The following is a 72089-nucleotide window of genomic DNA, read 5'->3' on the forward strand; positions in this document are numbered from 1 at the left end:
ACCAGAGAGGGGAGGGGTGTGATCTCTTCTGTTTCTAGGAAACGACCTTTACACCAGTGTGGATATTGGGTCTTGGCAGCAAGCCAGGAGCAGCAGAGAAGGTGTAAACACCAGAGGTAAAGAATAAAACCCCAGAAAGCTAGTGTCTCTCAGGACCTGGCCACCCCCACTCCCACCCGGAGTGACTCAGTGCTTTTGTAGAGTCTCAGAATGCAGACACAATGCAGCCAGAACTGTCCTGTTAGTGGCTCCCTGCTGTTTCCCACAGTCTGTAGAGGAAGCTCAGAAACACCATCCAGCCCCAGCCCTGCCCAGAAACAGACCAGTTGTTTCTCTTATCAATTTGTTTTCTTTGATTCCACTCTGACAAAATGAACAAAAATTTTAAAAGGGCTCTAACCATTGACAGCTTCTGTATAGATAGAGAGCAGACTTCAAACCCTGAGGAGACTAAAAGCAGACTGTCTCCAGAGGAATCCCCTAAGAGAGAATATGATCTGCTCCTCAATACACAAGACTCTCATAGAGGAAATCAAAAAGGCTCTCACAAGAGAGATAGAAGAGAAATGGGAAAAGGAAAGGGAAGCTTGGCAAGAGAGTCTGGAGAAGTCATCCAGAGTGGATAAAGAGATCAAATCATTGAGAAATAAAATTAGTGAGTTGGAAAAAGAAAACAGCTCTCTAAAAAGTAAAATTGATGAAATGGAAAAAAAAATTCCATAGAAGAAAAAAACTCACTTAAAAACTCAATTGGACAATTACAAAAAGATATAAAAAAGTGAGTGAAGAAAATACTTCATTGAATATTAGAATTGAGCAAGTAGAAATGAATGATTCAAGGAGAAACCAAGAGGTAGTCAAACAAAGCCAGAAAAACAAAACAATGGAAAAAATGTCAAGTACCTTATTGGAAAGACAATAGACCTGGAAAACAGATCTAGGAGAGACAATTTGAGAATAATCTGACTCCCTGAAAAATGTGAGGAAAAAATGAGCCTGGATACTATTTTCCAGGAAATTATCAAAGATAACTGCCCAGATGTTTTAGAAACAGTGGGTAAAATAGACATTGAAAAAAGTCATCAATCACCTACTGAAAGGGACCCTAAAATCAAAATGCCAAGAAATATAATGGCCAAGTTCAAGAACCATCAGACAAAGGAAAAAAATATTGGAAGCTGCTAGAAAAAAAAGCAATTCAGATATGGAGGAGCCACAATAAGGATAACCCAGGATCAAGCAGCGTCCACATTAAAGTAACAAAGGGCCTGGAATATGATATTCTAAAAGGCTAAGGAACTTGATATGCAGCCAAGAATAACTTACCCAGCAAAAATGAGCACCATATTCCAGGGAAGAAGATGGACATTTAACAAAATAAATGAATTCCATCTATTCTTGATGGGAAAAAAAAAAAAAAACAAACAAACAAACAAACAGATCTACACAAAAAATTTGATCTTCAAATACAGAACTCAAGAGATTTCTAAAAAGGTAAAAAGAAATCTTGACAACTATATTTCTACCATAAAGATATGTAAAGAACACATGCATAATTTGTCCTAGATACTAGAGGTGGAAAGGAAATTATATCATAAAAAAGGGCAAAGTGGTGATACTACATCTCATGAAAAGGCAAAGGTAATCTATTATATCTGAGAGAAAGAAAGGAGGGGGGTGAACATAGGGTGTATCAATTAACATATTTGATTTATGGTGAAACTTCTTCCACTTCACTGAAAAGTGGGAGGGAAGGAGTAAGCTAAGGGGAAGGGAATACAGATATTGTGAGGAAAAGGGTATATAAAATAGGGGGATGAACTTTAAGATGGGGGAGGGATACTAAAAAGGGAGGGCTTTGAAAAGCAAGTGGTGTTTACAAGTTTAATATTGGGGAAAGGGGTAAGAGGGAAGGAAAGGAGAAAAGCATAAGCATGGGTTAACAGGATGGCAAGCAATATAGAATTAGTCATTCTAGCCATAACTGTGAATGGGGTAAACTCCCCCATAAAGAGGAAACAGCAGACAGTATTAAAAGCCAGAATCCTACTATATGTTGTTTACAGGAAACATACCTGAAACAGGGTGATACATTAAGAATAAAAGTAAAAGGGTGGAGCAGAATCTACTATGCTTCAGGTGAAGCCAAAAAAAGCAGAGGTAGCCATCCTCATCTCAGATCAAGTAAAAACAAAAATTGATCTAATTAAAAGAGATAAGGAAGGGCAGCATATCTTGCTAAAGGGTAGCATAGATAATGAAGCAGTATCAATATTAAACATATAGACACCAACTGGTGCAGTGTCTAAATTCTTAAAAGAGAAATTAAGAGAGCTGCAAAAAGAAATAGACAGCAAAACTATAATAGTGGGAGATCTCAACCTTGCACTCTCAGAATTAGATAAATCAAACCACAAAACAAATAAGAAAGAAGTCAAAGAGGTAAACAGAATACTAGAAAAGTTTGATATGATAGATCTTTGAAGAAAACTAAATAAAGACAGAAAGGAGTACACTTTCTTCTCAGCAGTTCATGGAATCTATACAAAAATTGACCATATATTAAGATATAAAGACCTCAAAATCAAATGCAATAAAACAGAAATAGTAAATGCATCCTTTTCAGACCACAATGAAATGAAAATTGCATTCAATAAAAAGCAAGGGGAAAATAGACCAAAAAATAATTGGAAACTAAATATTCTCATACTAAAGACTGATTGGATGAAACAGAAAATCATAGACATAATTAATAACTTCACCCAAGAAAATGACAATAATGAGACATCATACCAAAATGTGTGGGATACAGCCAAAGTAGTAATAAGGGGAAATTTTATATCTCTAGAGACCTACTTGAATAAAAGAGATAAAGGGAAGGTCAATGAATTGGGCTTACAACTAAAAATGCTAGAAAAGGAACAAATTAAAAACCCTCAGACAAACACGAAACTTGAAATTGTAAAAATAAGAGGAGAGATTACTAAAATTGAAAGTAAAAAAATACTATTGAATTGCTTAATAAAACTAAGACTTGGTTCTATGAAAAAAACAACAAAATATACAAACCCTTAGTAAATCTGATTTAAAAAAGGAAAGAGGAAAAGCAAATTGTTAGTCTTAAAAATGAAAAAGGAGAACTTGCCACTAATGAAGAGGAAAATAGAACAATAATTAGGAGTTACTTTAGCCAACTTTATGCCAATAAATTCAATAACTTAAATGAAATGGAAGAATACATTCAAAAATATAGCTTGCCCAGATTAACAGAGGAAGAAGTAAATAGTCTAAATAGTTCCATTTCAGAAAAAGAAATAAAACAAGCTATTAACCAATATCTAAGAAAAAATCCTGAGGACCAGATGGATTTAAATGTGAATTCTACCAAACATTTAAAGAACAATTAACTCCAATACTATGCAAACTATTTGAAAAAATAGGGAATGAAGGAGTCCTACCAAATTCGTTTTATGACACAGACATGGTACTGATACCTAAAACAGGAAGGTTGAAAACAGAGAAAGAAAATCATAGACCAATCTCCCTAAAGAATATTGATGCTAAAATCTTAAATGAAAGATTAGCAAAATGACTACAGAAAATCACCCCCAGCATAATACACTATGACCAAGTGGGATTTATACCAGGAATGCAAGGTTGGTTCAATATTAGGAAAACTTTTAGCATAATCAATGATATCAATAACCAAATTAACAAAAACTGTATGATCATCTCAATAGATGCAGAAAAAGCATTTGACAAAATACAACATCCATTCCTACTAAAAGCACTTGAGAGTATAGGAATAAGTGGACTATTGCTCAAAATAATTGGGAGCATATATTTAAAACCGTCAGTAAATATCATATGTAATGGCACTAAACTGGAACCTTTCCCAGTAAGATCAGGAGTGAAACAAGGTTGCCCATTATCACCATTACTATTCAATACTGTATTAGAAATTCTAGCCTCAGCGATAAGAGTCAAGAAAGAGATTAAAGGAATTAGAGTAGGTAATGAAGAAATCAAACTATCACTCTTTGCAGATGATGTGATGGTAAGCTTAGAGAACCCCAAAGATTCTGCTAAAAAGCTACTAGAAATAATTCAGAACTTTAGCAAAGGGGCAGGATACAAAATAAATCCACATAAATCCTCAGCATTTTTATTCATTACCAATACAATCCAAGAGCAAGAGACACAAAGAGAAATTCCATTCAAAATAACTGTCGATAGTATAAAATATTTGGGAATCTATCTACTAAAGGAAAGTCAGGAATTATATGAGCAAAATTATAAAACACTTGACGCAAAAATAAAGTCAGATTTAAATAATTTTCTTGGATGTGTTCTTGGATAGGCCAAACAAATATAATAAAGACAACAATACTCCCTAAACTAATCTATTTATTTAGTGCTATACCAATAAGACTCCCAAGAAACTATTTTAATGACCTAGAAAAAAAATTCATATGGAAGAACAAAAGGTGGAGAATTTCAAGGAAATTAATAATAATAATAATAAAAAAATCAAATGAAGCTGTATCTAATCTAGAACTATAATATAAAGCAGCAGTCACCAAAACCATTTGGTATTGGCTAAGAAATAGAGTAGTTGATCAGTGGAATAGGTTAGGTTCACAGGAGAAGATAATGAATAACAATAGCAATCTAATATTTGACAAACCCAAAGATCCCAACTTTTAGGATAAGAATTCATTATTTGAAAAAATACTGTTGGGAAAACTGGAAATTAATATGACAGAAACTAGGCATAGACCCACACTTAATACCACATACTAAGATCAAAATGTTTTCATGATTTAGGCATAAAGAATCAGATCATAAATAAATTAGAGGAACATAGGATAGTTTACCTCTCAGGCTTGTGGAGGACAAAGGAATTTGTGACGAAAGGAGAACTAGATTGATCACATTATTGATCACAAAATAGAAAATTTTGATTACATCAAATTAAAAAGCTTTTGTACAAACAAAACTAATACAAACAAGATTAGAAGGGAAGTAACAAATTGGGGCAACATTTTTACAGTTCTGATAAAGGCCTAATCTCCAAAATATACAGAGAATTGATTCTAATTTATAAGAAATCAAGCCATTCTCCAATTGATAAATGATCAAAGGATATGAACAGATAATTTTCAGATGATGAAATTGAAACTATTTCCACTCATATCAAAGCATGTTCCAAATTACTATTGATCAGAGAAATGCAAATTAAGACAACTCTGAGATATCATTACACACCTGTCAGATTGGCTAAGATGACAGGAACAAATAATGATGAATGTTGGAGGGTATGTGGGAAAATTGGTACATTGATGCATTGTTGCTGGAATTATAAAAGAATCCAACCATTCTAGAGAACAATCTGGAATTATGCCCAAAAAGTTATCAAACTGTGCATACCTTTTGATCCAGCAGTGCTACTACTGGGCTTATATCCTAAAGAAATACTAAAGAATGGAAAGGGACCTGTATGTGCCAAAATGTTCATGGCAGCTCTTTTTGTAGTGGCTAAAAACTGGAAAATGAATGGATGCCCATCAATTGGAGAATGGTTGGGTAAATTATGGTATATGAATGTTATGGAATATTATTGTTCTGTAAGAAATGACCAGCAGGATGAATACAGAGAGGCTTGGAGAGACTTACATAAACTGATGCTGGGTGAAATGAGCAGAACCAGGAGATCATTATATACTTCAACAACAATACTGTATGAGGATGCATTCTGATGGAAGTGGATATCTTCAATAAAGAGAAGATTTAACTCAAAACCAGTTGATCAATGATGGACAGAATCAGCTACACCCAGAAAAGGAACACTGGGAAATGAATGTAAACTATTTGAATTTTTGTTTTTCTCCCCAGGTTATTTTTACCTTCTGATTCCAATTCTTCCTTTGCAACAACAACAACAACAACAACAACAACAACAACAACAACAACAACAACAAAATTCAGTTCTGCACACATATATTGTATCTAGGATATACTATAACATATTTAACATGTATGGGTATGCCTGCCATCTAGGGGAGAGAGTAGAAGGAAGGAGGGGAAAATTTGGAACAGAAGGGAGTGCAAGGGATAATGTGGTAGAAAAAAAAAAGTTACCTATGCGTATGTACTGTCAAAAAATGTTATAATTTAAAAAATTAATAAAATAAAAAAATAAAAATTAAAAAAAAATAAATAATTAATGTTCCCAATATTACTATGAAAAAAATAAGGATATATTTTCCCTTCTGTATTTGGACATAGGCATAATCTAAGAAAATAGAAAGTATGGCCCTTCCTTCTAGAAGTGAGCAACAGCCAAGCCAATGCTATATTCTCCTTCATGAATCTATACTTATGTATAATCTATGCTTAATTATTCTGGGGCTATTATTTCTGTCTTTACAATGTGAGGGTTTGCAAATTCGTCAATATAGTTACTCCCCGTAGTGGTCAAGATTGCCACAAATTCATAGCTTTACCATCTTCACAACTGTAATCCATTGGCCTTCAAACCAGGAGTAAATAAATCTTAAAACTTCAATTAACAACAAACAAACCTAATCAAATCACTTAATCTAAACCTAATCAAATCACTTAATCTTTTAGGATCTCAGTTTTCTTTTCTGCCAAATGAAGAATTTGAATTAAATATTCCCTAAGATTTATTTTAAATCTCAATCTGTGATCTGTTTTCTTTAAAGGCTATCATTAAAGTTCACCATCATTATTGAGATGTTTGAACATTGCATTGATCAAAAGTTCTTAAATTTTTCAGAACTCTTAATTTTTTTACAATTTTAGTTTTGTGGTAAAATTATTGTCCCAGTTCTGTTCAAATCATCATTTTATTCAAATCTTCCCCAGTTTTTCCAAGAAAAACCATATCTCTCTTAATTTCTTACAGCATAGTAATAATCTTCTATAATCAAGGATTGTTCCCCACCCCCCATTCATTTCCCATTTTATGTGCATTCCCTCAGTTTCTAGTTCTCTGGCACTCTGCAGAGAGCAGATAGAAATATTTGATACATGTGGGTCTTTTAAAAAATATTCTTTGATGTTAGGCTATAGAAATAGTAGTGGTTTTGCTGTACTAAAAAAAGAGTAGGTTTGCACATACATGAAGTGTGCATAATATTATTGCTCATATTGCTGTATTGGCCATCTCACATCCTTTTCTGTGCATATAGAAAAAAAACATATTTCTAATATGTGAATTCAGAGGATGGTGAAGGTGATATTAGTACCCCTAATGATGCTTTTCATTCACAATTTTTAATAACACAATTTAATAATGTGTTGAGTATTACATATTACACTTTTCCTGATCACCACGTGTGACTCTTATTAGTGCAGTTTGGGTGATCCTTAGCTATATAAATAAATATATATATACATATACACATATGTGTATATGTATATATATTTAATTCTCAAATTAATAAATGCAATTTAAAGTGAGCTCTCCTATATACACAATAGAACAGGAAAAGAAGATTTTATATGGAACTGTGAGTTTGAATTATATACAACTTGCTCTTCTTTTTAGGCATATAATTCAATTGATGTATTAATTTCAATTTTTTACTTATTATTTCCTTTTTGACTCCTTTCTATTACTTATGGAACTTATTTTAATGATTCTTTTTTCCTCTATGTTTAGTTTCTTTATCCCCTTACACTCTATTTCTGTTTTCTATATCCCTCAAACAACTTGGAAAACCACAACAAAATTTATCTTCATACAATATGCAAAGTCAAGTAAAAGAAGTCTCAGTATGTTCAAAAATCTATATCTTAGTCAACATTTTAAAAGAATTTCTTCTCTTCTAGGAGGTGAGTAACGTGAGTTGCTTTTATACATAATGCAATTGTAAAAAATAATTGTTTCCTGCTCATTTCAATTATCTTGATTTATCCCATTTATCAGTTATTGCAGGGTGATAATATTCTAATATATTGATGTGCTGCATATGTTCAGACATTCCTCAATTGATGGGCAATTTTTAGGTTAAAGTTTGCCCTTTCAAAAGAATTGCTGTACACATTTTTGTGCAAAAGGGTACTTTACAAATTTACTTCATATTTTAGGCATATACGTCTGAGAGTAATATCATCGAATCAAAAAGCATGTAGAGCTTAGTGACATTTTGGGCATAGTTCAAAAATTGTTTCAAGAAGGACTTGACCAATTGATTCATCCACTAATGATAAATTATCTGTGTATCTATTCTCAGGCTATCCAAAGTTCACATTTTACTTACTTGCCATATTTTTTTTTCAAAATTGATATTTATGACATTTTAAAATAGAGGTCTGTTTAGTGATATTTCTTTAATTATTAGTTATGAAGCATTTATTTCATATTGTTATTGATAATGTAGAATTACTTTTTGGAAACCTCTATTTTTGAAAAATAGCATTGGCTATTAATTAAGGTATATTTTTTTCTTATAAATATTACTTCCATACATATACAGGTATGTGTGTGATTTTAACATTTTTTGAGTAAAAATATTACCCTTCTATTTTATTTTTTCTGCTTTTTTGGGGTAGTATTAATTTTGTGTTCTTTCTCAACATGAGTTTTTAAAATATATTTTAATATATTTTTTTTTATTTACCGATATATGCATGGGTAATTTTACATCATTGACAACTGCCAAACCCTTTGTCCCAATTTTTCCCCTCCTTCCATCACCCCCCCACATGGCAGGTTGACCAACACATGTTAAATATGTCAAAGTATAAATTAAATACAATATATGTCCAAACAGTTGTTTTGCTGTACAAAAGGAATTGGACTTTGAAATAGTGTACAATTAGCCCATGAGGAAAATTCAAAGTGAAGGCTGACAAAATTAGAAGGATTGGGAATTCTATGTAGTGATTCATAGTCATCTCCCAGAGTTCTTATGTTGGGTGTAGCTGGTTCAGTTCATTACTGCTCCATTGGAACTGATTTGGTTCATCTCATTGTTGAAAATGGTCACATCCATCAGAATTGGTCATCATATAGTATTGTTGTTGAAGTATACAACAATCTCCTGGTCCTGCTCATTTCACTCAGCATCAGTTCATGTAAGTCTCTCCAAGCCTTTCTGAAATCATCCTGCTGGTCGTTTCTTATAGGATAATAATATTCCATAATATTGATAAACCACAATTTATTCAGCCAATCTCCAAGTGATGGACATTTGAATATTATTTTTGAAGCACAATTTGAACCCTGAAACTGTTAAGCTACCTTCTTTACTACTTTTATTTTTCATTTTATCTGTTGAAATTCATGAACTTTTGTATCTCTGGATAAATTGTGTTGATTCTTCTAGCTTTAAAAAGTAATCCTTTGAACAATTAGCTCCAATGTTATATAAACTATCTGAATAAATATGGAATGAAGGAGTCCTATCAAATTCTTTTTGACACAGACATGGTACTGATACTTAAAACAGGTAGGTTGAAAACAGAGAAAGAAAATTATAGACCAATCTCCTTAATGAATATTGATGCTAAAATCTTAAATAAGATGTTAGGGAAAAGACTACAGAAAAACATCCCCAGGATAATACAACATGATCAATTAGGATTTATACCAGGAATGCAGGGCTGGTTCAATATTAGGAAAACTATTAGTATAGTTAACCATATTAATAACCACATTAACAAAAAAATATGATCATCTCAATTGATGCAGAAAAAGCTTTTGATGAAATCCAACATCCATTCTTATTAAAAACACTGGAGAGTATAGAAATAAATGAACTTTTCCTTAAAATAATCAGTAGCATATATTTAAAACCATAAGTAAGAATCATATGCAATGGGGATAAGCTAGAACCATTTCCAGTAAGATCAGGAATAAAAAAAAGTTGCCTACTATCACCATTACTATTCAATATTGTCTTAGAAATGCTAGCTTTGGCAATAAGAGTTGAGAAGAAATTAAAAGAATTAGATTAGATAATGAGGAAATAAAATTATTACTCTTTGCTGATGATATGATGGGATCCTTAGAGAAATCCAGAGATTCTACTAAAAAGCTGTTAGAAATAATCCACACCTTTAGCGAAATTGCAGGATACAATATAAACCCAGATAAGTCATCATCATTCTTATATATCAGTAACAAAATCCAACAGTTAGAGTTACAGAGATAAATTCCATTTATAGTAACTACTGATAGTATAAAATATTTAGGAATCTATTTGCCAAGAGAAAACCAGAAACTATATGAACAAAACTACAAAACACTTTTCACATAAATCAAGTTAAAGCTAACCAATTGGAAAAATATTAAATGCTTTTGGATAGGGTAAGCAAATAAAATAAAGATGGCAATACTGCTCAAACTAATCTATTTATTTAGCACTATATCAATCAGACTCCCAAAAACTATTTTAATGACTTAGAAAAAATAACAACAAAGTCCCTATGGAAACACAAAAAGTCATGAATTTCAAGGGAATTAATGAAATAAATAAATAAATGAAGGTGGCCTAGCTGTACCAGATGTAAAATTATATTATAAAGCAGTGGTTACCAAAACCATTTGGTATTGACTAAGAAATAGACTAGTTGATCACTGGAATAGGTTACATTCAAAGGACAAAACAGTCAATAGCCTTAATAATCTAGTGTTTGACAAACCTAAAGACCCAAGCTTATGGGATAAGAACTCACTGACAAAAATTGCTGGGAAAATTGGAAATTAGTATGGCAGAAACTAGGCCTTGACCCACACTTAACATCAAACACCAAGATAAGGTCAAAATGGGTTTGTTACATAGGCATAAAGAATGAGATTATAAATAAATTAGAAGAACATAGGATAGTTTATGATGATCAATTCTGATGGATGTGGCCCTCTTCAACAATAAGATTAGCCAAAACAGTTCCAATAGAGCAATAATAAATTGAACCAGCTACACCTAGCGAAAGAACTCTGGGAGATGACCATGAATCGCTACATAGAATTCCCAAATCCCTCTATTTTTGTCTGCCTTCATTTTTTTATTTCCTTCACAGGCTAATTATATACTATTTCAAAGTCCAATTTTTTTTTGTACAGCAAAATAGCTGTATGGATATGTATACATATATTGCATTTAACTTATAATTTAACATATTTAACATGTATTGGTCAACCATCTGGGGGATGGGATGTGGGTAAGGAGGGGAAAATTTGGAACAAATGGTTTTGCAATTGTCGATGCTGAAAAATTACCCATGCAAATAACTTGTAAATAAAAACTATAATTAAAAAATTAATTAAAAAAAAGAAAAGAAAGATATTTATCAAACACATCAAAAACAAAGAAAATTAATCCTTTGGAGATTTGATTAATATGACAATGAATAAGTAAAAATCATTATTATTATGGTGTTACAGCATGTTGTATGAACATATGGCATATGTTCAGTTACTCATCTAATTCACTGATAATTTTTTTTCTCTTTTGTTGTTGTAAGAATTTAAAGAGAGATATTTTCCCCAAAGTACTGCTTTGAATGTATCCTTTAAACTTTCAAGTATTTTCTCACTCTTTCCATTCTCAATGAAATTATTGATTGTTTCTCTATGATTTGTTCATTTACTCACTTATTCTTTAGAATTAAATTATTTGGTTTCCAATGAATAATCTCTTTCCACTACCCTAAATTGAATATAATTTTTATTTTATCATGATCCAAAAAGAGTACATTTATTACTTCTGTTTCTTTACATTAAAGTTTGAAATGTATGCCCTTTTACATAATCTATTCTTGTGTAGCTACCATGTTTTGCTAAGAAAATGATACATTATTTTTGTTTCAATTCAGTTTTTCCCAAAGTTATGTCATCTATGTAACTTTTTGAATATTCTATTGAACTATTTCGTTTCTTTCTTGTTCATTTTTGGTTGGATTTGTCAAGTTGGAGAAGGGATAGTTGACTTCCTCCTAGTACAGTTTGCTATCTATTTCTTCCTCTAATTCACTTAATTTCTCCTTAAGGATTTGTATGCTATATCACTTTGTACATAAATATTTAGTATTCATATTGCTTTATTGTCTATGGTCCCTCTTAGCAAGATATAGTTTGCTTACTTATTTCATTTAATTAAGTTTGCTACCCTTGCTTTTTTTTCCTTCAGCTAAAGAAAAATAGATGTTCTTTTTAGCTTTTTATTGACAGAATATATTCATGGGTAATTTTTCAATATTGACCCTTACAATCACTTCTGTTCCAACATTTCCCTTCTTCTCTCCATCCCCTCCCCTAGATGGCAGTCAATCTCATACATGTTAAAAATGTTAAACTATATCTTAAATACAATGTATGTGTACATATTTATACACTTCTCTTGGTGCATAAGAAAAATTGTATTTAGAAAGGTAAAAATAACCTTGGGGGGTGGGGGGAATTGCAAGCAGTCCACACACATTTACCAGTGTTCTTTCACTGGGTGTAACTGTTTCTGTTCATCACTGATTGGAACTGAATTGGAACTGAATTGGATCCTCTCATTGCCAAAGATAGCCACTTCCATTAGAATTGATTCCTCATATAGTATTGTTGTTGAAGTGTATGATGATCTCCTGGTTCTGCTCATTTCACTTAGCATCAGTTCATGTAAGTCTCTCTTCAAGCCTCTCTGTATTCATCCTGCTGGTAATTTTTACAGAACAATAATATTCCATAACATTCATATACCATAATTTATTCATCCATTCTCCAATTCAGAGGCATATATTCAAATTTCCAGTTTCTAGCCATTACAAAAAGGGCTGCCATAAATATTTTGCACGTGTAAGGCCCTTTACCTTTTTTAATATCTCTTTGGGATATAAGCCCAGTAGTAACACTGCTGGGTCAAAGGTTATACACAGTTTGATAACTTTTTGGGCATAGTTCCAAAATGTTCTCCAGAAAGGTTGGATGCATTCACAACTCCACCAACAATGCATTAGTGTCCCAATTTTCTCACATCTCCTCCAACATTCATCATTATCTTTTCCTATCATCTTAGCCAATCTGAGAGGTGTGTAGTAGTATCTTAGACATCTTAATTTGCATTTATCTTATCAATAATGATTTGGAAAACCTTTTCATATGAGTAAAAATAGTTTTAATTTCATTCCTGAAAAAATGTCTGTCCATATCCTTTGACCATTTATCAATTAGAGAATAGCTTGATTTCTTATAAATTAGAATCAATTCTGCATATATTTTGGAAATGAGGCCTTTATCAGACCCTTTAATTGTAAAAATGTTTTCCCAGTTTAATGCTTCCTTTCTATTCTTGTCTTCATTAGTTTTGTTTGTACAAAAGCTAGAAAAATAGATTCTACTCCATTTCTTTACTTTTACTTTGTATGTGTCTCTGCTTAAAGTGTTTTCTTTGTAAACAATATATTGTAAAATTCTGTGTTTTTTTTTAAATCAACTCTGCAATACACTTCCATGTTATGAGGGTACATCTAGTTCAGATTCAGTGTTGTAAATACTATTTGTGTATTTACCTGTATTCTATTTTTCTCCCTGTTTGTCTTGTTTACTCCTTTCTCCCTTTCTTTCCTAAGTATGTGACTTTTGTCTCCTTCCCACCATCCCTCTTTTACTCAATCTTCTCTCTTCCTCATTCCCTGGAGTGCAAGATAGATTTCCATAACAAATTTATTTTACATATTATTTCCTCATTGAGCCAAAATGGATAAGATTAAGGTTCAAGTGATGGTCATTGCCCAACCTCCCATCTTCCTCTCCACATTAACAGGGTTTTTATGTATCTCTTCATGTAAAATAATTTACACCATTCTATCTCACCATTCCTTTTATACATAGTGAATTCTTATTTTTCATCACATAATATTTATTTCATTCTCTCAAATTCACCTTATATTTATACTCACTGTGGAGCCTTCCTGTCTTGGGCTCTGACATTCCCCCTTTTCTTATCAGAATAAAAGTGATCTCTCCTGCCAATCCTCCAAGTTTTCTGAGCTAAAAAGTTATTTACCCAGTCTCCTTGCTGGGGCTGCCACTCCAAGACCTGTCTTGGGACCCTCTTATGATTGCCTAGAGCTGAACATGAAAGGCCTGTAGTGATTCACTGCTTATTCCATAATCCTGGCCCCTCCAAGGAGCCTTGTTGGATATGGTTTATGTTTAAGTGATACCTATTCAAATATATACCTATTCAAACATATCAGATTCTATTAAAATGTGGTTTGAAATTGAATTTAGATAGTTCCTGGATGTATCTTGGTAGGTGGTCTTCCACATAGTTATGTATTTGATATTTTAATTGAATTTCATTTCTATTCTTTCTTGCTATGTTGTTGGCATAATGTCACCATTGTCATTTATGTTTAATTTTCTTAACTGGTTTTCAGAATTTCTATTTTCATATGTTGCTGGATTTCTCAATTTGTTTATTTGGTAATTTTCTTTTTATTTTAGCTCAGTAGAGAGTGCAAGGGATAATGCTGTAAAAAAATTGCCCATGCATATGTATTGTCAAAAAAGTTATAATTATGAAATTAATAAAAAAGAAAAACAAAAATAAACAGAAATTTTAATCTACAAAAAAAAAAAAAATAAAATAAAAAAATAAAATAAAAGCAGAGTGAGACATACAAAGTAAAGGTAAAATGTTGGAGCAGAATCTATTAAAAAAAAAAAAAGCAGGGGTAGAAATTCTGATTTCAGTTCAAGCAAAATGAAAATATTCTAACTAAAACAGATAAGAAAGAAAGCTACATCTTGCTAATCAGTACCATAGATAATAAAGTAACATCAATATTAAAGATATATGCACCAATTAGTATAGCATGCAAGATTCTAGAGGAGGAGTTAAGGGACCTGCAAGAAGAAATAGGCAGCAAAACTATACTAGTGAGGCATCTTAACCTTGCTCTATCAGAACATGATTAATTGAACCACAAAACAAATAAGACAGAACTTAAGGAGGTAAATAGAATTTTAGAAAAGCTGCCATATGATAGACATTTGAAAAAAAACTGAAAGGGGACAGAAAGGAAAATCCTTTTTTGCCCTCTGTGGTACATGGAATCTACACAATAAATAATTACATATTAGGACGTAGAAACCTTAAAATCAAATGCAAAAAGGAAGAAATTCACTTTTTCATTTCATTATATAAAAAAATTTACATGTCATAACAGATCAGGGAAAAACTGAACAAAAATTAATTGGAAAGTAAATAATCTAATCCTAAAGAACAAGTGGGTAAAACAAATCACAGAAGCATGCAATCAGTAATTTCTACCAAGAGAATCACAATATTGAGAAAACATAACAAAATTTATGGTATGCCACAAAAGCAGTTCTTAGGGGAAATTTTTTCTCTCCAGATATTTAATTGAATAAAATAGAGAAAGAGAAGATCGATGAATTAAAGATGCTACTAAAAAAAAGCTAACTAAAAAAAATAAATTAACCCCTCAATTAAATACCCAAATTTGAAATTCTGATAATAAAAGTGGAGCTAATTAAAATTAAAAGTTAAAAACAAACAAACAAAAAACAACAATTGCAACAATTAAACAACTAATAGACAAAACTAAGAATTGGTTTCATGGGGGGAAAAATGGATTAAACTTTATTTTATTTGTTCATTAAAAGAAAAGAAAATCTAATTGATAATATCCAAAATAAAAACTCTACAACAATGAAGATGAACTTACAGTGGTAATTAGGAGTTTCTTTTTTTTTTTTTTTTTTTTTTTTTATTTGCTAACTGTGTGACAATAAATAATAATCTAAATGGAATGGATGGATACTCCCAAAAATATACATTGCCCAGATTAATAGAAGAGGTAATAAGTTATTCAAATAGTTCCATTTGAGAAAAATATATTGAATAAACTATTAATCATCTCTCTAAGAAAACAAAACCTCCAGGACCTGATACATTTACAAATGAATTGTATTAAAAATTTAAAGAATAATTAATTCCAATACTATGCAAACTATTTGCAAAAATATGGAAAGGAATCTTACAAATTTCCTTTTATGACAAAGGTACAATGCTGATACATAAACTAGGTAGTATCAAAACACAGAAAAAAAAAATATAGACCAATTCCCATTATGAATATTAATGCAAAAATCTTAAATAAAATATTAGTTGAGAGATAACAGCAAGTTATCACCAAGACAATACACCATGACCAAACAGGATTTATACCAGGAATTAGTATAATTGATTACATGAATAGCCAAACTAACAGAAATCATATAATTTTCCTGATAGATGTAGAAAAAAGCATGTCCAATAAAATTTGCCACTCTGGGATGATTTCACAGTATACACTAATTTGTGCATTGGTATAATAAGGTCTTGTCAGGTCTTATCCAATATAATTATATTGCTCACTTAATGGCCTTTAATAAAATTCTAGCACAAGCACTGGATAAGGAGTAAAGCTTTGTTCTGGTTGTTCTGGGAGTTTCACCCACTGTATCACACTGTCTCCTTGATGAAGGACTGCTGTGGATGCCTCCTTTGTAGCAAAAATTGATATTTTCAAGGGTTTCTGAGTGACTCTTTCAACCACATTGGATAAAGCCAGTTTCTCTCAAAGCCTCTTGAGCTTTGTTTGTAAGCTGGTGTGGTAATTTAAAGCACTGTCTCCAATTAAAATGTCATATAATGGTTGCAATTATAGGTAGGTAAACTAACATTGGACACTTCCATTGGATATCTCCTTTCAATTTTTGAAAGTCAATTAAGGTTTTCAACTTCTATGTTATTAAAGAAAGTTTTTGTACTGTAAGCACCTTAGGATATACTTCATAGCCTAAATATTGAAAAGGAGTGTGCCTTTTAATTTTTTTCTGGAGCTATATACAATTGGTAGTTCCTTACTGTTTCTATAGTCTTTTCTAGGCACACTTTTAATGCTTGTTCCTCAGGTTCATATCCCAAGATATCATTCATGTAATGTAACAACAAAACTTTTGGAAATGCTTTTCTTATGGGAGTAAGAGAAGCAGAAACATTAATTTGACATATAGTAGGATTATTTTTCATTCCCCGTGGCAAAACTTTCCATTCATAATTTATATAAGGCTCTGCTAAGTTAACACTAAGTTAAAAGGCAAATCTTTTCATATCCTCCTTATCCAGATGCATAGAATAGAAACAATCTTTAATGTCTATAATACAAAGAGACCATTCTCTAGACAACTGAGTAGCAGATGGGAATCCAGGCTGAAGAGTTCCCATAGTTCCATCTATTCATTTACTTTTTTCAAATTAGTCAACATCCTCTATTTTCAGATTCCTTTCTTGCAATAAATATAGGGAAATTCCAAGGATTTAGAGAAGGCTGTAAGTAACCTTGGTCAAATTGCTTCTGTACTATAGCCTGAATTTTTTCACTTGATAAGGGCCACTGTTCTATCCACACTGGTGTATCAGTTTTCCATTCAATGGGTACAGGTGAGAGTGCAGGCAGAACTTTAATAATAGCCCTGCCTAAAAAAGCTAAAGTATTCAATTGAAATTCTAACTGTTGTAAGATACCCTTCCCCCAGACTGATGAGGATTTTTTTCAACTATAAAAGGAGTAAAAACTCTGGTTTTACCTTCAAATATCCATCTCAAAGGGGCAGAACTAATTTCAGCTGCTATTGATCCTCCTATGCCAGACATATAGGGGTTTTCCATAACCTTTGGCCAATGACTAAGCCAACTGGCACCTCAAATAACTATATGATCTACACCTGTGTCTACCAACCCTTGCAATGGTATTCCATCTACAGAGATACTGAGCATAGTCAGTCAGTGCAGTCTGGAATATTCCTGGATTCTGTTGCTTGGAGTCAGAATCTGGGCAACTATTACCAGATTGCCCATTATGAGTCTGTATCAGTAAACCTGATGCTACTACTTCTCCTGGTTGATAAGTCACATATCATCTACCTGTATTAGTGACTGGGTTATTATCTACACATTCTCCTGTTTTCCACACCAGTGTATGGATGAACATTATTTGGTAAGTATTCTTAGAAGGTGAAATGGTAAAGACTACTGTTCCTGGAGGCAAGGGATCTATAGGCAGGATCGGGACAGATTTCAACTCTCCAGGGAATATTTCAGTAGTCCCAGTTGCATACAACTCTATTCTCCCCAATTTTAATCATTTCCCCCTTCAGGTTGCTTCCTGACTGATAATTATGTAATCCCTTTCTCCCATCAGATTGCTTCTTCATTGATTGGTCATGTTTGAGTACTGAACTTCAAAATACTCTCTGGGTGTAGCATCTGCTGCTGTCATGCCCCAAGTGTTTTTTGCTTTGGGCCCTGGAGCTGACCCCCACCTCTAGTTTCCCTGAATCAATCTACATTCTGATAACCAATGGAAGTCTTTGTTGCATTTTGGATGTGGAGTTTTAGATCTTGTTCTCCCATCCTGTTTTTTCATTTTATCTTTATGCCAACATTGAGCTTTTAAATACCCTATTTTACCACATTGAAAGCATTAATGAGACTCTCTGGAAATCCCTTGCAAAAAAGGACCCTGCTTTCCCATGTTCAATTCTTAAGAAGTCTACATCATAGCCTGGCTATAAAATTTATTTGTTCCCACTGTGGCACAACTCTTATAATCTCATCTAAAGGAGAATCCTTGTGCAGTCCTAGTATAATTCTTCTACAAACCTCATTAACATTTTCCTAAGCAAATTGCCTTATCATAATTTCTATTGCTACATATTCACCTATAATTTGTATGACAACTCTCTGCAAACATCCCACGAAATCAGCAAAGGATTTATTTGGACCTTGGGCTATTTTTGTGAAGGCTTCCCCTCTCTATCTTGTCTTTCTAGGAAGATGCCCCATGCTTTGGTAGCAGCAAAAGCAATTTGCTCATATGCATCTAGAGGGTAATTAACAATACCCTACATAAAGACCTAAATCTGCTAGTTGATCAAAGGTGACTGGTATATCAACTCCAGATCAACTATTTCATTAGACTTGTATTTACCACAGTTCACATTACTTAGAAAACCACAATAAGTTTTGTCCAGGTTCTAAATATGTCCTTACTATAGATTTCCAATCATTAGGGGTTAAAACTTCAAAGCCAAATTCTGTAATAATATCTTCACATAAGAAGATATAGACCCCATAAAGAGTGCAACCCTTTTTCAGATCCTTGATAATTTCCGGATTAAAAGGAGTGTATCTAACACTGGCTTGACCTGAAGAGTCAAACTCTTCAATCGCAGAGTATGCTTCTATTCTTAAATCAGATGTATCCTGTCCTTCCTCTTTAGTTTTAACTAGTGCCTTTTTTAATCATGTCACAGGGGGGTGGATAAAGCTGTTGCATGGATGGTGATGATGGTGTCATTGTCCTCTCACTCCTCATCCCCCCTCCACCCAGAAAAGCTAAATTAAGGAAGGTGACTCAATAGATGAAGAATGCTCTAAGGGCACCTCTTCTGATATAGGTGGAAGTGAAACTGAACTGTGAAAGTGAAAAGCACCACACCCCCTAAGCTCATCAGTACTGGCCTTAAGGTACTTAACTCTTTTTCTTGTTCAATTCTCTATGCTTTTCAGCTGCTTTGTCAGTATCATCCCTCTCCTGCTCTTTCTGCTCACACTTCCTTGTCTGGCTGTAAGCATTAATCTTTTCCTTTTTTTTTACAACTTGTAGGCTTCTTTTTTTTTTTTTTTTTTTTTTTTTTTTTTTTTTTTTTGTTATTTGCTTTTTATTTACAAGATATATGCATGGGTAATGTTTTAGCATTGACAATTGAAAAACCTTTTGTTCCAATTTTTTCCCCTCTTTCCCTCCACCCTCTCCCCCAGATGGCAAATTGACCAATACATGCTAAATATGTTAAAGTATAAATTAAATACAATATATGTATACATGTCCATACAGTTATTTTGATGTACAAAAAGAATCAGACTTTTAAATATTGTACAATTAACCTGTGAAGAAAATAAAAAAATGTAGGTGCCCAAAAATAGAGGGATTGGGAATTCTATGAAGTGGTCTATACTCATTTTCCAGAGTTCTTTCACTGAGAGTAGCAGGTTCAATTCATTACTGCTCTATTGGAACTTATTTGGTTTATCTCATTGTTTAAGAGGGCCATGTCCATCAGAATTGGTCATCATATAGTATTATTGTTGAAGTATATAACGATCTCCTGGTCCTGCACATTTCAGTTCATGTAAGTCTCTCCAGGCCTATCTGAAATAGTTCTGTTGGTCATTTCATACAGAACAATAATATTCCATAATATTCATATACCACAGTTTATCCATCAATTGGAGAATTGCTGGGCATCTACTCAGTTTCCAGTTTCTGGCCACTACAAAGAGAGCTGCCACAAACATTCTTGAACATACAGGTTCCTTTCCACTATTTAAGATCTCTTTGGTATATCAGCCCAGTAGTAACACTGCTGGATCAAAGGGTATGCACAGTTTGATAACTTTTTGAGCATAGTTCAAATCGCTCTCCAGAATGGCTGAATATATTCACAATTCCACCAACAAAGTATCAGTGTTCCAGTTTTCCCACATCTCCTCCAACATTCCACATTATCTTTCCCTGTCATTCTAGCCAATCTGACTGATGTGTAGTAGTATCTCAGAGTTGCCTTAATTTGCATTTCTCTGATTAATAATGACTTGGAGCATCTTTTCATATGGCTAGAAATAGTTTCAATTTCTTCATCCTAGAATTATCTGTTCATATCCTTTGACCATTTATCAATCGGAGAATGGCTTGATTTCTTATAAATTAAGAGTCAATTCTCTATATATTTTGGAAAAGAGGCCTTTATCAGAACCCTTGACTGTAAAAAATGTTTTGCCAATTTATTGCTTCCCTTCTAACCTTGTCTGTATTAGTTTTGTTTGTACAAAAACTTTTCAATTTGATATAATCAAAATTTGTTTTATTTTGTGATCAATAATGATCTCCTGTTCTGCTTTGGTCATAAATTCCTTTCACTTCCACAAATCTGAGAGGTCCCATATTCTTCTGATTTATTTATAATCTCATTCTTTATGCCTAGGTTTTGACCTTATCTTGGTGTATGGTGTTAAGTTTGGGTCAATGCCTAGTTTCTGCCATAACAATTTCCAATTTCCCAACAGTTTTTGTCAAATAGTGAGTTCTTATAGCAAAAGCTGGGGTCTTTGGGTTTGTCAAACACTAGATCATTAAAATTATTGACAATTTTGTTCTTTGAATCGAACTATTTCCACTGATCAACTAGTCTATTTCTTAGCCAATAACAAATGGTTTGGGTAACTGCTACTTTATAATATAATTTTACATCTGGTACAGTAGGCCACCTTCATTGTATTTTTTTTTTATTAGTTCCCTTGAAATTCTTGACCTTTTGTTTTTCCATATGAACTTTCTTGTTATTTTTTCTACGACATTAACATAATTTTTTGGGAGTCTGATTGCTGTAGCACTAAATAGATTTGTTTAGATAGTGTTGTCATCTTCAGTTTATTTGCTCACCCTATCCAAGAACATTTAATATTTTTCCAGTTGGTTAGATCTGACATTTTTTGTATGTTTTGTAGTTTTGCTTATATAATTCCAGATTTTCCCTTGGCAGATAGATTCCTAAATATTTTATAGTACAGGTAGTTACTTTAAATGGAATTTCTCTTTGTAATCCTAACTTTTGGGTTTTATTAGTGATATATAGGAATGCTGATGACTTACATGCGTTTATTTTGTATCCTACAACTTTGATAAAGGTGCTTATTGTTTCTAATAGCTTTTTAGTAGAATCTCTGGGGTTCTCTAACTATACCATCATATCATCAGCAAAGAGTGATAATTTGGTTTCCTTATTACCTACTCTAATTCCTTAAATCTCTTTTTTGACTCTTATTGCTGAGGCTAGCATGTCTAACACAATATTGAATAATAATGATGATACTGGGCAACCTTATTTCTCTCCTGATCTTATTGGGAATGGTTGCAGTTTATCCCCATTATATATGATACTTACTGATAGTTTTAAATAGATGCTACTGATTGTTTTAAGGAAAAGTAGACTTATTCCTGTATTCTCAAGTGTTTTTATAGAACAAATGTTGGATTTTATCAAACACTTTTTCTGCATCTCTTGAGATGATCATATGGTTTTCGTTAATTTGGTTATTGATATGTTCCATTATACTAATAGTTTTCCTAATATTGAACCAGCCCTGCATTCCTGGTATAAATCCTATTTGGTCATGATTTATTATCCTGGGGATGATTTTCTGTAGTCTTTTTACTAATGTCTTATTTAAGATTTTGGCATCAATATGCATTAGGGAGATTGGTCTATAATTTTTTTTCTCCGTTTTTAACTTACCTGGTTTAAGTATCAGTACCATGTCTGTGTCATAAAAGGAATTTGATAGTACTCCTTCATTCCCTAATTTTTTCAACAGTTTATATAGCATTGGAGTTAATTGTTCTTTAAATATTTGGTAGAATTCACATGTAAATCCATGTGGTCCTGGGGATTTTTTCTTAGGGAGTTGATTAATAGCTTGTTCTATTTCTTTTTCTGAAAGAGACTATTTAAGCAATTTACTTCCTCATTTGTTAATCTGAGAAGCCTATATTTTTGGAGGTAGTCATACATTTCACTTAGGTTATTAAATTTATTGGCAAAAAATTGGACAAAATAACTCCTAACTATTGCTCTAATTTCCTTTTTATTGGTGGAAAGTTCTCCCTTTTCATTTTTAAGACTAACAATTTGATTTTCCACTTTCCTTTTACTAATCAGATTTACCAGAGGTTTATTTATTTCATTTTTTTTTCATAAAACCAACTCTTGCTTTTATTTATTAATTTGAGTTTTTTTTTTTTTTTTTTTTTTTTTTTTTTTTTTTTTTTTTTTTACTTTTAACATTATTAATTTCTCATTTTAATTTTAGAATTTCAAGTTTTGTATTTGGGGGTTTTTAATTTGGTCTTTTTCTAGCTTTTAAAGTTGCAAGACCAATTCTTTGATCTTCTCTTTCTATATTTTATTCAAGTAAGCCTCTAAAGTTATATAATTTCCCCTTATTACTGCTTTGGTTGCATCCCACAAATTTTGGTATGATTTCTCATTGTTGTCATTATCTTGGGTGAAATTATTAATTGTGTCAATAATTTGCTCTTTCTCCCAATCATTCTTTAAGATGAGATTATTTAGTTTCTAATTGGTTTTTGGTCTATTTACCCATAACTTTTGGTTGAAAGTAGTTTTATTGCATTGTGATCTGAAAAGAAAACATTTAATATTTCTTCCTTCCTGCATTTAACTTTGAGGTCTTTATGTCCTAATATATGGTCAATTTTTGTATAGGTTCCATGAATTGCTGAGAAGAAAGTATACGCCTTTTGTCCCCATTCAGTTTTCTCCAAAGATCTATCATACCTATTTTTTCTAATATTCTATTTGCCTCTTTAACTGCTTTCTTATCATTTTTTTGTTGTGGTTTGATGTATCTAATTCTGAGAGTGCAAGATTGAGATCTCCCATTATTATAGTTTTGCTGTCTATTTCTTCTTGCAATTCCCTTAACCTCTCCTTTAGGAAGTTAGATGCTATACCACTTGACGCATATATGTTTAGTATTGATGTTGCTTCATTATTACCCTTTAGCAAGATATAATTTCCTTCCTTTTCTATTTTAATTAGATCAATTTTTGCTTTTGCTTGATCTGAGATAAGGATGGCTATCCCTGCTTTTTTGGCTTTATCTGAAGCATAATAGATTCTGCTCCATCCTTTTACCTTTACTCTGTATGTATCTCCCTGCTTTAAGGAAGCCTTATGCTGCAGAATGCTGCTACACAGCTGTGTTGTGGTCTGTGTTGAGTCACCAACTTCCAGTTTTGAGTGGGTATAGCCAGACCCTGTTAGGTTCTGGTGTTTCTTTAGAGTATACTCTACCTTTGGTTTTCATTTCTCTACTGGTCTACTGCTTTGCAACCAGAGCAGAATAGGCAATCTGTGGTAGAGTCCATCTTGTAATGTTTCCAGCCATGGAGACTACCCCCACCCCTAGTCTACTCTGTTTGCTACCCTCTCCTATTTCCCTGTTTGCACTAATCTGCTTCTGCTTCTCAGGACAAATCTTTTCTGGCGATCTTCCAGATTATCTTTAGCTGTAAGTTGTTGTACTTCAAATCTTCATGAATTTTACCAGTCAAGCACTATTTTAGAGGCTGATTTTAAAAATTAGTAATGAGGGTATAAGAGGAGCTTAAAAAGTCACCTTTGCCTTCTCCGCCATCTTGGCTCCTTATGGGCATCTTTAAAGTCAATTGTATTATATTGTATATAAGGAATGTTTCCTCAGGATTTGAATCAGCACCCATAACTTTGGAATATTCAATTAGTTTCTCTCCCACTCTTTTCCACATATCTGGTTCTAATTTTTCTTCTTTAGAGAACCAAGGAGACATGCATTCTAATATATTTAAGAGTCTAATGATCTGCTTCCAAGTGACCAATAAACTTTGCTTCTTTATTAACCTTACTATGCATACTACATGCTCCCCTAAGGGTGGGGAAGGCTTTTTTCTTAGTATTTGCCCCATTTCAGCTGAAAAACAAAAGTGACTAATTTAGCTCTTACCAAATTTTCCTGCTTGTCTATTTTTGTACTCACCCTGTTTCTAAGTCACAGGGACTTCTCCACTGAGCTTGCAATTGTGTCAGTTGAATTGCTTTGTGTAGGTTCTTTCATCCAGAGCCTCACATCTAGAGCTCTACATTTAGGTTCCAAAATTAATGTCCATACTAACTCTCTGGAGGATCTCTGGAGGCACCAACCTTGCTCTTAGATGGAGGAGTGATAAAGGCAGGAGAGTCACTATGAGGAACTTTGTTTCTGTCTCCATCGTTTGTGTTTCCTCTGTGTCTGTTTCCTCCTCTGTGTCTCCTCTATGTCAGAGTCCTCATCTGTGTCTGTCTGAGATAGAGCTCTAGCTTTCCTCTCCAGTCCTCTCAGCCCTTAATTACCTAAGTCTGATTACATCATTAAGTCACACTAAATATATGCCAACTAGAGTGATTACATCATTATATTACACTAAATGTATGTGAACTACAGAAACATTATGTCATCAATCGCACTGAGTAAACACCCTGCCATAAGTATCCCTGCTTCAAGTATACCTTTCCCAGAGTTCCCCCCATCTTCAGTCCTCTACACTTCCCCACACATTGGTCCACTGTTGTTTTTGCTTTTTATTATTCTTAACCTTATAGGTATTTTAATATTTCTTTTTCTTCCACCGTTTCTTAGGATAACATTGTATAAAGTTTGTCTCTTTCTTATTGAAGTTATTTTCCTGCATTTCTTTTCTCTGGGTTGTTTTCTGTTAACAGTTTGCTCATATCTATTTTTTAATGCAAGAATACACCAAAGTATATTTTTAATTAAATATTTGTCTTCTTTTCATTGATCATTGTGCTCTGGTTTTCACAGTATATCACCTTGAATGGCACATTGAATTTCTTGCTCTTCAAACTTACTATTCCATTTCATTTCCCCATTCTTATGTATGTGAAATTTCCGGGTGTTACTAAAATTTCCTTCCCTTTGTATTTTAATATCTTTAACCTGCTTGCTTATAAAATGTATCATTTCATAATTAGTTTAATGATTACTTATTTTCAAGAATAATATAATTGTTTTCTTTTTTCTTTTTCATTTCATGTTTTTCTTATAGAGGGTATACACAGATATGTATATATGTAGACACATAAACATTTATTATATATACACATATCTCTTCATATTTACATACATATATAATTTCTTTGGGGTTCAGAAATTCTGATCAGAGTTTGTTGTTTTGTTGTTACTGCTCCTGCTTTTGTTGTTTGTATTTTTTCATTATGTTTCTTAGTTGTTGTTGATAAACTCTAAAGATTTATAATCTTTACATTGCCTTTACACATCCTGTCTGGTGGATCAATATATAAGTGCATATACGTGAGTATGAGTTCACATTTTTAAAAAAATGTTATAAACTTTTGTTATTTTATTTCAGATTATCCTTCACCTCTATTTATTTATATTTCTAAGTGGTTGTTATTGCCTTTATTTTTCTGAAAACTTTTTCTCTGTGGATTTTAGATTTTTTTGCTCTGCCAGCAATTTTTTCTGTGTGGTCATAAGTTTCCCTTTATCAATTTTTATGTCTTTTTTCAATTGTTAGGGGACAGCCTTATATGTCTCATAGGAGTTTTCAAGATCTACTTGGCTCATTTTTATTTGTCCTGAAAAAAATTATTCCACAATAATTTGTTAAAATTATTTGAACACAAAATTCCTAACTATTATCAATATATTTCTAATTGATTTATCTGCTTGCATTGTATTTTAAATTTTATTTTTAAATATTTCCCAGTTACTTATAATTATTTTGAAAATCCATTTTTTAAAAAATCTTGAACTCCAGTTTTCTGTTTCACTTTTTCTATTTCTCTGCCCCTTGAGAAGTAAAGCAATGTAATATTAATTATACATGTGAAACCATTCAAAACATATTTCCCAGTCATGTTGAAAAAGAAATACACATACACACACACACACACAACACACACACATGCATACGCACAAGAAAAAAAGAAAAATAAATAAATAATATATGGTCGAAGAACCATAGAGGTCAATAAATTTTATTTTTATATAAATTTAGATTTATTCTCTATATATTTGATAAATAAAGTCTTTTATCTGAGAAATTTGTTTAAAAATTCCCTGGTTTACTGTTTTGCTTCAATTTTGTAGCATTAAAGCCTTTTTAATTTCATGTAATAAAAATTACTCATTTTTCTTTTTTTTCATGTTATCTAGCCCTCCATAAATGATTCTCCTATCCATATAACTAATTAGTACATTTTTCCATGCTTTTCTAACTTATATCAGGGTACCTGGTAGCTCAATGATAGAGCACTGGGCCCAGATTCACAAAGTCCTAAATTCAAATACAGCCTATTTGTGTGATCCTGGGCAAGTCACATAATATCCAATTGCCTGACAAAATGTATACATTAGGTAATGAAATGGCAAACAAAACTCCATTATCTTTACCAAGAAAATCCTAAATGGAGTTGTGAAAGATCAGACACAATTGAAATGTCTGAAAAACTATAGCAACTAATTTACTTATGATATCACCATTTCTAAAGTATTTATCCCTTTTGATCTGATCATGATATATCATGTGAAATGTTGGTCTATACCTAATTTCTTCCAAACCATCTTCTAATTGTCCCACCAATTTTTGTCAAATGCTGAGGTCTGAGCTTAAAATATTTTTATCAAACACCAGATTAATATAGTAATTTGTTGATGTGTATTTTGTACTGAATCCATCACACTGATGTGCTACTTTATTTCTTAGCCAATACTACATTATTTTCATGATTAACTCTTTAAAATATAAGTTGAAATAAGGTATGGCTAAGCTGCTTTCCTTTATGTATTTTTTATTGATTCCCTTGATATTTTTTATCTTTTTGTTCTTCCAGATTGTTTTTTTTTTTTTTTTTTTTGTTGTTGTTGTTGTTGTTGTTGTTGTTGTTGTTGTTGTTGTTGTTGTTGTTGTTGTTCTGGTAGTTTGTTTTGGCACAGAATAAGTAAATAAACATAAGTAAAATTGTCATTTTAATTATATATTCCCAGCCTACCCATGAGCAACTAATATGTTTTCAATTGCATAGACCAGTTTTTAAGTGTTTGAAAATAGCAATCTCTCTTTCTCTCTCTCTCTCTCTCTCTCTCTCTCTCTCTCTCTCTCTCTCTCTCTCTCTCTCTCTCTCTCCCTCTCAGTGGGTGTGGGTGTATTCATTTAGGAGTGGAGCTATAGCTATTTTGCAGACTTGTGGAATAGATTGTAATTCCATGCCTTGTGGGGATTGGTGAGTATATATCTCCATTTTGATCTCCTGCCAATATTCAAGAAAGATTTTCACTTCTTTCTTCCAAATTTTACCCACACATAACCTCTTAGATTATTTTAATGGTCCTACCCTTTCTTTCAGCCACTCAGCCTTATGATTTTTACTACTTCTTTTTTTTGTCTACTATTGCAATCTATTCAATGGTGAAGGCCTGTCTTTTTTTAATCTCCTTTTTACTTTGGTCAATTTTTTTTTTCCTTATAAGAAAAAGTACACATATTTACTGATGTTTAAACGTAGGATCTAGATGCAATGTTGTGTATTTGTTATTACCTAATACATGATAATAGCCTTCTAAATGGCTTTCTGATTCTATTCTATCACTCCATAAATGCATACACTTCTACCAAAACCGTCTAACATATATACATAATCCACTCTAACATTCTATTCCTCTACTCAGAAATAGGTAGTGGCTCTTATTGATATGCATAGCTCTTTTCAAACTCCTTGTATTCTTCATTATGTGTTCTATATTCCAGTCATGTCAGAGTAATCTGTTTTTCCTTTGCTTGTCCCATCTTCTCCAATCTTAATCAAGCCCTTCTACCATCTCTCAACACTTTATCCATCCATTGATATAAATTCTAAATTCAAGTTGCTATTCAGATTCCACTTTCACCATGAAGCCTTTTGAGAATATATTCCCTAAATCAAGAGTGTTTAATATGGGGTCCATGAACTATTTAATTATTTTTTAGATATTTGTATTTTAAAATTATTGGTTTTCTTTGTAACTCTTTTCATTTTATGTTTTTAAAAACATGATCCTAAGAATGAGTCCATAACCTTCACCAACATGGAAAATAGATCTATCAAAGACAAAGACACACACACACACACACACACACACACACACACACACACAAGCACGCAGAATTAAGAATTTCTGCCATAAGTGAAAAAGATATGTCACTTCTGAAATTTTTCATTTTTAAAACTGTATATGCTTTTAACTCATTCTTCCTTATATCATCTTTATTAACAAGAGACTTCCTGTCTCTTGTTACATTAGAACAGGGGTTCTGGAATGATGGCCTGCAGGCCAGATGCAACCCACTGAGGAAGTTTTATGCGGCCCGCAGGGTTATGGCAAATGGGCTGAGGGGTGGAGACAGAGTATGAGTTTTTATTTTTATTATAGTCTGGCCCTCCAACAGTCTGAGGGACAGCGAACTGGCCCCCTGTTTAAAAAGTTTGAGGACTACTGCATTAGAAGCTTCTTAAGAACAGAATCGGCATAACACTCACTGTTTCCTTGTGCCTATATTCAGTAGGTGGTTAATACATATTGTTGAAATCAAATGTTGAATTCAGTTTTGTTGATTATTTAATAAGGTTACATCTTTATTTTTTAAGTTAAATTCTTCCTATGTTTTATGCATAATCTGAAGATTAACTATGTTCAATATTGAAGGAATTCAGTGATCTGTAGAAAAATGTAATTTTGTAAATATAAAGAATTATTATATTAAGATGTATTTATTGATCCATGAATTTTTAAAGTGCCTATTAGGGAAATGGGGATCAGGAACGTGTAAACAGCAATTTAGTGTGAAATTGTCTGCAAGGATTACTTGAAATTTCTTCTCACCAATAATTTCTAAATAAAATTATTATAATATGAAATTGAATATACCCTTTTGCAGTGGGGAAGTGGAATGCTCAAGGATAAAATCAGAAATAAATGTTAATTTGGGGGAGACTTTTAAAAACATTTATGCTTTTGAAAAGGCATAAAATAAATTCTTTTTTTTTTTCTAAGTATATGCTTAAAAATAGAAGGGGAAACCCAACCTAATAGATTTGCTTCTTTTGCTCAGCTGGGTTAAAATAATCTGAGTTTAACTTTGATTTTTCCCTGGAGTATCTGTGTAGTTCAGCATGTGTCTATTTGAGTCTCTATTTATCCCAGTGCAGATATAAAACAGCTGCTGTGCTGCTGGATTTTTGTATCATTTTTAATACAATTATAGTGCATACAATTCAGGACTCAAATCTAATTTTGCAGGGATGCTGCTCCTGCTATGGTTGAAGGGCACAACCTCCCTTAACAGAATATCACAAGCCAGAACATCCCATCTGAGCATTTTTTAAAAATGTATTTTCAATAGAGAAGCCATTCCTTTTGTTTCTTTTAAAATTCCTGCTTTGCTAGGTGGCACAGTGGATAAAGCACCAGCCTTGAATTCAAGAGGACCCCAGTTCAAATCTGGTCTCAGATACTTCATACTTCCTAGCTGTGTGACCCTGGGCAAGTCACTTAACCACAGCCCAAATAAATAAATAAATAAAGTTCCTGATTTAAGAAAAATCCCTAGAGGAAAAACTTTCCCACTGAACCTTTCACTGGAGAATATTAGTTTTTTTAAACTAGGGATTTAATTCTTTTTTAATTCTCTTCAAGTATGTGAGACACTATAATCTCTGTTATATCCACTCAAATTGAGATCATGATTAAGATGAATTTTATTTTCTTTTTTTGGAAAAAAAAAAAGCCACATTCAAACACCATATAGGTAGTTTGACTGATTGACCAAACCACAAAAAAAAAAAAAAAAAGTAAAATCTTCCAGTTGGCATAGGAAATTAACTTTTAAATCGCATTTTAAGGGAAGTGGGCTTTAATGTTTAGTGTAAACTGTACTTAACTGGGATCTGGCTTGTGGCAAAATACTTTGATTTTGAGTGCCAACCTCATTGTTTTACTACTTCGTGTAAAGAATAAAAAAATAGTTATAGCCTTTTGAATAATATTTTTGGGGAAGTATTATTAAAACTGAAACATAGTTCTGCCATTCACAATCTATTTGAACTTAGATAAATTACATAACCTCTATCTACTATTGTTTTTGTTTTAACCTGTAAAATGAGAGATACTGGATTGAATGGTTTCCAAGGCACATTCAGTTCCAAAAGTTATGATTCTATTATCCTATTGTCACACTTTAAAAACTCCAACAACAGCTACTTAAAATATTCACCTGCCATACTCATTTATCTTCTATAATCAGGTATAATCAAGTTCAGATATTTGTCATCTCCCCCCAAAAAAGGCACAAACAAAAAAATGGTGCTGTAGGCAATAATTTACTCTTGAACAAATAAGTAGTTAACAATCCAGTGTTTATGGATCCCTCCTAATTTCATATTATTAGGTGGTTTTTCATTTTTAAAATTATGCTAATATTATGGCTTCTTTATGTCCAAGCTAAAATCCTATCTTAAACAACTCCTTCTTGATTACCCTTAAGGTTAATACATTCTCTCTAAGATTATTTGCTATTTATCCATCATAGCTTCTTTTTATTTGGTATTTCTACAACATTAAATGGTACAGAAACTGTTTTGAACTTTTCTTTATAATCTTATGATTTATTGTAATACATAACAGATAGCAAGCATTAAATAAATGTTTATTGAATTAATTATATGTATGAGCTCTATTTAGACTTGGGCCTAAGCTCACCAGAAGACATGGGCCCAGAGAGAACTTGTCTTCTTAGTGATGGGCCAAAACACATACCACCATATTCATCTTTTCTTTCTCTTGATTCTTTCTCCCACCTTACTATCTCCCTGAAATCTTTACATCTAACAGCACTCAATCAAGGTGTATAGTCATTTGTATACCTTTTCAATCCCTCACCCTCTCCTAGAATCCAGTACTATTGTATTATTATTGTCTGTGGGAGAAATCTCACTAATTGGTTGCTCTAAGACCCAGAACACTTGAATAGCTATTTCTCTGTCACTTTTTCTATATAAATTTATCTGTAAATTTATATTAAGTTCCTCCTATGTATTGTGCTAAACAATGGAGAGAGAAAGAGGCAGAAGACAGACTTGATCTCAAGAGCTCTTTATTTTATAAGGGTGACAACAGGTAAACAACTATATGAAAAACAAGCTATGTATAGTAAAAGTGGGAAATAATCTAGAGATAGAAGTTAGCAAAGTTTTAAATGGAGTAAGAAAAGATTCCTGTAGAAGAAAGACTTTCAGTTAGACTTGAAAAAAAGGAGAGGCAGTAGGAAGCAGACAAGAGTGAATACAGTTTCATATATATGTGAGAGTGAAAATTCTTGGAGTTGGGAGATACATTTGTCTTGTGGGATGAAAGTCTGCCAAAATCCTGCACAGATGTTGTTTAGAGATTATAAAATAAAGAAATCACTTTTCTTTCTTTTTTTCTATTTTTCTCCAATATTTGGAAAGATAGTTTTCAACATACATTTTTATATTATTTTGAGCTTGGGATTTTTCTCTTTTTTCTCTTCCCTAAACCACCCCCAAGATAGCAAGCAAACTTCTACACTTCTACACTCATATTGCTTTCACATTAGTCATGCTGCAAAAGAAAAATCAGAATAAATGGGGAAAATCACAAGAAAGAAAACAAAAGTAAAAATCTCCTCCATAGATCTAATTGATGAACCATTCCATGCTCTTCTAAATTTCCTATAGTATCACTCTTTATGTCTAAATCATATACCCATTTTGATGTTAACTTGGTATATACTATGAGGTATGAATCTATGCCTAGTTTCTGCCATAGAGTTTTCCTCTTTTATCAGATCTTGAGTTCTTACCCCAGATCTGTGGGTTTAGCAAACATTACATTTCTATAGTCATTGACTATTGTATTTTCAATATCTAATCTATTCTATTCTATTCCTTAACTAATACCAAATAGCTTTGATGGTTTCTATTTTATAATATATTTTTTAAATCTTGTACAAGACTACCATTCTTTGCATACTTTTTCATCAATTCACTTGATATCATTGACATTTTTTCTTTCAGATATTTTTTGTTATTTTTCTAACTATAAAATAATTTTGGTATTTGGCATAGCATTGATGAGGTAAATTAATTTAGGTAGACTTGTCATATTTACTATATTAGCTCAGCCTATCCATAAGCAAATGGCACACTTTCCATTGTTTATATCTATATCTGAAAAGTGTTTTGTAAGTGTGTTCATATAATTTCTTTATTTTCTTGGCAGATAGACTCCCAATATTTTATATTGCTAAAATTTTAAATGAAATTTTTCTTTCTATCTCTTACTTCAGGACTTTGTTGGCATAATATAGAAAAGCTGATGATTTATATCTTGCATCTCCTTTCATATTCTGCAACTTTGCTAAAGTTGTTAATTGCTTCAAATATTTTTAGTTGCGTCTCTAGAATCCTCTAAGGATACCATCATGCTATCTGCAAAGAATGACAGTTTTGTTTCCACATTATCTACCCAAATTCCTTCCATTGCTCTTTATTTTATTGCTAGAGCTAACATTTCTAGTAATAATGATGAAAATGGTATCATTGTTTCATCCCCGATCTTGGGAATGTAGTTCTACCTTATTCCCATTATAGATAATACTTGGTGATGGTGTCATAAAGATACTGGTTATCATTTTCAAGAAAATGCATTTATTTTATGTTCTTTAGTGTTTTTAAGAGAAATAGATGCTGTATGTTGTCAAAGAGTTTTCTGCATCTATTGACATAATCATGATTTCTGCTAGTTTTGTTATTGATGAAGTCAATTATACTGATAAATTCCCAAATATTAAACTCACTCTGGTAGTGTGTTATCATGGCGATAAAATTGCTGTAATGTCTTTACTAATGTATCCTTTTAAAATTTTGCATCAATATTAATTACAGATTTATAGGATTACAAGCTATTCTCCAAATAATAAATCATAAAATGATATGAACAGATAATTTCCAGATGAAAGGAATTAAAACAATTCCTTATTAATTAGAGAAATGCAAATTAAGAAAACTGAGGTACAATTTCACAATTCATAGATTGTTTAAAATGACAGGAAATGTTGGAGGGATTTTGCAAAGGCTCATGAATTATTAGCAGCATTGTGAAATGATCCAACCATCCTGAAGAAAAACTTGAAACTATACCCAAAATATAACAAAGTGTGCATGCCCTTTGATCCAGCAATATCTTTACTGGCTCTGTATGCCAAAGAGATCATTAAAAAGAGGAAAGGACACACATGTGAAAAAAATATTTGTAACAGCCCTTTTTAATAATGGCAAGAAACTAGAAATTGAGAAGATATTCATCAGATGGGGGAATGGCTGAATAAATTTTGGTATCTGAATATAATAGAATATTATTGTTAAATAAGAAATGATGAGCAGGCTGACTTCAGAGAAGCATGGAAACATGAACTAAGGCACTGTATACCATAAAGACAAAATTATGTGTTGATCAACTGGGAAGGACTTAGTTAGCTTATCAGATATGACTATTTTGAAATTATAATGCAATCGGACCCTGACATTACAAAAGTCAACAATTGCATTATAATTTATAGGGTGAAACCTGTAATTGATTGAGAGAGAAAAGAAGAGAAAGAAAAAGAAAAAGAGAAAAATTCATATGTATGTGCTTTTGTGATTAAACTTACCTGAACCTTTGAATCACAGAGCAAGGACTGGTAGAGTAGGAAAAAAGTGGGTCTGAAGTCAAATTCTGCATTTTGCTCTGGTCTTTTCATCAAAAATAAAACCTTCATATGAGTGGTTACAATAAATGCTAAGACCACTTACTTAAACATAGAATGGTTAAGGTCTATTTAAGTTTAGTTCATTCACTGCAGAGAATTATAAAAAGTTTACTATTTTTGCCACAATTGAAAAAAAAACAAAAACAAAAACAAACAAACAAAAAAAAACTAGAGTTAATTTAATGATTTTCAAGAACTGCACTCAGTTTCTATGATTTTGACTTCTATGGTTTTCTTGATAATAGCTATGTTCTGTTTTGCCTTTAAATCATTTTTTAATCTTATTACATAACCTTTTCTTTAATCAGATTTTATATGCTGATATAACTTTTAATTTGTTTATTAGAAGAAAAGAAAAACCTCAATTTTCAGAACTCATTAACTCCCTGAATCTCTTCATTTACCTGTTTTACCTTTTTATTACCATCCCATGTATTAGCAAAATCCAGAGAATCTATACTTTCATTGTGCAATACATATTATCTGTACATAGGTATAATATATTTTATTTAAAGGCTATCATGTAAAAAATGAAACTATTTGAAAATGCAAAGAGATAAAAAAAGTCTGCTTGTACAATCAGTTGTGAATTTGAATGATATAATTTCTTGCTTACAGGAAATTGGGGGAAATGGTCAACAAGATCATCTCTAGTCGTTTCATCTTAGATATATACTTAATTTTAATCCACTTTGAAAAATTGCAATATACTCCTGGATCATCTGTTAAATGTATTATGTGTCTATGTTTCTTTTTAATCTTTCAAATTCAGGTAGCATCTACAAACACTTCATAATAAATGTTACTTCAACTTGAAATATGGGGGAAAATGTGTTTTCTAATAGTCCATTAATAACTCTCTTTAATGATTCTTGCTAGGCAATATTTTACATGGATATCAAAAAGAGTTTCAGAAAACATGCAGTAAATACTATGAAAAAGAACTGGTTATAATCCAGAAGTAATAAGATCTATTTTTAAAAATCCTATCCCAGTTCCTTTTTTACTTAATTCTTGGTATATATGTTATGTGTGCATGTATATGATTTTTCCCTCATCTAGACAGAATTTAATAATTTATTCAGAATTTTAAGATAATTTAAGATATTTAAGATTAAGAATTTAAGATAATTAAGATAAGATAATAACTAACTATTAAGAATTTAAGAAAATATTTTCAAAATTAAAAAGGTTATAAGAACTATAATGATTCACAAGGTAAAATGTATTTTTCCTCAAAGTCAAGAAACATCTGTTTTTGACATTGATTAGCTATAATTGATTGTCAGCTAACCATAAATACTTTCTGTTTCCTACTCCATAAAACAAAAATTAATGAATAAAGAAACATTTATTAAATACTATCTATGTATTAGATATTCTACTATCAATTACAATCCTTCTTAAGTCAATGAATTGCAAACACTTTCAATTTTTTTTACTTTGTATGACACAAATTAATAAAGGAACATTTATTAAGCACCTCCTATATTCCAAGCATTCTTTTAGCTACTGGAAAAACAAATGTAATAAAATCGATAAATACAGTGATCCTTACTGCCAGGGAACTTCCATAATAAAAAGAAAAGGAAACATATATTACCATGTATAAGTCCATGTGTATATGTCTCTCTACACATATGTATATATACAAATAAACACATGTGCTTGCAATCACATACATACATGGAGGATAAATACAAAGTAGCTATTTAAAAGATAGTTTGGAAAGGGCTGCACTGGCAGTATGAAATACTTAGGAAAAGGTTCATGTAAATGATGGTGTATCATCTTAAAATAATACAGACATTTTATGAGACAGAGATAAGTAAGGAGTGCATTCCAGGCATGGGGGATAATTAGCACAATGTCATTAAGAGAGAAAATAGAGAGTTAGATGTGAGAGGGGAAGGACAATTAATCTGGATCATAGAAAGTAGGAGAAGGAGTAATGTTCAATGAATAAAACTGGAAAAAGAGGTTAGATTAAGATTATGGAGGATTTCAAATTCTAAAGGAGTTTAGATTTAATCATAAAGGCAAGAAGGAGTCACTGAAATTGTACAGGACAGTCACATAGTCAGGCCTGCCTTTAAGGAATATTACTTTGGCAGCCATTTGGAGAATGGCCTGGAATTGTGATTGACTTGAGACAGGGAATTGTTTTAATCATCCATATGAAATGTTATGGATGCTTGAACTAATGTGGAAGCTTTGTGAGTAAAGAGAAGAGGTTGTTTGTGAAAGATCATGATAGAAATACTACTACTACTTATATCACAAAGTTAATACAAATATACTGATATTTGAGAATTTTTGTACCTGAGGCAAAACTATGTTTAAAATTAAAAATATACAACTTATCCTTAGTTGGGATAAAGAGGATGAGATAGAGAGAAGGTCATAATGAACAGAAAAAAAAATATTCCTACAGGCTGCTATATGGCATATTTGCTGTTTTCTATGCTTTCTATGTTGTTTCTAATGTGATGGACATTAAACATAGTGCACAGATTCTGGATTAGGCATCCTTTGACTAACTTTAAAAAAAAAGATCTAGTTAAATAGGACCAAAGCATTGCCATCTTTATTTGTTTTTTTTCCTTAATTCAGATACTACAGATATTTTGCAGGTCCACATTCCAAAAGACTACTTATGTTTTAGAAAATGTGCAGAGAGACACAAGACAGATGAAACCATCTGTAATGTTTTATAGATTTCTCAAAAGGTCTAAAAGAGTGAGGAATAATTCTTCAGCCTAAAAAAGAAGTCGAAGATGTGAAATAGTTCAGCAGTATATACCAACAGGTTGTCTTCAAATTCTTAGTATACTTTCATATTAATAAAGGTTTAAATTCTACTAAAACAGTATGGAGACCTTGAATATAAAATGCTCTTTACAATGAGAGTAGTGAGAGATAGACCAATCATTCATTGTCTTCAAGGAAAAAATATAACTAGAACAAATTATTCAGATTAGATAAAAGAATTAAGAACTTAAAATAGACATGACAGGAATACTTGATTTTGGAATAAAAAATAGAGTGATGAAATCCTTTCTCTGACTTTTATAACTTGTGTGAATTTAGATAAGACATTTAACCACTGTGGGTCTTGGTTACCTTAGCTACAAAATTGAACTAGATCACTTCTACATTGAACTTCCAGTTCAAAATTTTTTATCTTATTCTTCTTGGAAAATTAGTAAAAAGACATGTTCCCTATAGGTAAACTATAAGTAATGAATCAAGTCACTTCTTTGACTACACAGGCAGGAAAAAGTAAGAAGGTAATAAAGAGAATAGGATCACATGGAAATTCATAAGGACATGAATCTCTCAAAAAATAGGGAGTTAAACTGGAAATGTTCTAAATTTCCCTCATATAAACACACAAAAAAATTCACAAAATTACAAAAATAACTTGTGAAGATTTAGTACACTTTAAGAGAAAATAACTAAAAAGGTACACGTACATTATGCATACACACATATCAACTATATCCATTTTTATTCTAAACATCTTATAACAGCTTTCCACATTTGTTCCATTTCTTTCCTTGTCATCCAACTGGACCCACATGATCAAAAGAGATGCATAGTAGCCACGATTTTGTATTACCACTTTTCTAGAGCTATTGATTTCTTATTTCCTCTCATGAACCACTAACACAGACTTGATCTATGATAAAACTCATGTGACTATTAAAATACCTGAATTTATTTTACATTCCAGAAATAATAAAGTAGAAGGGAATTTAACTTCATTGAACCATAGTCCTCCATTGCTTTTACTGGTATTTTTTGCTAAATAATTCAGAATAGCTGAAACAATATTTCAGATTAATAGAAATGATCACATAGAAATGAGGAATATCTTAAAATTTCCAAGGGCTTAATGAAATTGCCGTCTCCATTATTTTGGAAAAGACAATGAAAAATGACAAAAAAAATGAAGCACTGAGGACACAACTTATAAACATCAAAAAATTCTGTGATCCTGCAGGCACCAAATAAAGAATATAGTAAGATAGGTATCCATAAACCGAGAGAATTATTCTTCACTTACATTAAGAAATTCACCAGTAAAGCAATTTCTTGAAATAATTTAGCAATTTCATTGTGTTTTAATAGATTCAAATAGCAGGAGTCATCTTTAAAACCAAAACAAAAGAACTATGTGTCTTCTGTCCCTTTTAGGATTTCAATATAATAACCTTCAGGAAAAACCTAATATATAATGCAGTTATGCAATCTTTTTGTGAAACACATGCGCGCACACACACACACACACACACACACACACACACACACACACACATTTTTTCTCTAAAAATAAAAATTAATAAAAAACACTTACTTATAAATAGTAATTAGCCTTAAGAACCTGAAGTATGGAAGTAAGATGCTGGAGACAACATATGTTTCTCTCTAACCTTCTCTACAACCCTCACAATAATTATGAAAACAAGCCTCTCTGAATTAACCCTTGACCAGCAGAACTACAAATATTGGGAGTGCAACAAATTATCAGCAGAAGATAATTTTAAGATTGCCAAAAAATGTATGTTTTAATTGGAAATGGGAGGGAGGCAAGTACAAATGCCAGCTCTGTTGCAGACAGCATAGAGTCCTGGGGTAGTGCAGTCTCCATGTGGCAGAGAATCTATGGGGAGGAATCTACAGAAATCAACAGCAGTGTTGGCCACTCTGCCCTAGTTGCAACCCAATAGATTAGCAGAGAAGTTAGAAAACATCCAAAACAAACACAAAAGATCAATAGTGAACCCCAAATGCCAGAATCTCACAGGACCTGGCCACGCCCATCAAGCACTTGAATGAATCACCATAGACCCAGTATAGCTGTGGCCACTTGGAAAACGTCCCCCTTCCTAAAGGCAGACCTTAACTTAAAAAAAAAAAAATGAGATTGACAGCTTTTATAGCAAATATGAAGAACAGATTTCAAACCCTGAGAATACTAAAGACAGATTGTCTCCAGATGAAGCTTAAAAAGACAACATAATCTGGTACCTATCACACAAGGTTCTCATAGAAGAAATTTAAAAAGATCATAAGAGAGCTAAAAGAAAAAGAAGAAAAGGAAATGAAACATTTTCAAGAGGATTTGGAAAAGGCAACACAGAAACTATCTGAAGAAAATTCACTACGAAATAAACTTAGTGAAATTCAAAAAAGCATATAATATATTAAAAGATAAATTTGGTAAAATGGAAAAGGAAAGCAAGTCCCAGAAAAACATAATTTGTGAAATGGAAAAAAAAAATTCCATGGAACAAAACAATTCATTTAAAAATTCAATTGGACAAATACAAAAAGAAGTAAAAAATAAATAAATAAAAGTAAATGAAGACAATAGCTCACTAAAATTCAAAATTGAACAAATGGAATGAATGACTCAATGTGAAGATAAGAATCAATCAAGCAAAATGAAAAAAATAGAAAGAAAAAAAAAATCTAATTGGGAAAAGGACCAACCTAGAAAATAGATCTAAGAAAGACAATCTAAGGATTATTGGACTCCCTGAAATACATGATGAAAAAAAGAACCTAGACACTCTCTTTTAGAAAATCATCAAAGAAAACTGCCTGGATATCATAGAAAGAAAAGGTAAAATGACCATTGAAAGAATACACTATTCACTGAATGCCTCCTGAGACTGCAAAATTGAAATGCCAAGGAACATAATGGCTAAATTTGAGAACTATCTGACCAAGGAAAAATATTACAATCAGCCAGAAAGAAACAATTCAAATTCCAAGGAGCTATAATAAGGATTACTCAGGACCCTGCAATTTTCACTTTAAAGGATTGTTGGGCCTGGAATCTAATATTCCAAAATGCAAAGGGAATTAGAATGCACTCAATAATAAATTACTCTGCTAAACAAGCATTTTCTTTCAGGGAAGAAAATGAACATTCAATGAAACTGGTGAATTCAATTTATTTTTGATGAAATGACCAGAGCTAAATGCAAAATTTGGCCTCCAAATATAGAACTCAAGAGAAGCATAAAGAAGATAAAAAAAGAAAAGAAAAAAAAAAAAAAAGCTTTTGATAACTGTATTTCTGTCATGGGTATACATTGAGAGTGCATGTATAACCTGATTTTACTGTTATAATATAAAAGAGAAACTAGAAATGGAAAAGGGATTGTAACAGAAAAAAGGGAGAAAGTGGAGGTAAAATGAGGGAAATTGTATCTCAGGAAGAGGCAAAGAAAACATTATAATTGAAGGAAACAAATAAGGGTGATGAATATTGTGTGAATCTTACTCTCATCAGATTTGGCCCAAAGGAAAAAAAAATATTAGATATATTTGGTTTCACCAAGAAACCTCTCTCATCTTATAGAAAAGTGGGAGGGAAAAGAGGAAAAGAGAAGGGGTAGGCTAAATAAGAAGCAAAAAGTGAAATAGTAGGGGAAAGATATAAGAAAGGGTAAATGGCCTCTAAAAGGAGAGGACTGCTTGAGGCAAGTAGTGTTCATAAGTAAAATACTGGGGAGGAAAAGGGGAAAAGAAAGAGATAAGTATAATTTGGGGATAATAAGATGTCAACAAATACAGAATTAGTAGTTTTAACTGTAAATGTGAATGGGATAAACTCTCCCATAAAAAGTAAGTTTATAGCAGACTGGATTAAAAGCCAGAATTCTACAATATGTTATTTAAAGGAAATACATTTAAAGCAGAGTGATACATACAGAGTAAAGGTAAAAGGCTGGAGCAGAACCTATTAAACTTCAGTTAAAATTAAAAAAATAAAATAAAAAATAAAAAAAAAGCAGGGGTAGCCATCCTGATCTCAGATCAACAATAAGCAAAGATTGATCTAATTAAAAGAGATAACAAAGCAAACAATATCTTGCTAAATGTAACCATAGATAATGAAGCAATATCAATAAATTAAACATATATGCACCAAGTGGTATAGCATCTAAATTACTAAAAGAGAAGTTAAGTTAGCTGCAAGAAGAAATAGATAGCAAAATTGTAATAGTGGGAGATCTCAACTTGTGGAATATTTCTAATAGTTTTTTTAGTTAATTCTCTGGGATTCTCTAAGTATCTTATTGGGAATGGATTTACTTTATCCCCATTACATATAATGATTGCTGATGCAATAGAACTAGATAAATCAAACAACAAAATAAATAAGAATGAAATTAAAAAGGTAAATAGAATACAACAAAAGTTAAGTATGATAGATCTTTGGAGAAAATTGAATGGAGACAGAAAGGAGTGACACTTTCTTCTTGGCAGTTCATGGAACCTGCACAAAATTGACCATATTATTAGAATATAAACACCTCAAAATTAAATGCAGAAAGGCAGAAATAGTAAATACATTTTTTTCAGATCATGATACAATAAAAAGTACATTTAAGAAGGGCCAGGAAAAAATAGACCAAAACGAAATTGGAAACTACATAATCTCATCCTAAAGAATGAATGGGTAAAACAACAAATCATAGACCCAATCAATAATTTCATCCAAGAGAATGACAATAATGAAACAACATACCAAAATTTGTGGAATGCAGCCAAACTGGCAATAAGGGGAAATTTTATCTCTAGATGCTCGCTTGGATAAAATAGTGAAAGAGAAGACCTATAAATTGGGCTTGCAATTAAAAAAGCTAGAAAAAGAACAAATTAATAAACCCCAAGTACCAAACTTGAAATTCTAAAAATAAAAGGAGAGATCAATAAAATTGAACTAAAAAAACTATTGAATCAATGAATAAAACTAAAAGTTAGTTTTATGAAAAATAAACAACAAAATTAAAAAAAAACTTTTAGTTAATTTTATTAGAAAAAGGAAAGAGGAAAATCAAATTGTTAGTCTCAAAAACGAAAAGGGAGAAGTAACCACCAATGAAGAGGAAACTAAAGTAATTATCAGGAGTTACTTTGCTCAACTTTATGCCAATAAATTTGGCAACCTAAGTGAAATGGAGGAATACTTACAAAAATATAGCCCAGATTTACAGAAGAGGAAATAAATTACTTAAATAGCTCCATTTTAGAAAAAGAAAAAAAAAAAGAAGCTATTAATCAACACCTTATGAAAAAATCCCCAGGACTAGATGGATTTAAAAATATTTAAAGAACAGTTAACTCAAATTTTGAATAGACTATTTGAAAAAAAGGAAATGAAGGACCCCTATCAAATTCCTTTTATGATACAGACATGGTACTAATACCTATACCATTTAGGATGAAAACAAGAAATAAAATTATAGACCAATTTTTCTAATGAATATTAATGCAAAAATCTAAAATAAAATATTAGCAAAGAGATTACAGATAATCATTTCCCAGATAATACACCATCACAAAGTAGTATTTATACCTGGAATGCAGGGCTGGTTGAATATTAGGAAAACTATTAACATAATGAACTATATCATTAACCAAATTAACAAAAAAACAAAACAAAACAAAACAACATATGATTATCTTAATAGAGCAGAAAAAGAACATGATAAAATCCAACACCATTCCTATGAAAAACACTGTAGAGTATAGGAATAAATGGACTTTTCTTTAAAATAGTCAATAGCATCTATTGAAAAGCATCAGCAATTATCATATGTAATGGGGATAAAGTAAAACCATTCCCAATAAGATCAAGGGTGAAACAAGCTTGCCCACTATCACCATTGCTATTCAATATTGTATTAGAAATGCTAGCCTTGGTAATAAGAAAAGAAAAAGAGATTAAAGGAATTAGAGTAAGTGTTGAGGAAACCAAATTATCACTCTTCATAATGATATGATGGTATACTTAGAGAATCCCAGATAATTAACTAAAAAACTATTAGAAATATTCAACAATTTCAGCAAAGTTGCAGGATACAAAATAAATCCACATAAATTATCAACATTTTTACACATCACTAACAAAATTCAACAGGAAGAGATACAAAGAGAAATTCCATTTAAAATAACTGTTGATAACCTAAAATATTTGGGAATTTATCTGCCAAGGGAAAATCATGAACTATATAAGCAAAACTGTAAAACACTTTCCACCCAAATAAAATCAAATCTAAGCAATTGGAAAAATGGATAGGTAGAGAGAATATAATAAAGATGACAATGCTACCTAAACTAATCTATTTATTTAGTGATATACCAATCAGACTCACAAGAAACTATTTTAATGATCTAGAAAAAAATAACAACAAAATTCATTTAGAAGAACAAAAAGTCAAGAGTTTCAAAGGAGTCAATGAAGAAAATGAAATGTGGCCTAGCTGTACCACATCTATAATTATATTATAAAGCAATGGTCATCAAAACCATTTGGCATTGGCTAAGGAATAGAGAAGTTGTTCAGTGGAATAGATTACATTGACAGAGCAAAATAGTAATAGTAATAATAATAGTAACAATCTAGTACTTGACAAACCCAAAGGCCCCACATTTTGAGATAAGAATTCACTATTTGACAAAACCTGCTGGGAAAATTGAAAACTAGCATGACAGAAAGTTGGCATAGACCTACACTTAACACTATATACCAAAATAAGAGTGAAATGGGTTCATTATCTAGACATAAAGAATGATACTATAAACAAATTAGAAGAACATAGGATAGTTTACCTCTCAGATTTGTGGAGGAGGAAGGAATTCATAACCAAAGAAGAGCTAGAGATCATTATTGATCATAACATAAATAATTTTGATTATCTTAAGTTAAAAAAGTCTTCTTTTGTACAAACAAAACTAATGCAGATAATATTAGAAGGAATGCAATAAACAGAGAAAACATTTTTATAGACATAGGATTTGATAAAATATATAGAGAATTGACTCAAATTTATATTTCAAGCCATTCAACATTTGATGAATAGTCAAAGAATATGAATAGACAATTTTCAGATGAAGAAATGAAACTATTTGTTGCCACATGAAAAGGTGCTCCAAATTACTATTGATAAGAAAAATTCATGTGGGAACACTGGGACACTGATACATTGTTGCTGAAATTGGGAACAGATCCATCCATTCTGGAGAGCAGTTTGGAACTATGCTCAAAAAGTTATCAAACTGTACATACCCTTTGACCCAGCAATATTTCTACTGGGATTATATTCCAAAGAGATTTTAAAGTATGGAAAGGGACCCACATGTGGAAAAATGTTTATGGCAGCCCTCTTTGTAGTGGCAAGAAATTGGAAACTGAGTGGATGCCCATCAGTTGGAGGATGGCTGCATAAATTATGGCTATGAGTTCTATAGAATACTGTTGTTCTGAAAGAAATGACCAACAGAATGATTTCAGAGAGGTTTAGAGAGATCTACATGAACTGATGCAAAGTGAAATGAGTAGAATCGGATCATTATGCACAACAACAGGCATATATGACGATTAATTCTGATGGATGTGGCTCTCTTTAACACTGAGATAATTCAAACTGTTTCCACTTGTGCAGTGATGAAGAGAGTCATCTATTCCCAGAGAGAGAACCATGAGAATAAAGTGTGGAGCATAACATAGCATTCTTACTCTCTCTGTTGTTATTTGCTTGCCTTCTGTTTTCTTTCTCAGTTTTTCCTTTTCTTCCTTCTTGATCTGATTTTTCTTGTGCAACAAAATAACTGTATAAATAAATAAATAAATATATATATATATATATATATATATTGAATATATATATATATTGAATCTAACATGTTGTATTTCAACATATTTAACAAGTATTGGACCACTGGACTAGGGGAGGGGGGAGAGGAAGAGGTAAAAAGTTTGTAACAAAAGGTTATGCAGGGGTCAATGTTGGAAAAATCACCCATGCATATGCTTTATTAAAAAAAAAAAAAAAAAAAAAACTTTAATAATTAAAAAAAAAGATAGCATCTGAGGTACATTTTTGTTTTATTTAAATAAGCAAAGAATATGTTGACATATGTATTGTGGAATATCAGTAAGTAGGAAAAAATATATGTGTATATATATATTTGAACACAATAAAAGTTGTTTCTTCCTACTTCTTGTCTTAAAGTAATTAGATAATTAAATTTTCAATGATGTACAACTTCAAACAGATACATAGGGAATCATCTTGTTCAGTCCATAGAAGTACAGAAACTGAAATGGGGAAAACAAAACAGTTAGAAAACCTTGGTATTAGTAGCATTTTGGCTTTGTAATAGGAAAATTATATAGCTAGGTTTTTCAGTGGATAACATACTGAGTCATGAGTCAGAAAGGCTCATCCTAAGTGTAAATCTGACCTCAGACGTTTACTAGCTGTGTGATCCTAAGCAAGTCACTTAGCCCTGTTTGTCACAGTTCTTCATCTATAAGATAAATTAGAGAAGGAAATGGCAAAGCATCTCAGTGCATCTAGCAAAAAAAAAAAAAAAAAAAAAAAGCCAAATAAGGTGAAAATCAGATGTGACTGTTGCTAAATCAACAGCAAAAAGCAGGAAAAGAAAGAAGCAGTATGACCCTATAGAATTGGCACTGTTTCCAAAGAAAGACTAATTTAGATTTGATTCCATCAAGGACACTTAGCAATGTGACTTTGAACAGATTCTCTGATTATTTCTGAGGTTCAAATTATTGCATCTGCAAACTAATGCTAACAATATCTGAAATAGGGAATATCTTTTGCCTGTGCTCACACTTTGATCCAATAATGCTGCTACTGGATCTGTATCCCATAGAGAACATAAAACAAGGATTAGAGAACCTACATGTGCAAAAATATTTGTAGCAGCTCTTTTTGTGATGACAAAGAATTAGAAAATGAGTAGATGTTTATCAATTGGGGAATAGTTCAATGAGCTATGGTATAGGAAAGTAATGGAATAGTATTGTTCTGCAATAAAAGATGAACAGACTGATTCCAGAAAAACCTGGAAAAACTCACATGAATTAATGTTGATTAAAGCAAGCAGAATCAGCAACAGCAAACTTGTGTGATGATCAACATCAACAATGATAAATTAAATCAACACATTGATTAAGTTTGTGCTATGTATGTGGATTCACTGAAGCTCCAATATTTTCTAAAAGTATGAAACTGGCTCTGGATAACTCAGGGTTTTTGAAGTGGAATGCAAATCCTGGAAAGTCCTCCCTAGTGGACACAAAGACTTTTTCTTCTGTCTAAGGAATAACCTAGCTATGTAAATAAAGTTTCATTGACAAAAAAAAAAAAAAAATATATATATATATATATATATATATATGGCAATGATTTCTTGGGGGCCTGCAATTGGTGACACAGATAAAAGAATAGAACAACTTTTAATTCTGTTCATAATAAATTTTTTTCTGCAATAGTAATAACAAGTTTAAGGAGGTCCAAGTTTGGTATGACACACAACTTTCATTTTATCTATAATTATTAATTTATTTTAATCTTAGGTATATTTAGTATATAATCAACATTCAGTAAACGATGAATTGATAACCCAAGGGAGAAATTAACTACAATCCTATTGTAATTCTTGTAATATTGTAATTTATCTACATGGCAGTTAGGCTGCCAAACAATGGCTCTCCTTGGAAAAAGAAATAGATATTTTTTTAAGAACTAGTTTGGCCTTTTGCTCAGAGGAAAGAATAAATGTCATTTCATGGTCAATTTTCCTTGTAGTGCTCATGATGAACATAAGCTTAGAGATCTTCATAAAATAATTGCTATATCTGTTACATGAAAATATAGATTAAAATTTATTAAATCCTCGAAAAGATCCAATGAAATGTCTCTCACTTTTCTTCTCCTTCCCTCCCTCCTTCCCTCTTTCCCTTTGTCTTGTCTCTCTCTCTCCTTCTCCTTCTCCTTCTATTTCTTCTCCTTCTTCTTTGATTTCTTCTCCTTCTCCTTCTATTTCTTCTACTTCTCCTATTTCTTCTCCTCCTTCTATTTCTCCTCCTTCTATTTCTCCTCCTTCTATTTCTCCTCCTTCTATTTCTTCTTCTTCTTCTTCTTCTTCTTCTTCTTCTTCTTCTTCTTCTTCTTCTTCTTCTTCTTCTTCTTCTTCTTCTTCTTCTTCTTCTTCTTCTTCTTCTTCTTCTCCTTCTCTTCCTCCTCCTCCTTCTTCTTCTCCTCCTCCTTCTTCTTCTCCCCTCTCTTTTTCATCATTTTCTTCTCTTCATCTTCTTCTCTCTCTTTCTTAATCTTCTTTTTCTTCTCTATCTTCTTCTTTCTTGCTCTCTTTACTTCATGTTCTTCTAATACTACTAATTCTTTCTCTTCATCTTTTTCTTCTTTTTTCTCATTCTTTCTCTTTCATATCACATGGTATACACATGGTACATATAAGTTTGTGTTGTTTATATCTATATGCATATACACAGACACATATGTATATGTGTATATATTATCTATCTCTATCTATCCATATAGAAATAAAAACATAAATATAGAGAGACAGAGAAACACAAAGAAAGAAACAGAAACAGAGAGACAGAGTATGTGTCTTGAAGTTTGTATAAGAGAAACATACATATACACACATAGTTAGATGGAAAGAAAGATAATAGAACATAGAGTCATGTTCCCTCAGTGATGAATATAGAAAGTAGTTAACCTGCCATAAGCTTTAGAATCTAATCCGAAATCTTATTGAGATACTAATTTTATTTATTCAGTTTTGGTTGACTTGTTAGTCATATTAGGTTACAAGTACATACAACATAATCCTATCCCATAGACATATTTTTACACTCAAACAAACCCCTATGAATCTAGAAGAATTACTTATCCCTCCTTTTTTTTTTCAAATTTTTTCAAATAAGACTCCAGGGTATTTTCTGTGTCTAGTCTCAATTATCTCTCATATCCCTACTGATACTTTATTCTTTCCTTTTACAAAATACAATCTGATTTTTAAATCAGTTGAGAACAGGTACTCATTTGCAAAATATTATAAATCAGAATGACAAAAAATTAAGAGCTATATCACTCCAACTTTTTAAAAAATAGTTGACAAAACAGCAATCTAACATAGAGACTGGAGTGAAACCCAGATAAACTAAATCATTCCAAAAGCATTCATTAATGAAATATGGGGAAAATGTAAAATTAAATAGATATGCTGCAATTTCCATGGACATGTCTGTTTATTTTCATCTCTGATTATAGTGAAACTGTTATACCTTTATTTCAAATACTCAGTAGTCAATTTATTATATAAAATAGAAACAAGTCATATAAAAATATTGATTTCTGAAGAATGGTGGGAGATGACCAAATACACATAGAGAAATTGATTCCTAAGACCATTAAAATTTTAAAACATTTAAGTATCTTTTTTCTAGATATTTCATGAGCAGACCTCACAAAAATATTTTAATTTAGATAATTTACAAGACTAAATATTAGGATTAGAAGAAATAAAAAAGAAAATAAGCTATAATTCATCCTTTTGTCCACTTTCTCTTCTTTATAAATATTTTATCAGAATGCTATACATACTAAGAGGAGAAGGAGTTAAAAAGGAATTACCATTTAAATGGTGCCTACAAAGTTATAGAATTATGCTACTCTTTAAAATATTATTATTCATATAAATATGATATATTCCTGTTTTATAGATTATTTATAATAAATAGCATATCACATCTTCATAATCATATGATTTACTGAGAACTATAAAGAATCTAAGATCATATAGTGTCTATTAGTTGTTGTGTTAATAAAATCAAATTTGACCTGAAAAAATAAAATGAAAATTTAAAGACTACCTTCAAATAATGCATCTCACATTCATATATTAAAATAATAAATAATTCAATGAAAAATTTGGCATGACTTAGAAATATCTTTTATCCAAGAAAAGGATAATATAGTAAGAGAAGCTTACAAATGGCATGGAGAATTTCCAGATATAAAAGTAATGCCCACCATCTCAAGAGATACTTCAGAAGCACTTGTTAAGCATGAAATTGCATTCATTTTATTAATGCCTAGAACAGTGTCATAGAAAATTTAGGAGTCCTACAATAATAATGCAGGTATTAACTTAAAGATATTCATGAAAGGTATTTGGAAGGCACATCAATAAGATTAGTCAGCTGATTGATTTTAAAGATGAAGAAGATGATTCAAATATTACTCCCATATCCAGAGTAGTATAACTGACAAAATTATCAAAGTTAGTATGGACAATTAGAAAAGAATGGTAGAAAAAAAATGATCTTGGATTCTAGGAAAAGGTGATAAATGAATATAAAATAAAATTATTAGCAAAGATTATTGAAACTGTAGGAATGTGAAAGAAAATATTAAGATAAAGGAAAAAATATCGAAGCCTATGTCATAAAGAAAGTTAGGAAAGGAGAAAGAGAAAGAGAAGTCAGCAGTAATTGAAGGATAATCTCAATTGTTTAGTATTATGAATGGCTAAAAGAGAAAAGAAGTCAAGGACAATATTCATTAGCAGCTAGCATTTCAAGGAAGAAAAGGAATCTAAGAATTTGAAGGAAAAGACAATTGGACTAAGAAAATTAGTAATTGATAGGATTACTTAAAGTTTTTATGGGGTAGTTGGGTTGAAATGCTCTGTTAAAGAAATTTTCATAGTGGTAGAACTGGAATTCAGATAATAAAAATATAGAACAGATAATGAAAGAATGGTTGAATACAGAACTATTATTCAAAATATTTGTAAATGAAAAGAGACTGAGAGATAGAGCTACTTAGAAAGCTCAGCATAGTATAATCACTGGGGTTATTGTTTTTTTTATTTTTTTTTCATCAGAAGAAAATCTATATATGTAAAGGAAGATTGAAAGACAATAAACGGAGGGTTGAATTAGTTGGGGAATGAGTTTAAATGTAGTCATTCAAAAGTTGAGAAAGTGATTCAAGCTGTAGATAAATGGATCACTTGTTAAAGCTGGGTAGGAGCATATATTCCTCTTATATTGGAAGGAAAAATCAAAGGTTAGTGTAAAGATAGAGTAGTTGATGTAAAAAAGGACATGAAAATGAAATCACATTAGATGGTCTTTCTTCCAATAAAGTCAAAAATTAGTTATTTCCTTAGAAAGATTCAGGCTGGAGTTTGCTAGGACCTTTTGGAGAAGAAAGATTGAAAAGGCTGCCTTCACACATATGGGAGTCAATATAATGATAAGAATAAGCATGCTAATTGATGGCTAAACAATGTGATTTGCAGGAAACCACATAAGTAATTGTCTCTTCTAACAATATTATTAAGTGTAGTTAGAGGAGTATGGGTTAGATATTTATGATAGTAAGAGGAACAAAGAAATAAATGGGGATTAATTACATCATATAAAGACAATAATACATGGGTAATTCAGTGATTTAAGTGAGATTATTTGTATAGCATTCTTTTCACATGTGACGAGGATAATGACTGAAACTGTATATCTACTAGGGGGAGCAGTGTTAGATGAGAATTTGGGAGAAGGTAGTCATTCTTACTTTCTATTTCAAGAAAGGATATAAGTACTTTTGGAATTGTGAAGAGATGAAAGACTTTCTAAGGTAGACATGATAGAGAAGTAGGATCCCTAGCATTTCTCTCATTTGCTACTTGGCTCTCTGTACACTTTGGGGAATTACCCAAATTGAAAATTCATTGGTGAGAAACTTTCTCAGTTGAACTGAATGATATCATTCACAATGAGAGAGACTATTTCCCTTACATATTGTCCATTGTATTCTAATCTATGTAACTTTATTTCTGTTTTTTTTCTCAGCTTGTATAAATGAGTATATTTTCTATTCGCTATTTGTGATGGTCTTTTGTGTTACTTGCATGTGGTAAGAAGGAAGCAGGATTGTAGATATAACCTATACTCAGTTCTCTTTATGGGATGGTGTCCAAGAAAGCAGTTTGAACAGAATTGGAGTTTGAGGGAAGAGGGATGCAATTCTGATTTGGGTCATTTACCAATAAAGAATCTGAGAAAAAAAAGAGGCTAAGAATTTCCCAGAAAGATATAACTATTATCTGAAGTGGAATTTAGTCTCAGATTTTCCTGATTCTATGTCTGGCTACCTATCCATCCCCCTACACAGTCATCTCAAATACCTTATTTGCCTTCATTGTCTTTTTGCTGATATTTTTTAAAGAGAAAAAATAGAGGAAAAGTCCCCCAAATTAAAGAAGAGAAAGCTCCTCCTTAAATCTTTCTGTCCTCTAGAAAATTAATTGTTCCATATCACACATACTGATCACCTTTTTTCTGTGACATCATTAAGATACACCAAAGGAGAAAAGCTCAATTCAATTTAGTTCAACTAAATAACAACAATTTCAAACTCTCAAGTAGTTACTGTACAAAGAATCATTGTGAGCACTGTGAAATCTGATTATTTTCTTTTTTAAAAAATTTGGAACAGTAAAAACAGTTTATTAAAAAAAAAATTAAGATTGAATGATTTTTTTTTTAAAGGCCAATCCTTTCCTTGCTTTGGGGCTGCTGGGAGCATATTCCTTGAATGGGTTCTCCCATTCTCTAATTCCTTTTTGTCTTGAATTTTATTAAAGCTTTTTATTTACAAAGCATATGCATGGGTAATTTTTCAACATTGACCCTTGCAAAACCTTCTATTCCAAATTACCCCCTTCTTCCCTTCACCCTCTCTCTCCCCAAGATGGCAGGTAAACCAATACATGTTAAATATGTTAAAAACATATGTTAAATCCAATATATGCATACATATTTATAGTTATTTTGCTTTTATTTTTAGAATTTCAAATTTGACATTTGATTAGGAGTTTTTAATTTGTTTTTTCTAGTTTTTTTTTTTAGTTGTAAGCCCAATTCACTGATCTTCTTTTTCTCTTTATGCATCTAGAGATATAAAATTTCCCCATATTACCATTTTGGTTTCATCCAACAAATTTTGGTATGTTGTCTCATTATTGTCATTCTCATGGATGAAATTATTAATTGTGCCTATGATTTCTTGTTTCGCACATTCCTTCTTTAGGATGAAATTATTTAGTTTCCAATTACTTTTTTGTATATTTTTCTCTGGCCTTTTATTAAATGAATGTAATTTTTATTGCATTGTGATCTGAAAAAGTGAATTTACTATTTCTGCCCTTTTTCATTTCATTCTGAGGTCTTTATGTCCTAATATATGGTCAATTTTTGTATAGATTCATGAACTGCTGAGAAGAAAGTGAACTTCTTTCTGTCTTCATTCAATTTTCTCCAAAGATCTATCATAATTAATTTTTCTAATATTCTATTTACCTCTTTAACTTCTTTCTTACTTATTGTGTGGTTTAATTTATCTAGTTCTGAGAAAGCAATGTTGAGATTTCCCACTATTATAATTTTCCTGTCTATTTCTTCTTGCAACTCTCTTAACTTCTCCTTTAGATATTCCCATGCTATACTACTTGGTGCATATATATTTACTACTGATATTGCTTCATTAATTATGGTACCCTTTAGCAAGATTTATTTTGCTTCCTTATCTCTTTTAATTAGATCAATTTTTTGCTTTTTTTTGATTTGAGATTAGAATAACTACCCCTGCTTTTTTTTTTTTTTTTTTTTTTTTTTTTTTTTTTACTTTATCTGAAGCATAATAGATTCTGCTCCAGCCTTTTACCTTTACTCTATCTGTATTACTCTGCTTATGTGTTTCTTGTAAATACCATATTGTAGGATTCTGGCTTCTAGTACAGTCTGCTATCTGTTTCTCCTTTAAGGGATTATTCATCCCATTCACATTTATAGTTAAAATTATTAATTCTGTATTTCCTGACATTTTTAAAGCACAAATTATACTATTCTCTTTACTTTTCTCCTTTTGTATCTCCTCAGTATTTTACTAATGAGCACCACTTGCTCAAGTAGCCCTCTTCCTTTAGTGTCCCTCCCTCTTTCTTATACCTTTCCCCTACTATTACTGGTTTCCCTTTTATTTAGCCTACCCTTTCTTTTTTCCCCTTTCCCCTCTCATTTTTCTATAAGATGAGAGAATTTTCTCTGTGAAAACAAATATGCCTAATATTTTTTTTTCTTTCAGCCAAATCTTAGGACCCATGCTTCTTTCTCTCAATTATAATAGGTCTCCTTTGCCTCTTTAAGATTTCCTTCATTTTGCCTCCATTTTCTTTTCTTTTCTTTTTTTTTTTTTTTTTCTGGTGCAATCCTCTTTATACCTCTAGTTTTTTTTTTTTTTTGTTATATTATAATAGTAAAATCAAATTATACATGCACTCTCTATGTATACCCATAAAGAAATATAGTTCTCAAGAATTCTTTTCTTTTTACCTTTTTCTGGTTCTTTTGAGTTCTATATTTGGAGGTCAAATTTTTTGTTTATCTCTGGTCTTTTTTATCATGGAATTCCCTGTTTTGTTGAATGTCCATCCTCTTCCCTAAAATAAAATGCTCAATTAGCAAGATGGTTTATTCTTGGCTGCATTCCAAGTTCCTCTGTCTTTTGGAATATCAAATTCCAGGCCCTTAAATCCTTAAAATGGAAGCTACTAAGCCCAGGTTAATCCTTATTGTAGCTCCACAGTATTTGAACTTTTCATTTTCTGGCTTCTTGTAATATTTTTCTTTGGTCAGATAGTTCTGAAATTTAACCATGATATTCCTTGGAATTTTTATTTTGGGGTGTCTTTCAAGATGTTCAGTGAATTCTTTCGATGGCTATTTTACTTTCTGATTCTATGACATCTGAGCAGTTCTCATTGATGATTTCCTGAAAAATAGTGTCTAAGGTCTTTTTTCATCACTGTTTTAAGGAAATCCAATAATCCTGAGATTATCTCTACTAGGTCTATTTTCCAAGTCACTTGTTTTTCCAAGTAGGTATTTTTCACTTTTTTTTTCTATTTTTTTCAAGTTTTTGGTTTTGCTTGACTGATTTTTGATGTCCAATTGAGTCATTCATTTCTATTTGTTCAGTTCTGTGTTTTAGTGAATTATCTTCTTTATTTACTTTTTTAGCATTATTTTTGTATTTGAACAATTGAATTTTAAAATGAGTTCTTTTCACATTTCACAAATTCTGTTTTATTTTGGTGTTTATTTTCTTTTTCCCTTTCACAAATTCTCTTTTTCAGGGAGCTGTTTTCTTTTTTCATTTTGTCAATTCTATTTTAATGAGTTATATGCTTTTTTCCCATTTCACTAAGCCTATTTTGTAATGAATTTTCTTCAGATAATTTCTGTGATGCCTTTTCCAAATCCTCTTACAAAGTTTTCATTTTCTTTTCCCATTTTTCATCAAGATCCTTTGTACTTTCTTCTAGGAAAACCTTGTGTGATGGGGGCCAATTTATATCACTCTTTTGTTGCTTCATTTGGATAGGATCTGCTTTTAGTGTCCTCAGGGCTTGAAATCTCTTTTTCACTTTCACCATAAAACTATCTGTCGACAGAGATCTTTTAGCTTTTTTACTATTTTTTTTTTTTAAGTTTAGATCTGTTTTTAGGACTGTCCAAGCTTCCTCTACAATCAGCAGTAGCTTCACTGAGTTCATGATGACTCACTTCCAGTGCTGGGTGGGTATGGCCAGGTTGTATAGAATGCTAGCATTTTGGGGTTCCCTATTTACTTTTTGTGTTTGTATAGGAAGTTTTATAATTTCTCTGCTCATCTGCTGGCATGAAACAAGGACAGAGTAGCCAACACTGCTGTAGGTTCCTTCCCATAGATTATCTGGAACAAATCACCCTGGGACTCTGCACTGCCTGCATTTCCTGGTGTCTCTGCTCTGCCTGCTTGTTCTTGGCCACAGGTAACCCTAAAGAACTTCTAAACTTATTTCTTTGTACAATTAACTTCTTGATTTTTTAATAAATATGCACTGGCTCCAACAGACAGGTTTTATAACCAACCAGAAGGGCAGTATCCAGTGCGAGCAGCTTCACTATCTTTAGATAATTATCAGGTGATGTGGAGAGATCCAAAATGTGGTGAATAGGAGGGACCAGATAGGTTAAGTGCTTGGGGAAGAGGGTTTGCTTGTATCTCCACAGAATGAAAAGGATTCAGATGAGTACCAATGAACCATTCATCTTGTCCATCAGAGAGAGATGGAAAAAACCGTTGAAATGAAGAAGACCCAAGAAACAGAATGTGGTTCTATCATTAACTGTGCCCACCACTGAAAGAGCATGAAAGTTATAGCAATTGACTCTTGGACATCAAAAATTGTTAATGAGACTGATGCAGTACTTCAAAACTCTCAGGAATTACTGGAATCCATGAGACATGATAAGATTATTGTAGGACTTGAAAACCCTCAGGAATCATCTGATTTCCTGAGACATGATAAGACTGTTGCAGAACTTCAAAATCTGTAGGAAACATTGTATTACCTGACACATGATGAGACTGTTGCAGGACTTCAAAAACTTACAGGAATCCTTGGATTCCCTGACATGTGACGTAATAGACAATAAATTGGTTTTGGACTATCTCTTGGCTGGTGAAGGAAGTGTATGTGTGATTGTTACTTAGAAGGCCTTCTAGGACTTCTGGAAATCTTTTATATGTTGATTCATATTGTTTGTTATATCATTACTTGCATGTATAATTCATGCTTGTTATGCCACATTGAGCCAGAGCCAGCTGTGGGGAGAGTCATCACTACTAGCCTGCACTATATTGCTATTTACTTGTGTAATACCTCCCATGTTGATGGATTTATGCATACTTGTTTCAAGTGAGACCCTTCAGTCCAGAAACCTGCTAACAATATCTGGTTTGACTCCCAACTTCCCTTTGATGTTTTTCATCTCCTTTCCTGAGAAGTCAGTGTGGGCATGACCACCTGTGTTCTAAAAACAAAAGAAAGCTGGAGAGATAGAGGATTAGAACTCTGAAAAGTGTATTTGAATCTAAAGACAGCAGGGTACTTAAGACTAATTATCTTCTCAATGTGAGGTAATGATTCTATGTGATATAGTAATGTGATGGCTCTCCTCACAATTTGTGCTTGCTGAATGTGTTGTGATGAGGTAGTCAGAGGCAAGGATTGGAGGACTGAGGGTGAGGGTCAGACTCTCTCTACCACAGTATACTGAGGAGAGAAGACTTCAATCTCCAGACTCCTAAATTTGGGATTCATCTTTAATGAATCAAGTGGCAGCTTGCCTACCTTCTTTACTTCTCCTCCTAAAGACCAAGGACTTGACTGATCCGGACTCTGACGGATCCTGAGACCCTTCAAAGACCTAGTCCAGACATTATATCCCTCTGTTCCTGATTGAAACAGATCTTTTTCTGGTGATCTTCAAAATTATCTTCTGCTGGTAATTTGTTACACTCTCAATATTTGTGTTTTCTGTCAATCCAGAACTAATTCAGAGTCTGGATTTGGTAATTAGTGTGAGAATTGTGATATGGTTAGAAAGAAGCATGTGTCCTCTCCACCATCTTGGCTTCACCCCACAATTAACCTGATTTATTTTCAAAATATGACCTAAGCAAAACAACTAAATGGTCAAAGTTTTCATATATATTTAGCCCTGCTAATATCAATGTCATACTGATCAATATTGATAAGTTCATTTAATTCTTTCATAAAGGCCTCTCATGTCCAGCCAAGGATCCCAACAATTTATTCTACATATATTTTGGAAGAGAAAAGCAGTTTCACACAGTAGAAACAGCTGGTCTTAGGACCCAAAATACTGGATTTCCAGTCTCCCCTCTGACATACATGTTTGATCCTGAAAAAGACATCTAATCTCTCAAGGCCGTGGGAAATTCTTTAAGACACTAAGATATCAACCTGATTTGGTAATTTATGTTTCTTTATCTGGAAATTCTAAATACCAATAAAATCACAGATACAATTATTTTCTACAATATCTTATAAATATTTATCTTCCCAAGCAGAACATAAGCTCCCTGAGAGTAGAAATTGCTGTATATATATATATATATATATATATATATATATATATATATATATATATATATATTTTGAAATTTTATATCTTCATAAACTAATCATGTGCCAAGCAAATAATGTGCTTAATATATAGTTTTTGATTTAAATTAAAGAATAAGCTTGAGGAACAAATTATATTCCATCACTCATGCTAGCCAACTCCAAGAGAGAAAACCAAAAAGTTTGCAATTCTTCGAGTCTCCTACTTAAGCTGAATGATGGGCAAATATTCTTGACATGTACAATTTTAAGGCTAGGAATTAAATGCTAAATAAGGAAAAATATTACCAGGAAAAAAAAAGTTCCTATTTTGTGTATGGACACATTGAAGCTGCAGATAAGCCTTGCTACAAAACTATTTGTGGTTAAAAATATTATACTATACTTTGCACTTCTCATCTTCAAAGCAATTTACCAACATCAGCTAATTTGTCAATAGTACTTTCTAACTACTGTGGGTCCCTAGCTTCATTCTGTCTACCAATCTGAAACTACTAAACCATCATGATGTTATTGGTAAAAGTGAAATGAATTGATTAACTTGATATACAGCACTTGTTTATGACAATCTATTTTAGACAAACCATAGTTGATAAAGGATTTTATATTAGTGAAATCAAATAGCAAGATAACTTGGTAAGATATTTGTTCTTATGCTCTCTAGATGAGAAAAACAAAGGGTTTATTTTTCTAAGTATTTTTTCCTTTTTTTTTTCTTTTTTTCCCCTTAACACAACAAATCATTTCTCTATTTCAGGTTATTTAGAAAAGGTTTATAGAATACTTAAAGTAGGTAAGAGAGGTAGCATATTTTCTAAATAAACAAGCAGTACTTAGGTGTTGGTAAGTATGTACTACTCTTCGATATAATTTTTCTCCCTTCAGCATCCTACAAATCTACAATATTGCCAAAATGCATATCATTGGGAGTTGATACTGCTAGTATTCTTGCTGTTCTTATTGGAAAGTCTTTCAGGTCACAGATAAGGTTAATACAAAGAGCTTGGGGCATCAAACTTGTTTGCAGTATGACTGGCTTATTTTCATATGTTACAAACTCACCAAAAACGGACCAGCATGACTACCCATTTGATTCTAATAACAATGGGCTAGGTTCCCTTCTCACAAAACTGCTTATGAATTTTCTCAGCTAGAGGAAGAGATAGAAGGAAAGAGCCCAAGGCTACTTCTTAAATAACATGGAAATATACAACCCAATACTTAATAATATCAGTCCTATTTTTTGAGAATGAGAGGTTAATAAATATGTTCTTAAATAAAAAGGTCAATGAATTAACCCATAAAGCCTACAGTTACTAGTGATGAGACTTACACAAATTCCAAATGTTGTTGTTGTGTTTTTTGTTTGTTTGTTTGTTTTGTTTTGTTTTAACCTGGCTAAAATAGCATTTCTTTAATCCCATGTTTGATTTCTGTTGGGAAAAAAAAAAATCAGATATATTTGTTGTACTTACATAGAAAATTTTTATATTTATTTTTGTTCATCACACAAAGCATCTGTATATCAAAGTACAGTACATGAGGAAGAAAAAAGCCAGGAAAAAAAAATTTCTTTCAAAATGATTTTTTTGCCATTTGATAAGTTCTAGCTGAAAAGTGGTCATGCAAAAAAATCTGTTCATTAATACTGTCCAAACTTTGCCTAAATGTGATATCAGCACTTCTTTTCAACTCCTAAATGTATACATTCATCCTGTTTGCTGTTGTTGTCTCTACCTAAAAGCTTAGATTTCCAACATGAATTTCTCACTGAACATACAGAGAACTTCTCAGAGTCTTGCAGATGTGTTCACACTGTAAAAAGGATTACTCTGACTTAAAATTTTCTCTAGAGCAGCAATTCATTTCATAATAATTTAGAGAAACCTGTGAAATAAGTAGCAGGAGCTAAACTGAACTTTGAAAAACTTCTTATATTTTTAAGCTGGAAGGGATCATTTGAATCAAGAGGAATTTAATCAATTTCTAACACTGTCTATATCTCTTTGGTCATGCAAGCACTCAGGCCAAGTCAATTTAATTTCCTCCACTTTTTTTTTCCATCACTTTTTTTCATGGCAAACTGTATGGCAACTGAACTTTGGGCAAGACCTCCACAGTCCAAATCAACAATTAAGGCAACTATTCAGATAACTAAGGTTAAAATTTCAAGCACTCAGGAACACCTGAGTTATTTACTTCAATTTCCTGTTTGGTATATAGCTTGGAATTTGCTGATGACAGATAAATTGTTCTCTTAATTCACTGAACATCTATTTCCAAGGTAATGAACTATTTTTCTAATTCATAGATTTGTTTTTCTCCTAAATTATTGGCATGACTATAGTATACTTTGGGCAATATCAGTTCTATACTTATTTTTGCTTCTAAAAAAATTATGCCCTGTTTCTCTCCTTTTCCCATAAAAATTAGATACTAGTTTCCTCAGTTTCCTTGTTTATAAAATTTGGAGGTTGAGCCAGCTCTCTTGTGTTCCTTCCAGTGTTTTCAATAGGAAGAAAATATTATCATTATCATTACCATTGGTCTTATCATTATTTTAATATGTAATAGTAACAAAGGGAACAAATATATGTTTTATCCCCAAAATACAGATAGTGTCATTAGATAAACTCTGTTTGGGGCAGCTAGTTGGTATAATGGACAGAGCATCTGCCCTGAAGTCAGGAGGACCTGAGTTCAAATCTGGCCTCAGTCACTTAACACTTCCTGGCTGTGTGACTCTGGCAAAGTCACTTGACCCCAGTTACTTCAGGAAAAAAAAAAAAAAAAAAAAGATTCAAACTATACACAGCAAGAATCATCAATATAACATCCTCCAAAATCTATGAAATCCTCCAATGTCAAAAATTATAATCTCCAGAAGAATTATCTTCCAGTTTTGTACTATTCTAATTATTATCTATTCTGATATATAATCTGTGCCTGTGCACTTTCATTTTCATCTATTTTCCATATGAATTTTTTTTCATATTCATGAATAAAAGAATCAACAATAAACAGGAATTTAATGAGCATCTACTTTGGACCAGGAAATATGGGTGGACCCTAGAGATCAAAGAACAAAAATTAAGATAGTCTCCCACTCACAAAAATGTTTACATTCTTCTAGGAAGGAAAACAAGAACCTCTATAAATATATGCATCATTAAAAAATAAAGTAAATAAACATAAATGCATTAAATGGAATATCAGGGAGTTTGGGAAAGTGAATACAAGCAATTGAGAAGATTAGAAAAGGCTTCATGTAGAATACACTTGAGTAGTGTCTTAAAGGGAGAAAAGCATGCTAAGAAGTAATACTAATAAAAGAGTGCATTACAAGCATGTCAGTCAGTACAAACACATGGAAAGAAGCTATACAGTATCAAGTGTGAGGAAGAAAGAAGTCAATATATTAGAAAGGTCAAACACTATCCAATGAAGATAGAAACATTATTTGTTGTTATGTTGTGAAGGGCTCTATAAGATAAATATATAAACTTCAAAGGAAACCCATAAAAATCAACATTTCTATATAATAATATAAATATAAAGTAAAAACAGAAAGCCCATTCCAAATATTTGCAAAATGTATATAAAATTTGGAAATCAATGTAAAAAAACAATTACTTGTGTAGAATTGATTACAAAGATGTTTTGATTTGTTTTTAAAGAGAAGAACACACTGGTTAAGAAATATAATAGTTGTTCAGTGGAATAGATTACATTGACAGAGCAAAATAGTAATAGTAATAATAATAGTATCAATCTAGTACTTGACAAACCCAAAGGCCCCACATTTTGAGATAAGAATTCACTATTTGACAAAACCTGCTGGGAAAATTGAAAACTAGCATGACAGAAAGTTGGCATAGACCTACACTTAACACTATATACCAAAATAAGAGTGAAATGGGTTCATTATCTAGACATAAAGAATGATACTATAAACAAATTAGAAGAACATAGGATAGTTTACCTCTCAGATTTGTGGAGGAGGAAGGAATTCATAACCAAAGAAGAGCTAGAGATCATTATTGATCATAACATAAATAATTTTGATTATCTTAAGTTAAAAAAGTCTTCTTTTGTACAAACAAAACTAATGCAGATAATATTAGAAGGAATGCAATAAACAGAGAAAACATTTTTATAGACATAGGATTTGATAAAATATATAGAGAATTGACTCAAATTTATATTTCAAGCCATTCAACATTTGATGAATAGTCAAAGAATATGAATAGACAATTTTCAGATGAAGAAATGAAACTATTTGTTGCCACATGAAAAGGTGCTCCAAATTACTATTGATAAGAAAAATTCATGTGGGAACACTGGGACACTGATACATTGTTGCTGAAATTGGGAACAGATCCATCCATTCTGGAGAGCAGTTTGGAACTATGCTCAAAAAGTTATCAAACTGTACATACCCTTTGACCCAGCAATATTTCTACTGGGATTATATTCCAAAGAGATTTTAAAGTATGGAAAGGGACCCACATGTGGAAAAATGTTTATGGCAGCCCTCTTTGTAGTGGCAAGAAATTGGAAACTGAGTGGATGCCCATCAGTTGGAGGATGGCTGCATAAATTATGGCTATGAGTTCTATAGAATACTGTTGTTCTGAAAGAAATGACCAACAGAATGATTTCAGAGAGGTTTAGAGAGATCTACATGAACTGATGCAAAGTGAAATGAGTAGAATCGGATCATTATGCACAACAACAGGCATATATGACGATTAATTCTGATGGATGTGGCTCTCTTTAACACTGAGATAATTCAAACTGTTTCCACTTGTGCAGTGATGAAGAGAGTCATCTATTCCCAGAGAGAGAACCATGAGAATAAAGTGTGGAGCATAACATAGCATTCTTACTCTCTCTGTTGTTATTTGCTTGCCTTCTGTTTTCTTTCTCAGTTTTTCCTTTTCTTCCTTCTTGATCTGATTTTTCTTGTGCAACAAAATAACTGTATAAATAAATAAATATATATATATATATATATATATATATATATATATATATATATATATATATATTGAAGCTAACATGTTGTATTTCAACATATTTAACAAGTATTGGACCACTGGACTAGGGGAGGGGGGAGAGGAAGAGGTAAAAGTTTGTAACAAAAGGTTATGTAGGGGTCAATGTTGGAAAAATCACCCATGCATATGCTTTATAAAAAAAAAAAAAAAAAAAAAAAACTTTAATAATTAAAAAAAAGATAGCATCTGAGGTACATTTTTGTTTTATTTAAATAAGCAAAGAATATGTTGACATATGTATTGTGGAATATCAGTAAGTAGGAAAAAATATATGTGTATATATATATTTGAACACAATAAAAGTTGTTTCTTCCTACTTCTTGTCTTAAAGTAATTAGATAATTAAATTTTCAATGATGTACAACTTCAAACAGATACATAGGGAATCATCTTGTTCAGTCCATAGAAGTACAGAAACTGAAATGGGGAAAACAAAACAGTTAGAAAACCTTGGTATTAGTAGCATTTTGGCTTTGTAATAGGAAAATTATATAGCTAGGTTTTTCAGTGGATAACATACTGAGTCATGAGTCAGAAAGGCTCATCCTAAGTGTAAATCTGACCTCAGACGTTTACTAGCTGTGTGATCCTAAGCAAGTCACTTAGCCCTGTTTGTCACAGTTCTTCATCTATAAGATAAATTAGAGAAGGAAATGGCAAAGCATCTCAGTGCATCTAGCAAAAAAAAAAAAAAAAAAAAAAAGCCAAATAAGGTGAAAATCAGATGTGACTGTTGCTAAATCAACAGCAAAAAGCAGGAAAAGAAAGAAGCAGTATGACCCTATAGAATTGGCACTGTTTCCAAAGAAAGACTAATTTAGATTTGATTCCATCAAGGACACTTAGCAATGTGACTTTGAACAGATTCTCTGATTATTTCTGAGGTTCAAATTATTGCATCTGCAAACTAATGCTAACAATATCTGAAATAGGGAATATCTTTTGCCTGTGCTCACACTTTGATCCAATAATGCTGCTACTGGATCTGTATCCCATAGAGAACATAAAACAAGGATTAGAGAACCTACATGTGCAAAAATATTTGTAGCAGCTCTTTTTGTGATGACAAAGAATTAGAAAATGAGTAGATGTTTATCAATTGGGGAATAGTTCAATGAGCTATGGTATAGGAAAGTAATGGAATAGTATTGTTCTGCAATAAAAGATGAACAGACTGATTCCAGAAAAACCTGGAAAAACTCACATGAATTAATGTTGATTAAAGCAAGCAGAATCAGCAACAGCAAACTTGTGTGATGATCAACATCAACAATGATAAATTAAATCAACACATTGATTAAGTTTGTGCTATGTATGTGGATTCACTGAAGCTCCAATATTTTCTAAAAGTATGAAACTGGCTCTGGATAACTCAGGGTTTTTGAAGTGGAATGCAAATCCTGGAAAGTCCTCCCTAGTGGACACAAAGACTTTTTCTTCTGTCTAAGGAATAACCTAGCTATGTAAATAAAGTTTCATTGACAAAAAAAAAAAAAAAATATATATATATATATATATATATGGCAATGATTTCTTGGGGGCCTGCAATTGGTGACACAGATAAAAGAATAGAACAACTTTTAATTCTGTTCATAATAAATTTTTTTCTGCAATAGTAATAACAAGTTTAAGGAGGTCCAAGTTTGGTATGACACACAACTTTCATTTTATCTATAATTATTAATTTATTTTAATCTTAGGTATATTTAGTATATAATCAACATTCAGTAAACGATGAATTGATAACCCAAGGGAGAAATTAACTACAATCCTATTGTAATTCTTGTAATATTGTAATTTATCTACATGGCAGTTAGGCTGCCAAACAATGGCTCTCCTTGGAAAAAGAAATAGATATTTTTTTAAGAACTAGTTTGGCCTTTTGCTCAGAGGAAAGAATAAATGTCATTTCATGGTCAATTTTCCTTGTAGTGCTCATGATGAACATAAGCTTAGAGATCTTCATAAAATAATTGCTATATCTGTTACATGAAAATATAGATTAAAATTTATTAAATCCTCGAAAAGATCCAATGAAATGTCTCTCACTTTTCTTCTCCTTCCCTCCCTCCTTCCCTCTTTCCCTTTGTCTTGTCTCTCTCTCTCCTTCTCCTTCTCCTTCTATTTCTTCTCCTTCTTCTTTGATTTCTTCTCCTTCTCCTTCTATTTCTTCTACTTCTCCTATTTCTTCTCCTCCTTCTATTTCTCCTCCTTCTATTTCTCCTCCTTCTATTTCTCCTCCTTCTATTTCTTCTTCTTCTTCTTCTTCTTCTTCTTCTTCTTCTTCTTCTTCTTCTTCTTCTTCTTCTTCTTCTTCTTCTTCTTCTTCTTCTTCTTCTTCTTCTTCTTCTTCTCCTTCTCTTCCTCCTCCTCCTTCTTCTTCTCCTCCTCCTTCTTCTTCTCCCCTCTCTTTTTCATCATTTTCTTCTCTTCATCTTCTTCTCTCTCTTTCTTAATCTTCTTTTTCTTCTCTATCTTCTTCTTTCTTGCTCTCTTTACTTCATGTTCTTCTAATACTACTAATTCTTTCTCTTCATCTTTTTCTTCTTTTTTCTCATTCTTTCTCTTTCATATCACATGGTATACACATGGTACATATAAGTTTGTGTTGTTTATATCTATATGCATATACACAGACACATATGTATATGTGTATATATTATCTATCTCTATCTATCCATATAGAAATAAAAACATAAATATAGAGAGACAGAGAAACACAAAGAAAGAAACAGAAACAGAGAGACAGAGTATGTGTCTTGAAGTTTGTATAAGAGAAACATACATATACACACATAGTTAGATGGAAAGAAAGATAATAGAACATAGAGTCATGTTCCCTCAGTGATGAATATAGAAAGTAGTTAACCTGCCATAAGCTTTAGAATCTAATCCGAAATCTTATTGAGATACTAATTTTATTTATTCAGTTTTGGTTGACTTGTTAGTCATATTAGGTTACAAGTACATACAACATAATCCTATCCCATAGACATATTTTTACACTCAAACAAACCCCTATGAATCTAGAAGAATTACTTATCCCTCCTTTTTTTTTTCAAATTTTTTCAAATAAGACTCCAGGGTATTTTCTGTGTCTAGTCTCAATTATCTCTCATATCCCTACTGATACTTTATTCTTTCCTTTTACAAAATACAATCTGATTTTTAAATCAGTTGAGAACAGGTACTCATTTGCAAAATATTATAAATCAGAATGACAAAAAATTAAGAGCTATATCACTCCAACTTTTTAAAAAATAGTTGACAAAACAGCAATCTAACATAGAGACTGGAGTGAAACCCAGATAAACTAAATCATTCCAAAAGCATTCATTAATGAAATATGGGGAAAATGTAAAATTAAATAGATATGCTGCAATTTCCATGGACATGTCTGTTTATTTTCATCTCTGATTATAGTGAAACTGTTATACCTTTATTTCAAATACTCAGTAGTCAATTTATTATATAAAATAGAAACAAGTCATATAAAAATATTGATTTCTGAAGAATGGTGGGAGATGACCAAATACACATAGAGAAATTGATTCCTAAGACCATTAAAATTTTAAAACATTTAAGTATCTTTTTTCTAGATATTTCATGAGCAGACCTCACAAAAATATTTTAATTTAGATAATTTACAAGACTAAATATTAGGATTAGAAGAAATAAAAAAGAAAATAAGCTATAATTCATCCTTTTGTCCACTTTCTCTTCTTTATAAATATTTTATCAGAATGCTATACATACTAAGAGGAGAAGGAGTTAAAAAGGAATTACCATTTAAATGGTGCCTACAAAGTTATAGAATTATGCTACTCTTTAAAATATTATTATTCATATAAATATGATATATTCCTGTTTTATAGATTATTTATAATAAATAGCATATCACATCTTCATAATCATATGATTTACTGAGAACTATAAAGAATCTAAGATCATATAGTGTCTATTAGTTGTTGTGTTAATAAAATCAAATTTGACCTGAAAAAATAAAATGAAAATTTAAAGACTACCTTCAAATAATGCATCTCACATTCATATATTAAAATAATAAATAATTCAATGAAAAATTTGGCATGACTTAGAAATATCTTTTATCCAAGAAAAGGATAATATAGTAAGAGAAGCTTACAAATGGCATGGAGAATTTCCAGATATAAAAGTAATGCCCACCATCTCAAGAGATACTTCAGAAGCACTTGTTAAGCATGAAATTGCATTCATTTTATTAATGCCTAGAACAGTGTCATAGAAAATTTAGGAGTCCTACAATAATAATGCAGGTATTAACTTAAAGATATTCATGAAAGGTATTTGGAAGGCACATCAATAAGATTAGTCAGCTGATTGATTTTAAAGATGAAGAAGATGATTCAAATATTACTCCCATATCCAGAGTAGTATAACTGACAAAATTATCAAAGTTAGTATGGACAATTAGAAAAGAATGGTAGAAAAAAAATGATCTTGGATTCTAGGAAAAGGTGATAAATGAATATAAAATAAAATTATTAGCAAAGATTATTGAAACTGTAGGAATGTGAAAGAAAATATTAAGATAAAGGAAAAAATATCGAAGCCTATGTCATAAAGAAAGTTAGGAAAGGAGAAAGAGAAAGAGAAGTCAGCAGTAATTGAAGGATAATCTCAATTGTTTAGTATTATGAATGGCTAAAAGAGAAAAGAAGTCAAGGACAATATTCATTAGCAGCTAGCATTTCAAGGAAGAAAAGGAATCTAAGAATTTGAAGGAAAAGACAATTGGACTAAGAAAATTAGTAATTGATAGGATTACTTAAAGTTTTTATGGGGTAGTTGGGTTGAAATGCTCTGTTAAAGAAATTTTCATAGTGGTAGAACTGGAATTCAGATAATAAAAATATAGAACAGATAATGAAAGAATGGTTGAATACAGAACTATTATTCAAAATATTTGTAAATGAAAAGAGACTGAGAGATAGAGCTACTTAGAAAGCTCAGCATAGTATAATCACTGGGGTTATTGTTTTTTTTATTTTTTTTTCATCAGAAGAAAATCTATATATGTAAAGGAAGATTGAAAGACAATAAACGGAGGGTTGAATTAGTTGGGGAATGAGTTTAAATGTAGTCATTCAAAAGTTGAGAAAGTGATTCAAGCTGTAGATAAATGGATCACTTGTTAAAGCTGGGTAGGAGCATATATTCCTCTTATATTGGAAGGAAAAATCAAAGGTTAGTGTAAAGATAGAGTAGTTGATGTAAAAAAGGACATGAAAATGAAATCACATTAGATGGTCTTTCTTCCAATAAAGTCAAAAATTAGTTATTTCCTTAGAAAGATTCAGGCTGGAGTTTGCTAGGACCTTTTGGAGAAGAAAGATTGAAAAGGCTGCCTTCACACATATGGGAGTCAATATAATGATAAGAATAAGCATGCTAATTGATGGCTAAACAATGTGATTTGCAGGAAACCACATAAGTAATTGTCTCTTCTAACAATATTATTAAGTGTAGTTAGAGGAGTATGGGTTAGATATTTATGATAGTAAGAGGAACAAAGAAATAAATGGGGATTAATTACATCATATAAAGACAATAATACATGGGTAATTCAGTGATTTAAGTGAGATTATTTGTATAGCATTCTTTTCACATGTGACGAGGATAATGACTGAAACTGTATATCTACTAGGGGGAGCAGTGTTAGATGAGAATTTGGGAGAAGGTAGTCATTCTTACTTTCTATTTCAAGAAAGGATATAAGTACTTTTGGAATTGTGAAGAGATGAAAGACTTTCTAAGGTAGACATGATAGAGAAGTAGGATCCCTAGCATTTCTCTCATTTGCTACTTGGCTCTCTGTACACTTTGGGGAATTACCCAAATTGAAAATTCATTGGTGAGAAACTTTCTCAGTTGAACTGAATGATATCATTCACAATGAGAGAGACTATTTCCCTTACATATTGTCCATTGTATTCTAATCTATGTAACTTTATTTCTGTTTTTTTTCTCAGCTTGTATAAATGAGTATATTTTCTATTCGCTATTTGTGATGGTCTTTTGTGTTACTTGCATGTGGTAAGAAGGAAGCAGGATTGTAGATATAACCTATACTCAGTTCTCTTTATGGGATGGTGTCCAAGAAAGCAGTTTGAACAGAATTGGAGTTTGAGGGAAGAGGGATGCAATTCTGATTTGGGTCATTTACCAATAAAGAATCTGAGAAAAAAAAGAGGCTAAGAATTTCCCAGAAAGATATAACTATTATCTGAAGTGGAATTTAGTCTCAGATTTTCCTGATTCTATGTCTGGCTACCTATCCATCCCCCTACACAGTCATCTCAAATACCTTATTTGCCTTCATTGTCTTTTTGCTGATATTTTTTAAAGAGAAAAAATAGAGGAAAAGTCCCCCAAATTAAAGAAGAGAAAGCTCCTCCTTAAATCTTTCTGTCCTCTAGAAAATTAATTGTTCCATATCACACATACTGATCACCTTTTTTCTGTGACATCATTAAGATACACCAAAGGAGAAAAGCTCAATTCAATTTAGTTCAACTAAATAACAACAATTTCAAACTCTCAAGTAGTTACTGTACAAAGAATCATTGTGAGCACTGTGAAATCTGATTATTTTCTTTTTTAAAAAATTTGGAACAGTAAAAACAGTTTATTAAAAAAAAAATTAAGATTGAATGATTTTTTTTAAAGGCCAATCCTTTCCTTGCTTTGGGGCTGCTGGGAGCATATTCCTTGAATGGGTTCTCCCATTCTCTAATTCCTTTTTGTCTTGAATTTTATTAAAGCTTTTTATTTACAAAGCATATGCATGGGTAATTTTTCAACATTGACCCTTGCAAAACCTTCTATTCCAAATTACCCCCTTCTTCCCTTCACCCTCTCTCTCCCCAAGATGGCAGGTAAACCAATACATGTTAAATATGTTAAAAACATATGTTAAATCCAATATATGCATACATATTTATAGTTATTTTGCTTTTATTTTTAGAATTTCAAATTTGACATTTGATTAGGAGTTTTTAATTTGTTTTTTCTAGTTTTTTTTTTTAGTTGTAAGCCCAATTCACTGATCTTCTTTTTCTCTTTATGCATCTAGAGATATAAAATTTCCCCATATTACCATTTTGGTTTCATCCAACAAATTTTGGTATGTTGTCTCATTATTGTCATTCTCATGGATGAAATTATTAATTGTGCCTATGATTTCTTGTTTCGCACATTCCTTCTTTAGGATGAAATTATTTAGTTTCCAATTACTTTTTTGTATATTTTTCTCTGGCCTTTTATTAAATGAATGTAATTTTTATTGCATTGTGATCTGAAAAAGTGAATTTACTATTTCTGCCCTTTTTCATTTCATTCTGAGGTCTTTATGTCCTAATATATGGTCAATTTTTGTATAGATTCATGAACTGCTGAGAAGAAAGTGAACTTCTTTCTGTCTTCATTCAATTTTCTCCAAAGATCTATCATAATTAATTTTTCTAATATTCTATTTACCTCTTTAACTTCTTTCTTACTTATTGTGTGGTTTAATTTATCTAGTTCTGAGAAAGCAATGTTGAGATTTCCCACTATTATAATTTTCCTGTCTATTTCTTCTTGCAACTCTCTTAACTTCTCCTTTAGATATTCCCATGCTATACTACTTGGTGCATATATATTTACTACTGATATTGCTTCATTAATTATGGTACCCTTTAGCAAGATTTATTTTGCTTCCTTATCTCTTTTAATTAGATCAATTTTTTGCTTTTTTTTGATTTGAGATTAGAATAACTACCCCTGCTTTTTTTTTTTTTTTTTTTTTTTTTTTTTTTTTTACTTTATCTGAAGCATAATAGATTCTGCTCCAGCCTTTTACCTTTACTCTATCTGTATTACTCTGCTTATGTGTTTCTTGTAAATACCATATTGTAGGATTCTGGCTTCTAGTACAGTCTGCTATCTGTTTCTCCTTTAAGGGATTATTCATCCCATTCACATTTATAGTTAAAATTATTAATTCTGTATTTCCTGACATTTTTAAAGCACAAATTATACTATTCTCTTTACTTTTCTCCTTTTGTATCTCCTCAGTATTTTACTAATGAGCACCACTTGCTCAAGTAGCCCTCTTCCTTTAGTGTCCCTCCCTCTTTCTTATACCTTTCCCCTACTATTACTGGTTTCCCTTTTATTTAGCCTACCCTTTCTTTTTTCCCCTTTCCCCTCTCATTTTTCTATAAGATGAGAGAATTTTCTCTGTGAAAACAAATATGCCTAATATTTTTTTTTCTTTCAGCCAAATCTTAGGACCCATGCTTCTTTCTCTCAATTATAATAGGTCTCCTTTGCCTCTTTAAGATTTCCTTCATTTTGCCTCCATTTTCTTTTCTTTTCTTTTTTTTTTTTTTTTTCTGGTGCAATCCTCTTTATACCTCTAGTTTTTTTTTTTTTTTGTTATATTATAATAGTAAAATCAAATTATACATGCACTCTCTATGTATACCCATAAAGAAATATAGTTCTCAAGAATTCTTTTCTTTTTACCTTTTTCTGGTTCTTTTGAGTTCTATATTTGGAGGTCAAATTTTTTGTTTATCTCTGGTCTTTTTTATCATGGAATTCCCTGTTTTGTTGAATGTCCATCCTCTTCCCTAAAATAAAATGCTCAATTAGCAAGATGGTTTATTCTTGGCTGCATTCCAAGTTCCTCTGTCTTTTGGAATATCAAATTCCAGGCCCTTAAATCCTTAAAATGGAAGCTACTAAGCCCAGGTTAATCCTTATTGTAGCTCCACAGTATTTGAACTTTTCATTTTCTGGCTTCTTGTAATATTTTTCTTTGGTCAGATAGTTCTGAAATTTAACCATGATATTCCTTGGAATTTTTATTTTGGGGTGTCTTTCAAGATGTTCAGTGAATTCTTTCGATGGCTATTTTACTTTCTGATTCTATGACATCTGAGCAGTTCTCATTGATGATTTCCTGAAAAATAGTGTCTAAGGTCTTTTTTCATCACTGTTTTAAGGAAATCCAATAATCCTGAGATTATCTCTACTAGGTCTATTTTCCAAGTCACTTGTTTTTCCAAGTAGGTATTTTTCACTTTTTTTTTCTATTTTTTTCAAGTTTTTGGTTTTGCTTGACTGATTTTTGATGTCCAATTGAGTCATTCATTTCTATTTGTTCAGTTCTGTGTTTTAGTGAATTATCTTCTTTATTTACTTTTTTAGCATTATTTTTGTATTTGAACAATTGAATTTTAAAATGAGTTCTTTTCACATTTCACAAATTCTGTTTTATTTTGGTGTTTATTTTCTTTTTCCCTTTCACAAATTCTCTTTTTCAGGGAGCTGTTTTCTTTTTTCATTTTGTCAATTCTATTTTAATGAGTTATATGCTTTTTTCCCATTTCACTAAGCCTATTTTGTAATGAATTTTCTTCAGATAATTTCTGTGATGCCTTTTCCAAATCCTCTTACAAAGTTTTCATTTTCTTTTCCCATTTTTCATCAAGATCCTTTGTACTTTCTTCTAGGAAAACCTTGTGTGATGGGGGCCAATTTATA

This window comes from Sminthopsis crassicaudata, chromosome 3 (assembly GCF_048593235.1).
Source record: "Sminthopsis crassicaudata isolate SCR6 chromosome 3, ASM4859323v1, whole genome shotgun sequence".
NCBI classification, from domain to species: Eukaryota; Metazoa; Chordata; class Mammalia; order Dasyuromorphia; family Dasyuridae; genus Sminthopsis; species Sminthopsis crassicaudata.